General features: G+C 38.8%; 3 protein-coding genes, 1 long non-coding RNA gene and 1 pseudogene across 6 annotated transcripts; 1 reads left to right on the top strand and 4 right to left on the bottom strand.

The window, feature by feature from the left end:
- Positions 1-14,160: 14,160 nt before the first annotated feature.
- LOC131001613 (protein PIN-LIKES 7-like) lies at positions 14,161-16,471 on the bottom strand (annotated as a pseudogene).
- A 6,592-nt stretch (positions 16,472-23,063) lies between these two features.
- Positions 23,064-26,453, bottom strand: LOC131001675 (transcription factor MYB114-like). Its single transcript, XM_057928240.1, has 3 exons — positions 26,334-26,453; positions 26,147-26,276; positions 23,064-23,601 (listed from the first exon to the last, which is right to left on the bottom strand). Exons 1-3 carry the CDS (start codon positions 26,449-26,451, stop codon positions 23,166-23,168), a joined length of 684 nt encoding a protein of 227 aa, XP_057784223.1. The 5' UTR covers positions 26,452-26,453; the 3' UTR covers positions 23,064-23,165.
- A 7,220-nt stretch (positions 26,454-33,673) lies between these two features.
- LOC131001660 (WUSCHEL-related homeobox 8-like) lies at positions 33,674-37,050 on the bottom strand. The gene is made up of 3 exons (XM_057928222.1): positions 36,353-37,050; positions 34,901-35,422; positions 33,674-34,113 (listed from the first exon to the last, which is right to left on the bottom strand). The coding sequence occupies exons 1-3, from the start codon at positions 36,534-36,536 to the stop codon at positions 34,028-34,030; spliced, it is 792 nt and encodes a 263-aa protein (XP_057784205.1). The 5' UTR covers positions 36,537-37,050; the 3' UTR covers positions 33,674-34,027.
- Positions 37,051-40,150: 3,100 nt separating this feature from the next.
- Positions 40,151-45,192, bottom strand: LOC131001542 (uncharacterized). 3 transcript variants are annotated; one of them, XM_057927997.1, is made up of 7 exons: positions 44,928-45,183; positions 44,773-44,832; positions 44,072-44,242; positions 43,743-43,822; positions 41,798-43,519; positions 41,519-41,684; positions 40,151-41,116 (listed from the first exon to the last, which is right to left on the bottom strand). In XM_057927997.1, exons 3-7 carry the CDS (start codon positions 44,142-44,144, stop codon positions 40,809-40,811), a joined length of 2,349 nt encoding a protein of 782 aa, XP_057783980.1. In that variant the 5' UTR covers positions 44,145-44,242; positions 44,773-44,832; positions 44,928-45,183; the 3' UTR covers positions 40,151-40,808. The 3 variants fall into 3 exon arrangements, with proteins under 3 accessions (XP_057783980.1, XP_057783979.1, XP_057783981.1); XM_057927996.1 differs by having other exon boundaries at positions 44,830-45,192; XM_057927998.1 differs by lacking the exon at positions 44,072-44,242 and having other exon boundaries at positions 44,830-45,185.
- Positions 45,193-52,009: 6,817 nt separating this feature from the next.
- Positions 52,010-53,394, top strand: LOC131001725 (uncharacterized). Its single transcript, XR_009094005.1, has 2 exons — positions 52,010-52,516; positions 53,105-53,394. It is a non-coding gene; the product is annotated as an uncharacterized LOC131001725 (long non-coding RNA).
- Positions 53,395-53,867: the final 473 nt, after the last annotated feature.

The raw sequence follows: 53,867 nt of genomic DNA, 5'->3' as shown, positions 1-53,867 counted from the left end.
ATCGGGCTAAAAAACAAGTCGTCAGAGCAGTGAAGTCAGGATATTACCACAAGCAGGTCATGGAAATTACGAGCGCGGCAGATGAGCCGGCGATCACTTTTGGAGCAGAGGATATACGTACACTAATGTACCCGCATGATGATGCGCTGGTCATCATGGCGGACATAGCAGGCTGCATGGTTCACCGTATCTTTGTTGACTCGGGTAGTGCCGTGAATATCTTGTACAAGGAATGCCTTCAAAATATGGGAATTGAAGTAAAGATTGAGCCAACGAATGCCCCTTTGTTTGGGTTCGGGAGAGAGATGGTCATGCCGATAGGTTATGTGGAGTTACCATTAATCCTTGGCAATGCAGCCGCTAGCAGCCGAGCAAGGATGGTACGATTTCTAGTTGTGGATTTGCCCAAACCCGCGTACAATGTCATACTGGGACGGCCTGCCTTGACGGCGTTCAGGGCAGTGATCTCCATGTTTCACTTGAAAATGAAATTCCCCATCGAGGGGGGAAGAGTAGGGGAAGTTTGTGGGGATCAAACAGCGTCAAAAGCATGCCACGTCCAAATGCTTACACACTCAGCGGGACAAAAAAGAGAAAGAATGACAGAGGGATCAGATGCACGGAAGAGGGGAAAGGTGGGCGAGGTGAATGCTTCGGCAGATGAGCGTCAAGAGTTGGCGGATTTATTGAAGGACAGAGATTGTACAGAAAAAACCGCGTTGGTGTCCACCAGCGATGTCTGCAATATGATCGAATTGTTTCCAGGAAAAGAGGGGTTTCAGACCAAAATTGGGTCTTCTATGAGTGATCAAGTCAGAGACGAGCTCATTGTTTGCTTGCGCAGAAATACGGACGTGTTCGCATTCAGCACCGCCGATTTGAAAGGAATCGATAGAGGGTTGGCAGAGCACTGCCTTAATGTGGATTCTAAAATCAAGCCAGTAAAGCAACGAACAAGGAATTTTGGGGCCGAGAAGGACGCTGCAATAAGGGAGCAGGTCTATGGGTTGTTGGAAGCAGGGCACATCGTGGAGGTGCAATATCCAGAATGGATTTCAAACGCAGTAATGGTACCAAAGAAGGCAAATACTTGGAGGATGTGCGTAGATTTCAGAGATCTGAACGCCGCTTGCCCGAAGGATCACTATCCTCTGCCGAGGATTGACCAGCTGGTGGATTCCACTTCGGGGTGTGCTTTACTATCCATGATGGATGCATACCAGGGATATCATCAGGTGAAGATAAATAGAGGAGACGTCGCCAAAACGGCTTTCGCCGTCTGTTGTGGGGTATATGGATGGAAAAGTATGCCTTTTGGCTTAAAAAATGTAGGAGCTACGTATCAGCGGATGATGGAAAAAATATTCAAGGAACAGCTTACTAAGAATATCTCAGTGTACGTGGACGACATGCTTGTACGGAGTGTCAGGGCAGAGGATCATGTTTCTGATCTGGAGGAAATCTTCACAGTGGTCAGAGATCATCGGCTTATGTTGAATCCTGCGAAATGCACCTTTGGGGTCACAACAGGGAAGTTTTTGGGATATAAAGTCACGCCTGCAGGGATTGAGGTTAATGCAGAAAAGGTCAAAGCTATTAGGGAAATGACACCGCCCAGGGGAATCAAGGAAGTGCAGACTCTGAACGGGTTTATATCACGATCGGCAGAGCGTAGCATGCCATTTTTCAAAATCTTAAGGAAAGGAACCAAATTCTTGTGGACAAAGGAATGCCGAGCGGCATTTGAGGATCTTAAAGTGTATCTGGCAAAACTCCCGACTCTGACCAAGCCGGTCCCGGGAGAAACGTTGTACCTATACATAGCAGTAGGGGAGGATGCAATTAGCTCTGTGCTTATCAGAGAGGAGGGAAGTCATCAGAAGCATGTCTACTTTGTCAGTAGAATCATACAAGGGCCCGAGCAAAATTACACAGAGATTGAGAAGGCTGCTCTGGCAGTCATGATCACGGTGAGAAAGTTGAGGCCCTATTTCCTTTCACACCGAGTGGTGGTGCGCACGTCTCTAGCCTTTCAAACAAGTGTTGGGGCGCCCGGATTTGTTGGGAAGAATGGTTAAATGGGCTGTGGAATTAGGGGAGTATGATGTAGAGTACGAGCCGAGAACGGCAATCAAAGCACAAGCGTTAGCAGACTTCATACAAGAAACAACCCGTCGTCCCGTGCCAGAGTTCTGGGTGGCCTTTGTGGATGGATCGGTAACAAAAGAGGGATGTGGGATCGGGGTCTATATCACTTCACCTGGTTATGGGACATATCAATTTGCCATAAAGTTCACCTGCCGGTTGTCTAACAATGAAGCCGAGTATGAAGCAGTGGTCAGAGGGGCACACATTCTGTCAGAGCTCAAGGCCGAATGTGTCATCATCAAAACAGATTCCCAGCTGGTAGCTCAACAGTTCTCGGGAAGTTATAATGTCAAAGATCAGCGGATGAAAGCGTACCATTCCAAAATCAGCGAAATGAAAGAAAAGTTCATGGAATTTAAACTCGAAGCAAATTTCCCGGGAAGAGAACACGAAGGCAGACTTACTGGCACGCATGGCTAGCACAGTAGAACAAACTTGGAGCGATGAGATTATTTTACTCTGTGATACCAGAGAGATGGAGACTTCGCAGGTTTTCTCAGTAGAGATCAGGGACAATTGGCGAGCTCCGATCATACATTTTCTCAAGACAGGGGAGCGGCTGAGCAGAGAATCAAATCAGAGGGCTCGCTATGAAAATTACTGTTTAATCAACGATCAACTCTTCAAACGATCTTTCACTCAACCCTTGCTAAAATGTTTATCTCCAGAGGAGGCTAATTTTGCTTTGAAAGAAATTCATGCAGGTTGCTGTGGTGGGCATACGGGATTTCGAGATCTCGTACGTAAAATCATCTGGGCAGGGTTCTATTGGCCTCACATCAACAAGGAAGCCAGAGAATTCGTCCGCAAGTGCGAAGCTTGCCAGAGGCATGCTGGGAGAATCAACACACCAGGGGAGCCTATGGGTGTCATGTACGCTGCATGTCCGTTTGACAAATGGGGCATCGATATAGTCGGGAAATTGCCTACAGCACCTGGGGGGAAATGCTTTCTCATCGTGGCAGTAGACTACTTTTCTAAATGGGTCGAGGCTGAGGCTGTGGGCAAGATCGATGAAGTTACAGTGGAACGCTTCATTTGGAGGAACATCTGTTGCAGATTCGGTGTACCGAGAATCATTATGTCTGATAACGGGACTCAGTTCACAGGGCAGAGAATCGCGGATTTTTGTGACCGAATGGACATCACTCAGCGTTTCGTCTCAGTGGCTTATCCACAAGCAAATGGCCAAGTGGAGTTAGCTAACAGAACAATTTGTGAAGGGATTAAGAAGAGGCTGAACCAGAGTAGAGGGAAATGGGTGGAGGAGTTGGACACCGTTCTCTGGGCCTACCGAACTAGCCCAAAGACGGCAACAGGCGAGGCACCTTTCACGCTAGTATATGGATCCAACGCAGTGATACCAGCGGAGGCCAGACTGGAATCATACCGCATCATCGCCTATGATACAGAGCATAACGCCGATCTCCGAAGAACAGAGCTCGACCTTGTGGAAGCACAGCGAGAAGAAGCTCAAATCAGAGCAGCAAAGTATAAAGGTGTCATCAAAGCAGGGTACGACAAAAGGGTCAGAGCGCGGAAGCTGGTCAAGGGCGATTTGGTCCTAAAGAGAGCCGACGCATTAAGGGCAGTGGGCAAATTTGAAGCTAACTGGGAAGGACCGTTCATCATCACAGAGGTCTTGGGGGGGAGCGTACATATTGTCGGATTCAGACGACAGAGCTCTACCCAGGCCATGGAATATAAACACGCTTAAAACGTTCTATGTATAACTGCTACTCAGCAGGAATAATCACTTGTAGACCGGATACTCTTTTTCCCCACAGGGGTTTTAACGAGGTCCGGGGCCATGATATCAATAAAACAGATATGTGGTTCTAGAGAATTCCCTGGTGTTGTTTCATTTATTTCAATTATCGCTTTCTTACTTTACATATGCCACTTAACATGTTCATGCAGAGCATTGCACATGTCACCAGAGGGGGGGAGTAGGGTGTATACCCGTAATGCCCAATTTTCAAATTCAAAATACAAAACTGCTTCTTAGCAGGACAAGGGAGAAACAAATACAAACTGCTTCTTAGCAGGACAGGGGAAAAACAAACACAAAACCACTTCTTAGCAGGTCAAAGGGAAAGCAAACATCAGGAATCAGCGACTTCTCTTCCATGCGCCAACACTTCGGGTTCTTCTTCTCCACTGGAACATCCCTACTTCTCAGATCTACTCCAGATCTACCACATGCCTGCAGAATACCAAGAAAAGCAACAAGTCAAAATGCCAAAAGGAAAGAATACGGAGGAAAAGACCAACCAACGTCCAGATCTCGGGAAACCGGTAATAATGCTCTCAAATACGGGAAGTCCGCTCCTTACAACCACAAAGCTAGAGATCTGCACTGGGAGTACAGAGGGAAAATGGAGCCTTCAGGGATGTGAGTGTTCTGAGGGGAACTTCCCATACTTGAGTGCTTTATAACCAAGCTAGGGACGATACAGGGAGGAAGTCTTCTTCAGGAATCCTGGAGATAAAACCCTCAGGCGGGGGAGAGTCCTGCCTTTTCAGCCTCTAACACTGAGTACTTTCTTAACAGGACTCACTCCCCCGACTGAGGGCGTTACAACCAAGATAAGAAGGCATCTTGAGCCAAAAGAACGGGAGATCTAGGGTTTGAGATGAGAGCAGTTTGGGGCGGCGGAAAGAAAATAAGGGATTCTAAGCTAGGTCATGAAGGGTGGAGGGGTATATATAGAGATGGTATTGGGCCTAAGAAAAGGGCTAAGGGGTAACGGGCTCACGCGAGTTTATGGGCCGGAGATGGAACAAGAAGTAATTGGGCCAACATGTTCATAACAGAGTATTGCACATGTCACCAGAGGGGGAGTAGGGTGTATACCCGTAGTCCCCAATTTTTAAATTCAAAAATTGCTCCTCAGCAAGTCAAGGGGAAAAGCAGAGGAATCACGCTGCAAATCAGAGAAAAGCGCTCGTAAGCCGCGAAAGTTGGTTGTGCCATCCGGGCCTTCCATGCTCCGCGCAGAGGGAGGGAAGCTATCGTAAGCCGCGAAAGTTGGTTGTGCCATCCGGGCCTTCCATGCTCCGCGCAGAGGGTTACCATTTAATCGTAAGCCGCGAAAGTTGGTCGTGCCATCCGGGCCTTCCATGCTCCGCGCAGAGATTGCACATAATCGTAAGCCACGAAAGTTGGTTGCACCCCCCGGGTCCTCCATGCTCCGTGCAGAGGTTGCACTTAACCGTAAGCCACGAAAGTTGGTCGCACCCCCCGGGTTTTCCATGCTCCGTGCAGGGGGTTACTATTTAATCGTAAGCCGCGAAAGTTGGTTGTGCCATCCGGGCCTTCCATGCTCCGCGCAGAGGGTTACCATTTAAATCGTAAGCCGCGAAAGTTGGTCGTGCCATCCGGACCTTCCGTGCTCCGCGCAGAGATTGTACATAATCGTAAGCCACGAAAGTTGGTTGCACCCCCCGGGTCCTCCATGCTCCGTGCAGAGGTTGCACTTAACCGTAAGCCACGAAAGTTGGTCGCACCCCCCGGGTTTTTCATGCTCCGTGCAGGGGGTTACTATTTAATCGTAAGCCGCGAAAGTTGGTTGTGCCATCCGGGCCCTCCATGCTCCGCGCAGAGGGTTACTATTTAATCATAAGCCGCGAAAGTTGGTTGCACCCCCCGGGTCCTCCATGCTCCGCGCAGAGGGTTACTATTTAATCGTAAGCCGTGAAAGTTGGTTGTGCCATCCGGGCCTTCCATGCTCCGCGCAGAGGGTTACTATTTAATCGTAAGCCGCGAAAGTTGGTTGCACCCCCCGGGTCCTCCATGCTCCGCGCAGAGGGTTACTATTTAATCGTAAGCCGCGAAAGTTGGTTGCACCCCCAGGGTCCTCCATGCTCCGCGCAGAGTGTTTAAACTTGGATGGGAAGCAGCAAAGGAGTGCTTGGATGGGAAGCAACAAAAGAAGGCTTGAACGGGAAGCAGCAACAAAATCCTCGCCAGAGGAGTCATCAGAATCCTCGCCAGAGGAGTCATCAAAATCCTCGCCAGAGGAGTCATCAGAATCCTCGCCAGATGAGTCATCAGAATCCTAGCCAGATGAGTCATCAGAATCCTCGCCAGAGGAGTCATCAAAATCCTAGCCAGAGGAGTCATCAAAATCCTTGCCAGAGGAACCATCAGAATCCTCGCCAGAGGAGTCATCAAAATCCTCGCCAGAGGAGTCATCAAAATCAGCAGAGGAGTCAGCCAAAGTCCTCAACCAGAGGAATTAGCGGAACCCTCAGAGCAGAAATCAAAGAAACCTCAGAGGAAGGGATCAGAGACACATCAATAACGAGCCGGACAAACCAAACCAACAGAGGAGATGCGGGAATATAAACTCAACATGAACGAGCAACAAAAACAACACAAAGAACGAAGGGAAAAAAGCAGCACAAACAGGGAAGAAATTTCATATAAACATGCCAAGAAGGCAGAGTTGCATATCAAAAATCAAAAGTAAGTATTGAGTTTTTACAAATTATAGAGTTATAAAAATCTGTTGATAAGTCAGGAAGGAGATCAGGGCCATCAAGTGGGAAGAACAGTAGAGTCTTGAGCAGCAGCAGAGGAAGCGGGAGCAGAGGCAGAGGAAATCAGAGGAAGGGCACCACTTGCAGGGATCTGACTAGCAGAAGCTCCCTCATGCTGTATTGGGAAAATTTCTGAGTACTGTTGCCAGTGGGATCCCGTAGCTTGTTCACGAAGCCCACCAGGGAAGCAGAGAAGGCTGGCATATACATGGGAGCAGAGGGCAATGTGTCAGACCCTACTCCAAAAGCAAAGAAATGAATAGCCTTCTCCAGCACTGGATACCACCACACCGGCTTCTCCGGGGAATTCTCAGGGATCTTCATCAGCTTGTTTATCTCCTCATCATGGAGATTATCCATCAAGGCTCGCAGATCCAGGGTAGCAAGTTGCTCTGGAGTCGCCCCCGCCATCTCTAACGCCTTGGAGACGGATTGCTTTATCACATAAGCAAAGAGGGGCCCGAAGTCCTCCAGGTACTCTGGAGTCCGTTTGAAGGCCTCCAAGGTACCCTCCAGCATCACCCCCAGGAAGTGCTGACCCTGAGGAGACAAGAAATACTCCAAGCGCTGATCTCGTGCTCCCAGGACGTAAGCACGGTTTTGAGCCTCCACAAGTGTCCTCCTCCAATCACGCCTGGCTTCCCTATAGTCTTTCTCATACCCCGCCTTTAACCTCATAAGGCTCTCGTGACTCTCCCTTGTCACCCTTGTCAGTTCAGAAGCCAGGGACGATTTTTCCACCTCTACTTGGGCCAGTTTGGCCTTCAATTCAGCAATCTCTATCTCAGCTCCACTCAGACGCTCCACCACCCCGGCGACGTCGTCATCACGCTTGGCGATATCTGCCTTGCTCCTTCTCTCTCTCCTTCTCCAACACATCATAATCGTGGATGCGCTGGATAGCTCCAAAAATCCGAGATTCCACCTGCAGGGAAATAGAATGGATTAGGTCAGAACAAAAAACCCTCTTCACCAAAGGAATGATCTTTTTCAGAGAAAGGGGCTCCACCAGAACAATCAAAAGGTTAACAATTTAAATTTTTAGATAAGGATACCAGCTGCAAAGTACCTGAAGAGCCGTCTGGGCAAGCAGATTTGCCAAAGCCCCTCGTGTCAAGTTCTCCATTTTTTCCTTGTCCTTCGAATGAACACGAGAGGACAAGGCATCGATAAACCCTTGCCCCGATAAGCTTGAAATCGGGCCAGGGACAATATCCTCCGACTCATCTTCAGTAGGGACCACAGCCTTGCCCTTGCCTTTTCCCCCAGCAGAAGGAGGGATCTTCGAACCACCAGCAGACTTCTATGCTGGCTCCTTGGACTTGCCGGCCTTCTTCAGGCCCTCTTGCTTCTCCTTCTCACCCACGGAGATCAGGGAACCCCTCTTTCTTTTCTTCGAAAGCTCAGTAAGGGTGACACCTGGGACCGAGTCGGGTGAGGGAATTTCACCAGTGATGTCCACAATCTGGACATCTTCTTCACCGGCACCAGATGCACCACCAGTGCTGGGGCGTCCGCGCCTGCGAACAAGGCTACCCGCATCAACCTCCTCTGCATTAAACATGCGGGAGGCTTCCACATTTCCCTCTGGGACCTCTACCACAGGGGGAACGGTGACCAGCTCGGTCCCGGTCGGTTGTTCTGAGGGGACCGTTCTGGAAGCAGAGCCCCCCGAGCCATGCTCCTTGCTGGGAGCAGGAGAAGCAATGTCAGGCAAATTATCCCCGCACTTTTTTCTCCAAGACATGTCTGCAAATCAGAATTCTACACTGTTAAATCAGGGTAACAAAAGCTAATGTATTTTCTAATTCATATTTTTTACCTATCGATTTCTTTGGATATAGGGGAAATAGGCCATTGTATGCCAGAGCTGAATTGTTCTCAGCAAGGTACCTACATTCTAAGGGCTGTTCTTCGTTCATAGCGTTCAGATGGGCTATGACCCCCAAATCAAAGGTCGAGGGAGCTCCTAGGGAGGCTGGCTTATAAGTAGTTCGGGGATCATGCCATTCTAATTCACGAACATTATAATCGCGCCAGGAGCCGACAAGAGTGCGCACATAACAATAGTAGCTCAAAAAGCCCTTATCAAAAGAATTTAGAGAGGAAAGAAAGGTAGTAGGACATTTTGGAAGACCAGCAAAACTATACAGGGGACTGCCCTGCATACGAAGGGATTGGGTCTGGCAGAACAGTCTAGCGGTGTCCCCAACACCGTGGGCGCGGCATAGAATATGGAAGGCGTATAATCTTCGGATGGCAGAAGGGGCGACTTGATAAAAAGGGATGCGAAAATGGTTGCAAACGTCAACCAGAAGGGTAGGAGGAGGGAGCCTTAGGCCAGCATCTATCTGGGCCTGCCAGATGGCTATTGTTTTGTGGTCGCGAAGTTTCTCGGGGGGTGTTGAGGCTTTAGAGAAGGCCATGAATTTTAAATCTTCAGGGTGTCGACACTTGCTCTTTAATTTCTCCACCGCCGCGACGCCAAGGCGGGATTCAGGAATACTCTTTGGAGGTTGGGGGTCTTTCTGGTTCTCTTTTTTGGTTGGGAAGGACTGGGAACAGTTTGAGAATCAGGAACAGTTGGATAATCATGAAAGGCAGAAGGGGAAGGAAGATGTTCAAGATTCTGGGGCTGGGAAGAAGAAGATGAGGCATCACGGGGAGAAGGAGAAGGCGACTGCGAGAGTTGGGGAGCGGAAGTGGAGGCCATGGTCAAAATGTTCAAAACCTAGGGTTTCTAACACGCTCAATCAGAGCACCAACAAATTGCAAAACTACTCTACAACTAATCACAAATATCGGGAGAATAGGATACGCAAGTTACCTAGGTCAAGGGAAGACTGACAATGAAAACTGGAGCGGAGGGGTCGCGGAAAAATACGTCGAAACAGGAGGGAGGATCACCGGAAATTGCAGATGAAGGAGTTCGAAAAATTGGAGAAGAAGAATAGTGAAAAATGAAAGTTCGAATCGACAAAGTAAAAATGTACGCGGGCAACTACTAACATGCGGGATGAACGACACGTGGCATACGGAAATGAATCAACGGCTGAAAATCCCTACGGGGAGGCGAAAAGACGCAAAGGTTAAAAAGTAACCTCGGGGTACGGGAAAAGCACTGTAGATAGAGCAGACATTTAATGCGGATGACATCACCAACACGGGTGAATCCTCTGACTAGTTGCACTACTTCAGAGTGAACTAGCCAGATTAAGGGGTGGGAGTAACAAAAATGCCAAAAAACAATTAACAGGGCTTACCTTTATCTTCTTACAAAATTAGAATTCCCGTGTCTTCATGATTTGCAGGGACCAGGGAAAACAGCACGGTACGAGCTTTAACAATGCTTCGCTGGTTGAACACGAAGAATACCCGGTTCAACCAGACTAGAGGGGGGAGTGGTTGATGAGGAATAATATGTGCAGAGTAGGGAAAGGATACGAACCAGAGAAATCACCCTCGCCAGAGAAGTCATCTGGGTCAGAGAAGTCACCCTCGCCAGAGAAGCCATCCTTGCCAGAGAAGTCACCCACGCCAGAGAAGTCATCCTCGCCAGAGAAGTCACCCTCGCCAGAGAAGTCACCAGAAAACGCGGGAGAGCCCCCGCGTAAAGACGAAATTACTATTCTATCCTTCGATCATGCAAGGCGCATGCGTCGCGGGCGAATTTACCATTTTGCCCCTTTATGTAGTTTATAAATAGGCTCCGCACTCGTGCATTGTAACTACGCTATCTCTTGTTTTTGAATACAACAGCTATTTTCTCTCTCGTACTTAGTTCTCCGATCGCTTACTTTGCTCTTTCCGATCATCTCGACTAGGTATAGTTTACGATTTTAGCTTTGTAGTTTAGGTGTTGGTTTCGTGAAACACCAGATCTTATTTTATATACTAAGGATAGTTTTCTGTATAGCCTCCCCATATATATATATATATATATATATATATATATATATATATATATATATATATATATAGGGTGTGATTCTAGAGAGAACTATATTATTTGTGAGAATGTGAGAACCATCAAATCTAAGGGTCGGTCTCTGGTGCGACGGTCGCACTCCAATGCGACGGGTCCGCCCCGGCCCGCGCCCCAGATCCGAAACCCTAAATCCTAAATCATTACATTTGTTTATAATAATTGTTACTTTTAATAAGCATGAGATATACATTTGTTCGCACAAATATATACTTATATAAATATAAGTATTTACCTTTATTTAATATAAAGTATTATATTTTCTAAACTCACCACCCGCTCTCCACCCTCCTCTCTCCAGCGTCCCTTCTTCACCCCATTTCAGTTCACCGAAAATTGACTTAATGACTCTAATCCACAAAGATCCATCAACCTCTAGGAATCTCCAAAGCCATTTCGAAATAAGAGCATTGTTAAACCATATTCAATATTTTTCAAACCAATTAAGTCCCCTTTCTCTTTTTGGGAGACAAACATCCTGCCATTTCACCCATGTATTCTGACTTCTAGACTCACCTCGTCCCCACAAAAATTTACCCAACAGAAAGTTAAGCATTCTTACCGTTGCTTTTGGAATTGGAGAGAATGATAGCTGATAGATGGGTATTGCCTGAAGCACTGCTTTTGCTAGAGTGATTCGACCAACTAACGAGAGACTCTTGTCCCTCCATCCCTGCATCTTCTTCCTTACTTTTTCTACCAGAGAATCTCATTCCACTATTTTGTTCACATGCCCTCCAACCTTTATTCCCAGATAGTTGAATGGAATTGTGCCTACTGAGCAATTCAGAAAATCTGCCTTCTGTTGTAGACGTTGGTCGTCTATCCCAATCCCCAGGAGAGAGCACTTATTGAAGTTAACTGCTAGACCCGAAATCCATTGAAAAGAACATAATATATGCTTGATTGCTTCCACATTTCTGTCATCATTTTCAAGAATAAAAATCGTGTCATCCGCATATTGGAGGTGCGACTCCTTAACCTTGTCATTCCCTATCTCCGCTGGAAACAGGAAACCCCTCTCCACCGCTCGTGTCACCAACAGATGTAGGCCTTCCGCCACTAGTAAAAACATGAATGGAGATAGGGGATCTCCCTGCCGGAGACCCCTCTCTAGCTTGAACTCGCCCACTAGTGAACTATTTAAAAGAACATTCGCTGTTGTCGAAGATAGGCAGCCATTGATCCAACATCTCCATTTGGGGTCGAAATTAAACTTTTCCAGCACGATATCAATGAAGTCCCACTCCACTGAGTCGTATGCTTTCGCAAAATCAATTTTGAAAATTAATCTTTGTTTCCTCTTTTTCTTTGCTTCAGATATTGCTTCATTCAAGACGACGACCCCATCTAAAATGTATCTACCACTAATAAAAGCACTTTGATTCTCCGAGATGATCGGATCCATCACTGCCTTCATCTCTCCGCAAGAATTTTGGCTATGATCTTATACAAGCTACCAATTAATTAGAGATATTGGTCGAAATTTCCTCGATTTTGCTTGCTTCTTCTTTCTTGGGTATGAGCACAATGAAGGATGGGTTGCCTCCTCGAGGTATCTTGTCATTTGAATGGAACTCGTTCATCACCTTTAAGAAGTCCATCTTGATAATCTCCCATGTTTTTTTTCCAGAAATAAATATTAAAGCCATCCGGGTCTGGGCTCTTGTTTGCATCGCAACTCCAAATTGCTTCCTTTATTTCTTCTTCTGAGAAGGGACGGATTATATTGAATGAATGTAAATATTTATATTAACATAAGTATACATTTGTGCGACCAAATGTATATCTTATGCTTATTAAAAGTAAATACTCCTATTAGGGTTTAGTGTTCAGGTTGAGGGTTTAGTTTACAGAATTTAGGGTTTAGAAAATATAATACTTTATATTAAATGAAGGTAAATACTTATATTTATATAAGTATACATTTGTGCGAACAAATGTATATCTCATGTTTATTAAAAGCAACAATTATTATAAACAAATGTAATAATTTAAGATTCAGGATTTCAGGGTCTGGGACGCGAGCCGGGGCGGACCCGTCGCATCAAAGACCGGCTGTTGAGGTAAATCGATGATTCCAAAGTAAGATGTAGTTGATTGCCATCTGAATTGAACTTGATGTTTTCCTGGTGATGCTTGTGCGTTCACAACCAGAATCTGCCGTCGGTAAGAATCAATATTCCGTCGGTAAATGGAGATACCGACGGATTACCGACGGATTTTACCCGTCGTGAAAACGCTCGTCGGTAAATGATTTACCGACGGATCTTTTCTGTCCGTCGGTGGATACCTATTAATCTTTTCTGTCCGTCAGTAGAGAACACGCGTATTATTGATATAACTAGCACCTATTATTTCATTTAAACTCTATTTCAATATACAATATCATTTATTCATAATCTTAGAATATGTCGAGATGATATCTAAGACTTGTGGTGCCGGCAAAAAAATGACGGTAAATATATGATCGAATTTAAGATAATAAAAAAAATTAATATTATCGTTTATTAAAAAGAGAAAAATAATTTTAACAATATTTTCAATAATTTAAAAATAATAATAATATAGAAAATCAATTTAAAATAATTTAAAATAAAAAAATAAATAATAAAAAAATAAGAAATAAAAAATAAAAATAATAAAATAATAAAAAAATAATTTACCGACGGACTTTATCCGTCGGTAATAATTTTTAAAATAATTAAAAATAAATAAAATAAATAAAAAAATAAAAAAAAACAATAAAAATAAAAATAATACTCCCTCCGTCCGCCAAAAGTATTCCACTTTGGCTGGGCACGGAGTTTAATAAAATTGGAGATGATGTTGATGTAGTGCAGAAAGGGTCCCACCACTTTATGAGATGTGTGGTTGAGATTGAATTTGGGGTGAGTTTTTTGTAAATAAATAGTGTTTGTAAGGATAAAATATAAAGGTGGATGGTGAGACCATGACTTAAAAAGGAAAGTGGAATACTTTTTGCGGACACCAAATATAGTAATTGTGGAATACTTTTGGCGGACGGAGGGAGTAATATTTATTGAATTCGAAATTACCCAATTTTCCGACGGAGTTTAATCCGTCGGTAGAGATTCCGTCGGTATTCCGTCGGTAAAAAATAAAAATAATTATTAAAATCGAAAATACCCAATTTACCGACGGATATTGTCCGTCGGTCGTGATTCCGTCAGTAGTCCAGTCGGTATTTTCATCGGAAATAGATGCCGGCTCCGGCGATGTTGCCGGATGACGGTCCGTCGGTGATCCGTCGGTAGATACCGACGGAAAATAGTCCGTCGGTGTTCGACCAGTTTTCTTATAGTGGTTGTGTTTTCATGCTGTCCGCTATTTTTGCATTTCTTTTATCCTCTTAAAATTTAGGTGTCACAATTTTATGAGTTAAATTATTTAAATTAGGATCATAATGATAAAAGAATATATTTATTAACATTAATATTATTTTAAAAAATAAGGAGCTATAAAGAGAAAACAGTGGCCCATCCATTGATAAATTAATCTAATAGAGGCCAGCCCAAATAAATAAAAATTGTGAGGTTATCAAAACATGGCCTGCCATCTGATCACATTAGAACTTCCCTTGATTCAATAGTAGAAAATAGCTTATAGAGCACACGATCAAAAATGCAAACTCGAAACCCACACCAAGTAAAGATATATATGGCTTATCGCCTTAATTAGGTTTGGATTTGTTTGAGGGTTTAGGTCAAGATCCACATGAAGACGGTGGACCAGCAGGTCAGAGCAATGGCTGCAGCCAGATAAGTCCACAGAAACAGAACCGAGCACTCTTCTTGGGCCACATCAAACAGCTGCGTCATTGTACCTACCATTACCAACCATACATACATATCATCATCTCATCTCATCCTTCCCTCAATCAATATCAAACATACCAATGTTCATTGCAGGTGGAAGAGCTGAACTGAATCATCAGCACGAACCGAAACAGCGGATCCCTAGGCACCAACCCTAAATGCGCGGCTGTGAGCACAACGCCTATCCCAATAATAGGAAGCATCACGTATTTCACAACGATCACCGCCACTATGAGCAGCGGGCTCAGCTTGGCCTTGCGCAGCCCTACATTCACATTTAAATTAGAAATTGAACAAGGTTAGTTGAAGAGAGAGTATGTAATGTACCTTGTGTGAGGTTGCCTCCGAGTATGAGGGTGATGCAAGGAATGGTTCCATCCCTACAAAAACACAAGTGGAGTAGTATAAATTATGTGTGGAGTAGGTAGGTTGCATTAAATAGAGGTACCCGAGCAATGATATAGAGTCGTAGATGACTCCGAGTGCCGCGTTTTCACCGATGATAATGTTTCGGAGCCATGCCACTGCCCCAAATATGAATCCCAATATCTGAAATCGACGATATCACCGATTTCAATATTCCTGCATCTCATCTGCATGTGGAATTATTGATATAGATGTTACTCACAGCAGCAACGACGGGAGGAGACAATAGCTCCTCTCCTAGTTGATGCACAATTCCACCCCATGACCTCCAACTATGCTTCACCTCAATCTTTAAACATTGTTCATCATCATCATTTCACAAGAATAAGAATTTTCTTTAAAATGAGTAGGATTTAAACTCACGGTTTGAAGAAGAAGAGACTTGTGAATGTCATCTGCCTCTAAATCCTTGTTTGGGTGATCCTCATGATTAATAAGTTGAAGAGCTGCTCTGTATTTCACATCGGCGCCACGTATCAAGTGAAATGCAAAAGTCCACACGTAGAAGGCACCAACCTGCACTTATTAATTAATGTTCATTATATATATATATATATATATATATATATATATATGAGAGAGAGAGAGAGAGAGAATGTGTGTGTGTGTCACTAGCTAGCTAGATAATTAATTACCGCCATAGAGTAAGAAACATAGGAAAGTCCTATTGTGGAGCAAGCATTTGCATCTCCAAATGGACTGCCCTTCTCCTTGCAGATTGCAGGGATTATGATCAACAAAATGTTGCCCAAATTTCCTACTCCATCCATCATCAAATTATTATATATATATATATATATATGTGTGTGAAGCTAATTAATTCCGACAAAATGCAGGCAATATATAGCTGGATGATATTTATAATAATTACCTGCTGAACAAATGGCTAGGATGAGATTTTGTATATATGGCTGTGGTCTAAGTATTTTCACCACTATCCATCCCAAACTCGCTCCAAACAAGAAAGTTAACCCAATGTTGACAGTCATAAACCACCTACATTAAATTCAAATTAGAGTGCATCAAATGAAATTAAGGTTTAGTAATTACTATACCATGAGATGATGTCTTGGAAGTTGACAGTATTTGCGAGGCTTCCAAACACGAGTGATGGAGTGAAGGCCACGAACACAATCTGCATACCACTAATTATATAGTTAACACCAACTCATTAAAAGAATTTGAAATGCCAAGAATCAACTTACTTTGTTCATGAACTTTCTTGCATCAGGTGGGAGAAGGTTGAGATAGTCAGTTGCCATGAAAGCTCCGAGCATACTTATGATAAGCAGCTGCAGAATGGGCATTGAGGCCACTTTCAAGAGGGTCAACAACCCCATTTCTGATGAGGATTATTTTCTCTTCCTCAATTCTATGTCTGTTAAAACATGACTTCATATATATGAATCATGAATGAATATATATGGGCGACTGCATTATTTGTGATTGTGATGAGACTCAAACAAGTGATTAATATGAAAGGGATTTCTGGTCCCATCATCAGACTAATTGGCACAGGTGGAAGGAAACAGCATTTTGGGTATTGTGCCTTTTTCAAGATTTTAATGGTAGAGATGATTAATTACTTTGCTCTACGTACGTGGGGTTTTTCTTTTTATTAAAAACACACACTAGTAATTAAGTAATGCTATATATTAATCAAACCATTTGAACCTTCAATTTATAATATACTACTCCCTCCGTCCCAAACGAAATGTCATGTTTTCCTTTTTGGGTTGTCCCAAACGAAATGTCTTGTTTCCTTTTTTGGCAATACACTCTCTCTCTATACTTAATATTTAAATAATTTCCACCAATCCACTTTATCTACTTTATACACATTTCTTAATCTTCGTGCAGAAAAGAAGTAGGCCATTTCGTTTGGGACGGAGGAAGTACATCATAAATATGATATCATACACGTCTCAATTTATGCTACACACAAACTCGTAGTAATCTATATATATATGAAACACCAGTTTTCAACGGATAATTTTACCCGCCAAATTTTATCTCTCCTTATATCACTTTATTTCATCACACTTTCTCTCTCCTAGCTAACTAACTCACACGCTCTCTCACTTCTCACAAGTCACAATCTATAGTATTTTTTGATATCCACCAATTTTTTCTCACTTTCTTTTTTCATTCTTTTTAAAAATCATCAAATTCTCTTCGTAAAAAATATTTAATATGAATGTTAAATTAAAGATAATGACAAGATCTTTAATTTGATATAAAAATTACATAAAATAAAATTAACTCAAAAAAGTTATTGTAGTTTGAAATCATAAAATTAATTTTTTTTCTCTTTCCTTTCTTCTCTCTCCTCTCTCCTATGTTCATTCTTCTTTTTCTTTTTTTTTTTGCGGTTGTTTTATTATTCTTTTTTAAAAATAATTTTATTTTATATTTTTATTATATTAGCTCATTTCAAAGTTCTTTAATTTAAAAATATTATTTTTGAAGTAGGTTAAATATTAAATTTGTAGTTATGTTTGTGTTATTTTTTTTATATTTACTTATATTAACATATCTACTATTATTATTTTTAATTAAATTTTACGTTAGATTTACGTATATATTTACCATCAAAATTACCATTGAAAAATCATTAATCGGAGAATCATTATTGATCCTATTTAGAAATAAAATAAAAAAAGTAAATTGAACAATTTAATTTTGTAGTAGCACGTCTATTTGAATTTAAATGGTAATTATACCATGTTCAACCCCATTTTTTCCCACTAATCGATTAATAAAAAAATTATTTGTCTATAAAAAATACAAATTAAAATTTAAATGCATATAAATATGAATGTTGTCATATATATTCAAATTATTTTTTTTATTAAAATCGAAACCCAACTAAAATAACGGAACATTATTATTCAATATTACTCCCTCCGTTGCATACTAATGGGTCACATTTCCTTATTTGGACGTTCCATTTTAATAGGTCATTTCTTAAATTGAAAGCTTATTACATAGCAATCATAAAACCCATTATTGAGAGCTGAAGCAAATGGAGAAAGAGATAAAACCATGATTTACTACATGTTGAGTAATTTAAGAGATGAGCTACATAAGAATATTATTTTTTGTTCTGATTGTGTTTATATTGTAATATGTTCACTTTGCATAGAGGTTATGGGCTCAACTTTAAAATATATATATAGCAGATGGAAAAAGAGATAAAGCCATGATTTTTGAATTTTGATACATAACAAATACTCATGATACATTATCATGTATACTTAATTTTGAATATTGATAAATTTATATTGTATACTCTTTACCAATTAAAAATAATTAAGTGGTATTTAACTATTGAATATACAAAGTTGATTAATTATATATTTTGAGATTTAGGATCTTTATTATATATTTTATTTATATTTTAATTATATTTAATATTTATATTTGTTTTTGAAATATTATTCAATTTTGATGTTCGTCGCGCATCGCGCGGGTGGATGTACTAGTAATAAAAGAAGCTGCAGCTAATTTTACAGTAGTCTATATATTTGTTGCCACTAAGATTTCCTGCAATTCATTCAACATGTGTCTTTATAAATGGCATGCCTACTGATACTTAAAAGTAATATTTTAATAAAGCAAGAAAATTACATATTTTCATTTAACAATTCAATCAATAATTGTTTCGATGAATCATGATGTATTGTTGGTGGTGGGCAGATGACCGACAAGCTCGTGCAGCGAAAACAACTAACTATGCTAACAAATTTGAGTCGCTAAATTAAAGCGAATATTGCAAAAGAAATAGTTGGCATAGTTCCATCTCAAAAAGTGGAAAGGACTAAAACAGTTTGTTTCTGTGAAATGATTGTAGAAGATGAAGGCGTCGCTCTGCTATTGGCGATTGCCCCAATTTCTTTTTCGAAAATTAAGTAAAGGATATGATACTCCAAAAATTGTTGTGCTATAATTATTAGGACGCTGGTCACAATCTAATTCGGATTTACTGTAGAAGTTAGTAGTATGTCTTTTTCTATGCTACTCTCTCCGTCCCAAACGAAATGTCCTCCTTCTTTTGGGCACGCTTGTTAAGGATGCATTATCTACCTAATCTAGTAGAATATTAAGGAAATTTCAATTTCTACTAGATTAGGTAGCATATAAGATTCAATGACATTTCATGGCATTATTTCAATTTCTACTAGATTAGGTAGATAATGCATCCTTAATAACCGTGCCCAAAAGAAGGAGGACATTTCGTTTGGGACGGAGGGAGTACTCACTTTCTCCACAAAACATAGCTCTAAAGGAAAATTATACGAATTTTAATAAATATAATTAAGTGTATTGTGAATGAAGAAATAAGTTTGTTATTATGTCTTGAATTTCCCACTTCGCACTTTGGGCCGGTCAGCGAGTCGGGGGGTCGAGGGGGGCGAAGTCCCCCTTGCCTGGGGTCCGGGGGCGGAAACATCCCCGGCCCAACGGTATGCAGTTTTGGGCTTTAGGCCCAATTTAAGTGTTTTATCTCAGTACTATATATACTTGAGATCTGTAATCTGTAATCTTAGCCGCATAATAAAATATGTTATTCTCTCTGTCCGTGGATGTAGCCAAATTGGTGAACCACGTAAATCTGTGTCTTTTTTACGTTTTCTGTTTGATTGTGCTATTTAATCCTATTCCGTCACAACAAAGTCCACTCTAAAAATATAAAAAATTACTAACTTTTATGAACATCTCAAATTAAATACTAATAATTAAAAAAATCGATTTTTTATTTTAGGCATAGGAAGTATAAAGCTTGAGGTTAAGACGTTGATGGCCACATTTATTTTGTAACACCAATCGCATTCACGCTCCTAGCTCCAAGGAGGAAAAAGGAAGAGAGGGAGTGTCTCCAATTGTTGTAAGTCTCTCTACATTCACGGGATTCAATTATTTAATTATTACTCCATCTGTCCCACGAATCTTGACACGTTTGGTTTCGGCACGAGAATTAAGGAATTGTAGATTAGTGTTTTAAGTGTGTAGTTAATAAAGTATAAAAGTGATAAAGTAAGAGAGAGAAGATGATAAAAGTGATAAAATAGGAGAGAGAAAATAATAAAAGTGATAAAGTAGGAGAGAGAAGTTACTTTATTTAAAAATGTGCCAAGATTCGTGGGACGGCCCAAAAAGAAAAACATGCCAAGATTCGTGGGACGAAAAAAGTACTCCCTCCGTCCATGAAAAAGAGTCCCATTTGGAGTTCGGCACGGGTTTTAAGAAAGTTGTTAATGTAGGTGTAAGTGGAGAGAGAAGTAAATTTATAGGGGTAGTGCTAGTATGACTTTTAAAGCTCTTAAACCTCAATTAAAATTCAGATTTCATTTCCAACAATTTAAGAATCAAACATCAAACATTAATTTCGAAATTAAAGTGTAACTATATTAAACAAGGCATCCGATTTCATTTCCAACAATTTAAAACTCACACACTGATTTCCAATTTCTGGGTAAAGAAATTCGGCAGATTCTAAACAAATTTAAAAGCAGTTTGAGCAAACAAATTCAACAACAAATTCGATTCCATCAAGAAATGAATTTTAACGACAAATTCAAACAAAATCAGCAAATCAATTCCACCAACAAATTTAGGAAATTACAATAACAAATTCAACAAATCAATTCCACCAACATATTTAGGAAATTCCAACAAGAAATTCAGGAAATTTGGGAGAAAAAAATTCGAACAAATTTAAAAAATCGAATCCAGTAACAAATTCGAACAAATTCAAAAAAAAATTCAGTAACAAATTCGAACAAATTCAAATCGAATCCAGTAACAAATTCGATAAATTTAAAAAATTCCTAACCAAATCGAGACACGCTAGCTTCGCCTTGAAGCTACTCACGCAGGCAGAGCATAGGTGGAGCCGGAGTCGCGGACAACGGCGAGAGGTAGGGCAAGAGCGAGTTCCCGTGGTGCTTTGAGAGAATCGAGACCGGTCAGAGCACTGGCAGTGGACGGGGATTCGAGCTCAGAGGAAGACGATGAATTTTGGGAGACAGCGTCTTAGGGTTTCGAGCTCAGGGAGAGCGAGGCAGCGAAATCAGTGAGGCAGCGACGACGACCTAGCTGCTCCCGGAGAGGTGACGGGGAAGAAGGGTGTAGGTCAGATCTTAGTCTCGCCGGAGGAGGAACCACGATGGCAGATTTGGTGAGAGAGAAGAGGTGTGAGTGTCGTGTGCGTAAGGAGAGAAGGAGAGAATGAGAGATTTTTATTGTTAATTGAGATTTTTAATTAAGTTTAAGTGGAGAGAGTTTTTAATTATTGAGGTGGGTCCTCAATGGCAAATGAAGTAAATACATAAAACTATAAAGGGTGTAATTGTATAAAAAGTGAAACATGACTCTTTTTTGTGGACAAAAAAAAGAGGGGAAACAGGACTCTTTTTCGTGGACGGAGGGAGTAATATATAGTACTATTTTTTTTTGAGCTGGAATTATCAAAACTTTTTTTTTTTGAGGAAATTATCGAAACTTTCTTATTTCTATTCTTTGTTGGGAGATAGTGGGCACAAACAAAGATAATTCTTTAAGGAAAAAAAGAGAAAATAAATACTACTCCATCCGTACCAACGAAAGCAGTGCGTATTTTTTTTTGAACCATCCCAATGAAAGTGGTGCATTTTCTTTTTTGGTAATAATTTACACTACAAATAATGTGGCCCCACACACCTTTATACACTTTTACACTACAATTTTATTCTCCTTAAATCCCGTACCGAAAAGAAGCGCACCGCTTTCGTTGGGACGGATGAAGTATTTTTTTTTGGTATTGTAAATTAATTGATTTTTCATCTACATATTGCATGATTATTTATACTAATCTATAAGACTCTAGTTCTATTCTTTCTTTCGACTACTCCATTTTGTTAGGGTGATCTAAGAGCTGTAGAAAAAATGACGAATTCCAAGCAACTCACCAAAACGACTCCATTCTTTCTTGTGGCCATTTTTATCTTTGTTATCTCAAAAACGGATACTTTCACATACCTTTCACTTCACTTTGATAGTTCCTATTTAACTTTGGGGTGTCTAAGATATAATTCATTTTATAAATTTAAATTGCATTAAACATATCGAAGTGGAATGTTTGAGACAAAATAGAAAAATTACAAATAAGTTATACTCCTTTCGTCCATTAAAAGTGTAATATTTTTTATGGACACAGGTTTTAAGAAAATAGTTGGTAGATATGTGTTAAGTAAAAATGAATGGTTGTAGTTGAATTGAATGTGGGGCCATATAAAAATGAGTGATTGTTGTTAAAGGAGAAAGTGAGGTCAGGTTCCAAAAAGAAAAATGTTACATTGTTGGTGGATGAAAGGAATACATGTGTTAATGGGCAAAAATGCCCCATCCCTTATGTGTTTTTTGGAAAAATGCCCTCTCTTATCATAGAAAGCATTCTATGCCCTAAATATGTGAAGTGTCTAATTTACCCTTTGATGTTGATGGGTTTGCTTGGTTTTTTGTGAAAGTCTTACACATTTGACCGATTTGACAGCCATCGATCATAAAAGTCAACGATTTGACAGCTATCAATCAAGTACATATATATGATCGGTGGGTGGCTAGATCATGTGTCCGGCCGGCCGGACACATGATTTTATCGGTCGGATCATGTGTCCGGCCGGTGAAATTATGTGTCCGCCTGGCCGGACACATGTTTTCACCGGCCGGACACATGATTTCATCGGCCGGACAAATGATTTTATCTGTCGGACATGTGTCCGACCGATAAAATCATGTGTCCGGCCGGTGAAATCATGTGTCCGCCCGGTCGGACACATGTTCTAGCCACCCACCGGTCATATGTACTCTTGACTGATAGCTGTCAAATCGTTGACTTTTATGATTGATAGCTGTCAAATCGGTCAAATGTGTAAGACTTTCACAAAAAACCAAGCAAACTTATCAAATCAAATGGTACTTAAAGAATAGGGCATAGAATGCTTTGTATAATAAGATAAGACATTTTTACAAAAAAAGATAAGGAAGTGGGCATTTTAAATTTTTACTCGAAATACATTGTAAATAACATTAATTGCATTTCTTTAATAGATGTGAAATAGTAACGTGGATTATAAAAATGGGACGGAGAAAATATTAAGTAATAATATACTCCGGAAAATTACAAGGAAAACAACATAGAAGATGAATCGATATCCATATCAATATTATGAGTGATTGGTCTACGGATTGCCCAAGTTCCAAACCATATCAGCATCAAATGATAAGCCACTACACAGTCTATCTTGATCGGCGTTTTCAGTCATCTTGAACAAGTGTTCCCACCACCTCATGCATTCGCCTTGATCCTCCTCCAGCAGCAAGGAACGTCGCTCCATGTTGGGATTCTCAACACTGTTGGTCCCATCATTCGCCTCTGCTACCAACCTCGTTGGATCGTGGCTTGTGGGTTTCATGATCGATGAAGATCTGGTTAGTTGAGTGGACCAAACTGGTGGTCGTGAGTTGGAGAAGGTCTGAGGCTGAGGTCGTACGATGTTGCTCTTGGTGATGGATTTTTCTCCCCTCTCCAGTGGGCGCTTCAAGATATGGCTGTTCCACAAGTTCTTAACGTCGTTTGCCGTACGTCTAGGAAGTCTGCCGGCGATCAACGACCATCTGCACCACGCGTGAGAGAGAGAAGATAGGTTAGAATAGCCAGACATGATAATGAATTTGAAATGTGAGATTCAAATCTTGTGGCTAATATTGATTCAAATTAATCGCCTGGAATGAGAATAATGAACAAGTTAATATAAATCTATGAATAAGATTTTTGAAATGGTTCGAATAGTCATTCTTATCTGATTAGTTTGAATCCTGGAGAGGGCGAAATTTCACTTAAATTGGTGCATTACAAGAAGTTTATTCGTAAATTTTTATTTATTTATTCTTAATTTATATTCGTTTATTCACTGTTCTCAGTTCTCACGAAAAATACCGTTTTTACTTTTTAATGTATCCCAACCCATTAAATTGATATTGGCTTATTTATAGATATATATGTGCTCGTGTATATATATGAGAACATATTAGTTGATTTTCTCTTTTAGTTAAAGGAAATGATTGGGGTATAATTAAGAGTGAACTTTAAAAATACCCAAATTAAAATAGTAAAAATAAAAATTATCCATTGAGATAAAAAATTTGAAAATTAGCCACATTTACCATTTACCCTTCACATAAATAATTTAAAAATCATCCACTCATTTTTTAGTTGTGAATTCGAGTTTTTGAACTATAATTCACAACCAATATATTTCTAGTTGTGAATTCAAGTTTTAAAGATTAAATTCACTATCAACACTATTTCCAGTTGCGAATTCAAGCTTTAAAACTTGAATTCAGAACTAGGAGTGTAAGACTATTTCTAATTGTGAATTCAAACTTTAAAACTCGAATTCACAACTAGCAATAGTATCTGACTTGAAAGGCCACCACATTTAAGAAAGAAGCTTCCATGTCATTACGCGAGAAAAAAAAAAAAGCCACCATATTTTTTTTACTTGAAAACTTTTTAGAAAATGGACACTTTACATACGTAGCGGCAATGACGTCTCATCTTCGGCCAAGTATATGCAGATGGCGAGGGGGCTGAGGAAGCATAGATTTGCCAATCTGCCCTACAACAGATCCGCCATTGTGCGGCCGCAGCTTTACTGAAGACGCACACTAGACGACAAGGGGGCTGAAGACGGAGGCAGCGATGATGGAGACCACCACCGCGATTAGTGAGAGAGTGGTCGGCAGAGAGAGAAAAGAGAGAGAAGAGCGAAAAATTAATGGCAGGGGTAAATTTGACTTTTTGTGCAAAAAGTGATTAATTTTAAAACTATATGTTAATGCATATTTTTTATTTTTATTATATATCATATGATATTTTAATATATTGACTCTATAATTAATTACTATTTGTAGTGCAATTTGAATGAAAAAAGAAGTAACATGCAAAAAGTTTTTCAACAGGAGTTGTGTTGAGACGTCAACCAAAATATAGTTTGATATATATATATGAGTCTGACTTGTGATATATTTCTTGATTGGAACCTAGATATGGTACGTAGGGTTTGTTTGCTAATTTTTTCGAGGACACATGACATAAAACTTCAATATCATTTCAAAAATTCCCTAAAAGTTCTGATCAGCTGGCTATGAAAATTAATGAAAAAAAAGAAAAAGAAAGCTTTTAAGCTAGTTCGAAACATAACTTAATTAAGATCTCGAACAACTCAACCTAACTCTCACGAATCTTGACACGTTTTTCTTGTTGGGTCGTCCCACGAATCTTGACACGTTTTCATTTTGAGTAATAATTATTACCTTCTCTCTCCTACTTTATCACTTTTATTACATTCTCTCTCCTACTTTATCATTTTTATATTTTATTAACTACACACTTAAAACACTAATCTACAACTCCTTAATTCCCGTGCCGAATCCAAATGTGTCAAGATTCGTGAGATGGAGGGAGTAATTTATTTCCTCATTGTATTTGCTTTCTATAATGATTTTATTTGTTGACTACTAACCGCCACATGGCCCACATCTAAAACTCTCTCTGTCCCTAAAAATTGTGACTCAATGGAGTAAAATTGTGACCCAATGGAGAGGACATGAGTTTCAAGAAAAAGTATATATAGTATTTGTATTTGAGTGAAGATTGAGTCCCACACTTTTTTATAAGTAAAGAGAGAAAAAAGTTTTTGGGGTCATTTTTAAATAAAGAAATATCTCAATTTTCAGGGACGTCCCGATATTAATAATAAGGTTACAATTTTTAGGGATGGAGGGAGTATTAAAATTTGTAAAGTAACTTAATATTTTTCATCGTGTATATATATATATATATATATAGGGAGAGAGAGAGAGAGAGAGAGATTCTTACTGAATTATACTATGAAAATCTTATTAAATGATGTCAACTTGAGGTGATATTTGGGAGGCTAGCTCAAACTTATAACTTTAGCAGTTTGATGTATTAATTTTATTTTTGTGACTTGAACGTGGAGGTAGTTTTTTTATTTTTTTAAAAGTAAATATATATTCAATCTAGCTATAGCATCTTCATGCATGTTGGAGTTGGACTCTGTCTGGATCATCGTCAACTATCCATCTAAACATGCATGATTTTGTACAATATACGATGAGACCAAATTAAACTTGCCTGTTTCCTAACAATTTATGAAGCCTGACGATGAGATCGATTTCATCTTTAGTAAAGAAGCCTCTGTTGATATTAGGTCTGAGATAGTTGAGCCATCTCAGCCTGCAACTCTTCCTACATCTCTTCAACCCTGCAATGTTTATAATTAAGAATAGAAATAATTAAAATAAGAAGAATGCTTACGCACCAGCTCTGAGAGGGACGAGATGCCATTTCCCCTCTCCATATTTATGAACGCAGTCTCTGAGAAGAGCATCTTCCTCTTTGGTCCATGCACCTTTCCTCACATCAGTACTATTTTCCATTTTCGTCGGCAACAAAACACACCGCTTTTCCACCTTTCTTTATATCGCAAAAAACAAATGCCAAATTTAAATTAGAGCTATGGCATGAAAGGAACACCATATGATATATAATACTATATAATCAGACAAGTGTACGGGTGTAAGGCTCCATCATTTAATTTAATGCTACCTATGATAGATCCACATCCAACTTAATTTTCCCAACCCACACATCCTCCGATATTTGTTGGCTCTTGCTTGGGAAGCATATTCTTTTATGTTCATTTTGTATGCAGCACTTCGAGTTTAAACCAAGGAAATTAATGTGTGTTTAGACATACATGTTGTATTATACTGCTATATATGCGTTTTTTCTTTCCCTCATTTAGTCGAGTACTCTTTTTTCTCCACTACAAAAAATCAGCAATTACCGGCGGTAATCATAGCTATCCCGCCGGATCGAAATTCTGACACTGACGGCATTACAGGCGGCCCCTCGCCGCCGGTATATAGCTCGTTGGTGTCTCTAATACAGGCGGCAAATGACGGCCGCCGGTAATGTTGACCGGACGGCGGTGGCCACTCGCCGGATTGACGGGGTTTTGCCAGAGTTTTACTGGCGGCCAATGCCGCCAGTGATTAGCGGCGGGGCTCCCGCCGCCGGTAATTTTATTTATTTATTTAAGTATTTTCATATTTATACAGTATTGCATACGTTAGATGAACTTCTCAGTCGGTCACTCATCTTCTATGTTGCATAGGTACGGGGGTGCGGATGCGGGGGCGATACGATACGAGTACGGGGATACGAGTTTTTAAAAATTATAGGGTACGATTCGGCAAGGATAATTCTAATTATTAAAATTATATGATATATAATGCTTATAAAATATATACAATTTAAATTTTCTTAAATTAATTATATGTAATTTACCCAAAAGTTAAGCATTTTCAATTATATAAGTTAATTGAGCAACAATATAACGATTCAAATATTATTAGTCCAATATATAAGTCATAACTGAAAATAACATTATCAAAATAACCTTGTGTAGACCTTTCGTGCACGAGATACGTGAATTTCGCTTATGGAATTTGCGAATCCGATTTATTTTTATAAATTGTTTTAAAAGATACGTCACGTGGCGAATCGGGTGCGAATCCGACGAGAATCCGAGAGAATCGCACCCTAAAAGAATCTGATTCGCCGTACATGTTAATTTTTGAAGAATCTGTGCATCATAGCTCATCTTAGTTGTGCTCTAAGTCAAGCACGCTTAACCTTGAAGTTCCTTTCGAGTGGTCACCAGTACAGAACACTCGTATTATTGATATATTTAGTAACTATTAATTTATTTAAACTCTATTTCAATATACAATATCATACATTCATAACCTTAAAATATGTGGAGATGATATCCAAGAGATGTCGTTAATTATGGATCGGTCTCGTTTCCGTCCGTATTTTTATGTCAAAAAAATATTTATTTATTAATTTATTATTATTATTATTATTATTATTATTATTATTATTTTATCAATCTAGTTTATACACCATAAGTATTTTAATTTGGTATTTGTAATGTATTTTGAATTCAATTGCATACGTTAAATTCAATTTAGGTTACCTTTTTTTTAAGTACATATTCTCTATGTCCCTGAAATAACTTCATCTTTTTCCTTTTTCGAACGTCCTCCAAATAACTTCATCTTTCTTTCTTTCTTTCCATTTTTGGACAACTACCTCACCACTAATAATATTTATTTATTCTTACTTTTCACTTCCAATAATAATTATAGCATTTTTTCTTCACTATCAATACACTTTACAACTTTTTTTTAAAACACGTGCCGTCCCTAAAGAGGAAGCTATTTCAGGGACGGAGGGAGTCTATTTTTCGACTTAATTATACAATCACAATAAATAGGGGATGGAGAACGAGGTAAGTGCAATGTTGTTCCAAAACATGAAATAAATAGTTCAAAAAAACATAAATATAAAAAGAAAAGTGCAAGTGTAATTTTGTTCCAAAACATGAAATAAATAATTCAACAAAACAAAATATGTAGAAGTCAGGATGATGGACAGGGGATCAGAGACCTAATCAGTAGGGGATCGAGGACTAGGTAGCTGACCCGATCGCCTCATAAACTCCTCGAACATAGCCACCCCATGCTCAAGAGCCTCACGTGCTGCTCGTTCTGTAGCCCTGTCTTCGTCAACCTTCTGCAGGCGCTCCTCCAGCGTGGAGATCTGTGTCTCATACATCTACTGAGACATCCCGGAAGTGCCGGTGCTGCTAGTAGACCCCCTACTAAACTGGCTCACACCGGCACTTCTAGTGCCGTACAGTCGTAACCTGTTGGGATGTACGAGCTCCAAGTAGATCTCGTTCAGCTGGTGCTCTCGTCCTTGCGCAACAGCAATGCGATGAATCTCCGCTTAATTCATACATAACAATGCATAATTGTTAAAAAATAAATACATTTCACTATGTATTACAAATATTTGATTAAACTTAAACACTTACATAAAGTCTGACATCCATCTCATTCACATAACTTCCATCAGGGCGTGTGTGGAGGCGAAGAAAGGTGCTATAGTTCTGTGCAGTCGAGGGGAGTCCACTCTCCAAGCTCTGTTCATGCATATATAAGATAAATAAGTTATTATTTGCGATATATATTACTTAAGAACTTAATTGATAATTACTAACCAGGATCTGCTGCAGGATATGAGTGGACTGAGACCCTCCAACGTGCCTGCTGATCCCTGTACCGGGTCCATTGGGCTCAGACATCTGGTTCGCACGCGCTCACTGGGAAACTGCCTGAACATCCTCCCGCGCCCAGTATTCTTTGAGCCCAGTCCAGAAATCGTCACTCATGCCCATAGGTCTATCCATCGTCTCCCCTGCCTCGGTCTTTTGCCTGAGGCGACTCTTCAAGTCGCTCATGTAGTCATGTTGTCACTCACCTTTTTCGGCATTTTGCAACCACATCGCCTTCACATCACGCTCATTCTCAAGATCCCAACATATTCTTTCTGTTGAAAAAAATGGTTAATTTAATATATACATTTTAACAATATATAAGGCTTGCCCTAAACAAAATGATTGGCAGCAAGTTACTAGCTCGAAGAACAAGCCTAGCAATGCAGCCCAGAAAAACACTGATTTAAGCTCCCAGAATCATGAGCTCTCTACAGAGGGATTAAAGGCCGAAGAGCAGGTTCAGAAGAAATTGGGCACTCACAACTCTTTCTTAGCTTTAACTTCGATTGATGGTGAGCCGATGGACATTATCCCAGGCAAAGTCTTTCAAGAGGTCATGGAGTCGGAGCTCGAGTACCCGTCTGGTTTCGGCCCTAAGTCGTCTCCGCAAGTTTCCTCGCCCGCGGCATTTGCCGGGGCTGCTCCTAATTTTTCTACGGGGATGGTGAACGGCGGGCCTTCTTCCGCCAAGCTGCCTCGGCTCGACACTAAAGTTGTTGTTCCTCGTTTGACAAGCACCGCCCTTCCTGCCAACGCCTCTGAGCTCATTGACCAACGGGCCGACCAACGTCGGCCACATCCTCAACGTGCCACGGCGGACCAGGGCAAAGACAACGCTGAGGGTCCTAAGATGGGGTCTTTCTCTTCGATTCCGGCATGACATGCGCCCAAGCATCCTGAGCAGACGTAAGCTGTTACCTCTGCTTCCCCTCCTGTTCTATATCTCATTCCCTATTTCGGGATGGGCGCGGATGGCGCCGAGAGACCGCGCTATATATCTTTTTTACGGTCTCCGGTGGATGGTTTAGTTTCCTTAGACTATGATCCTTTAGCACATACGGAGATTGAACAGCTTCGCCGGGAGATTGTGTCTCGTAAGGCGGTTCTTGGACATGTACATGATCCGACGGAGGTTCTGGAGATGGTTTCCCGGGCACAAGCTGATGGTAATATCATTCAAGATTTCACGATCGAGACGCAAACCTATGACGCCACTAAGGCGTTGTCTCGTGCCGTCTCTAAGCATTGGGGTGACATGGCAGACGATGATGATCCTCAGGATGAGGATGGCCACCCTAATTCTTCTTTATGAACGTCCTTGCTTGGAATATTCGAGGTATGAACAGTATGATATGCCTTTGCTTCATCATTATTGTGTTACGTATCAACCTTGTTTACTGGGTCTGTTTGAGCCTAAGCGTCGTTTTTCTCGTATTCGCGCTTCTTATTGGCATTCTCTGGGTTTGGTGTCGGTGCATCAAAACGATCGCGGATCTCATGCTTCGAATATTTGGATTTTTGCGGTTCACTCTATTCATCTGATTGTGGTTTTCTCTTCGGCTCAGGTTGTGATTATTCAATGCAGTATTATGGGCTCTCCTATGACTGTTGCTTTTACCCATGCTGCTTGTGATTACATTGAACGTCGTCATCTTTGGAGTTCTGTTAGTCATTTTATTGTGGAGAGCTTTCTTATGATTGGGGACTTAATTCGATTCTTGGGGCACATGAGCGTCGGGGCCGGCGTACTCCGGCTTCGACTCCGTGTCATGAGTTCAAAGATTTTCTTGATACTCATTTGCTTATTCAGCCAGAGTCCTCTAGCTCTTTTTTTTCACCTGGACCGATCGCCGCCGATTTTCTTCTCCTGTGGAATCAGTTTTGGACAGGGCCCTCTTTACTCAGGAGTTCTCGAAGCTTTGGCACTCGTCTGCGGTGCTGGTTTTGCCTAGATTGGAGTCTGACCACTCGCCTATTTTGCTTCGCTGTCAGGATTCGGCTGTCCCTATTGCTCGACGGAGGTTCTGTTTTCTCGGCATGTGGTGCTCTCATGAGGGGTTTCTTGACCAGGTTCGAGCCTCTTGGGATGAGCCGATTGATTTCCTTTGTCCGATGGTGCGGGTCATGAAAAAGCTCAAGTGTCTTCGTCCTATTCTGAAGATGTGGAATAAGGAAGTCTTTGGTAATTACAACATTGCTTTGGCTGAGCTTCAGCAAGACCTGAGTGTTTTGCAGGAGGGTATTGATGAGCAGGGCTATTCTGAGGAGCTTTTTGATCAGGAGGTCCAGTTACAGGCGAAAATTGGCACTCTGTTTAGCTGCAAAATTGACCATCTTTGACAGCAGAGCAGGGTTTCTTGGCTTTCTGACGGAGACAAAAACACGAGATTTTTTCATTCTATGGTGAAATGGCGGCGCTCTCGTAATTCCATTACTAGATTGAGCATTGATGGGGTTATCACTGAGGATATGACTACTATGGCCGCCTATGTTGTGGACTTCTATACTACTCTGTTTGCTTAGCCTATTTCTAAGCCTATTGATTGTTCTTGGATTGCTAATTATATCCATAGGACGGTAGCCCACTCTCCTTCTCCAACATAATCTATATATATATTTAATATTGCTATGTATATATAGTTTAAAAAACTGAGGCATAATCTAATTTAGTCAAATACACATAAAAAACTTACTTATCAAGATGTAATAAATTATACTCTCTTCGTCCTCCAAATAACTTTCTAGAAAGAAGGACACATATTTTAAGATAAAGTTGTTGAGTGTATTGAAAATAGTGAAAATATGGTATAATTAATATTGATAGTTGTGAAAAGGTGAAAATTAAGAATAAATGAGCCGAGATATTATTAGTGGTAGAGTAATATCCCAAAATAGATAATAAGTTATTTGGGGGATGGAAGAAGTAATATTTTTTATCGTAAAATAATTAAATAACAGTATGATATTAGTCCATAGTCTAATTAATATTTACCTACAAATTATGAAGGAGCTAGAAATGTAACTGTGTTATAAATATATACATATAGTATAGATGGAGAACAAATCATAAACCCTAATTTTGTAGCTCCCTATAAATAGAGGTATTTAGTTATCACAATAATACGCTCCTACAGATTTATCTCCCTATATGCTATTATTCTCTGTTCTTCTCCTCTTTTCTCTAATTTACTATACGTTATCAACGGGATTATTCTACACGAGGTTGTTCTACATTCTTTCTTGATGATATGTCCTATTAAAAAATTGTGTCTTTCTTACAAGGTGAGATACAGAGATAGGGTTTAGGGTTTGTTCTTCATCTATACTAGGAAAGACATATGCATGCTTGGATGACCATCCCTAAAATATGTTGCCTCGTTAAAATCTTGTTAGGAAAACTCAACGAGACAAAACATAATCAAAGGAAAAAGAGTACAACTCCCCCCCTAAACATAATCATTGTAGATCTTGGAGTCGACACATTCCGATCTTGTATACCAACTCTCTAAGTGTTGATGTTGTTAATATCTTCATGAATAAGTCACACAGATTTTCGCTTCTGAGAATCTGCATGTATCATTTGAGTTGCGTGATACAAGCAATTTTTCTACAAAACATAACTCTTTGGTTGACATTGTTGTTTAGATGTTCATGCCCATTAAAAACATCTCTGTAAAAATCCTATAGGAAAAATTTGATAGAGGAAAAGAGTACATGACATACATTTACTTATATGTTACACTAGTTGCCTCATTAAAAAAACTTTAACTAAGACAATCTCGTAAAAAAAATTAGTAAAGGAAACATATTTTAGATCGTTCTATTTTTTAGATTTTGTTTACACATTCTGACTGATAGTTGTCAAATCAGTCAAATGTACAGGAATTTTCACAAAAAAATAATAAAAGCCATCAACATCAAAAGGTATTTAAATTATTTAATTTGGGCATAAAATGCCTATATTTATAAAAAAAAAATGACATTTTTCATATACAATTTAGCAATTATATATGGCATTTTTACCCATTAAGACCGATGAATATGTAAAATTGCGATATGGACAAATAAGTCACATTCGAGGACGTTGATTTCCTTCAAATCTTGTCTTTTCATTTACTTCATATGAGCAAATAAGTCATATTCGATGACCTTGATTTTATTCAAGTCTTGTCTTTTCATTTACTTCATGAATCCATGAACCTATGACTCATGAGTGTTATGAAGCGTATAAATAATTGGTAATTGGCAATCATAGAGAGGCTCATATTGAACATTTGATCATTTGATATTAAGATTTGAGCACAATTGTCTAAGCTTTAAGATTTGGGCGTAATTGTCAAAGTGCCCGTCACAATTTGAATTTCTGGAAATCAAATAAGATAAATCAATTACAGTTCACCTCATATTTTTATACCCAGAAATTTCCTGCAATACCAATCAAAATCAAAAGCAAAATCAAAATAAACAGCTATCCTCAAAAGCAAAATATTATATGAATCAATATATTCAGAAGTTGCTAAAACAATCATCAAAGATTCAAAAGTAAGAAGATCTGTTAATCTACAGAGTGAGAAGGAACACAATAGACAGGGCACACAGTCGTAATTTAAAGCAACGAGGCAAGACAAAAGAAAAGGAATAAATCGAAAATGAAAAATAGGGACGGGCTCTCTAGAGCGATATATATCAGAATACCGACTTCATTGGTCTTCAAAATGCAGTCCAAGACGACAAGGTCAGCATTAGTCTCCGAGTTCGAGCAGAAGCAACTAATATTTTCAGTTCATAAAGCACATATACCACAAGTCAAGAGATCTATACGGTTATCCATCCATGTTGTAGTCTTCTTGCTGTAAATAAGGATTGTAGTTACCGGGAACTTCTATCTTTCCTATGAACTGGTCCATTCCTGCATATACCAACTTCATGCGGTCAAAGCGTGAAATTTTTATGCAAATAAAACATTGAGTTGAAGGATTTCATGAATGTAAATGCAACAGCTTTCAATTATCCATAGCTTGCACCTAAGAAAATCCCAGCTTCGTCTTTGACCATCATCAGAAAAGTGGTCGTGCTTAGGCAATCTGCCAACACTTTTTCCTTTAGTTCTCAAAGCTAAAATGGTTCGTTGTCTACTTTTTGATTTTGTAACTCGCAGAAGAAAAGGAAATGATGGAATTTCCCTCCATTGGAAGGCAAAACCTCTCAGAAACACTACTTACAAATTCGGGTTACAAATGTGTGTGCAACCAGATACAAATGCATCATAAATTTGCAGGCAAGAACGTGCATGTGAACACGCTTCAATCAGTGACTACAAAGTACAAACATCTAAAAATACAAGCCGCAGATTATTTTGCATAATTACCTTAAAAGCTGTTTAGTTGACTTCTAGCATAACAGCAGAAGTAAGAGCCACATGTGGCTCAAAATGGGAAGGAATAATTAAAAGAGAAAAAAAATACCCGAAGCACGTCGTGCTATTCGTGGTGTTTGCCTATAGCTAGCCACTTTCTAGAGGTTTCTCTTATTATTTAATTCGCTTGTTGCTTTCATTCTTTTTCAATATAAACAGGAGCTTATTGCATATCAAAACCTTTGACTCTATCATTCTACATATGGAAGGGTTGTATGCAATTTGGTACGTCTAAGCACATAATATAGAAGAAATGACTATTTTGGGGAGAAGCACGTACTTGGATTTGATAACATATTTCCATAAAAGGACATTTCCCCGAAATTACCCCCAAACTTGGAGCTGCCTTCAGGAGGCAACATTGGTTCGGGTTTGCTGGTTCTTGGATCGACAGAATGTATTGCTGAACTCGTCTGAAAACAGAGATCCTCTGGTCTTGAAGTTAGGATCTGCTGAGGTTGAAATTCCTCAGGCTTTGTTTTCTTCTCATTGGGGGACTCTACCTCTGTCTCGACTTCAGATTCAGCATTGTTTGACGGTGCAGCCTGTTGCTTCCTCTTCGACCTAGCACGCCTATTTTGAAACCAATTATAGACGTTTGTTTCAGAAATCTGGCCATGTTGAGACAACTCACTGGTTATTTCTTTGATCTTCTGTTTGCTCGGTGTTCCAATCCCTTGATCAAAAATGCGTTCAAGAATCTGAAGCTGCATAGGTGTTGGGGTCCACCGTTGTCTGCCGGTGATTTTATGGGCACCTGATGTTATCAGGGGATCGCAATACAGATTTCCTAACCTCACTCCTGATTGAGGAAGACAATTCATTCACATCAGAAGCTGAATAAATAAGTTTTTACCAAGAGGAGACGCATCTCAATCACTCATCTATACTTGCACTACTTTACAAGAACGGTGACAACGAAACACACAAATTATTTCCGGTTATACTTTCTGCCCAAGAATGTCAACCAACAAACATCGCCAAAGGTAGTTAAGTGAAGAAAATCTGTCCTCCATTACTATCCATTTAACAACACTTCATACCATATAGACTTACAAGCACAAGTCACAAGAAATTCCAAAAAAGAGAAGCTAAGCTGATTAAATTAGACTCCCATGTAACCGGAATAGGAAAATAGGGAGGTTATATGACCAATAGACACAAATATCACAGGAATAAATAAAAAGGACGTCTATTTCTATCCTTAATAAACAAGAGAAAACATCTGATCTAACCCCACTTGATTATATCTTTAAGACTAAATTCAACATAAACGGAAACCAAAGAATCAAACAACAAATACTCACTATGATAACATATTTAAAACAGAACAAAAATGGTATTTCAAATCTCTCAACTACTTCCTTTCATCAAGTCAGAATCATAAAGCCATGAAGATGGGGAGATATAATTAAATTCCTAATCAACTGTAAAGCTTCGACCAATAATGCACAAACCCAACTTGTAATTTGCATTGAGAATTCAAGCTGGAGGAGTAAACCACTCACAAGCAAAGAATGAAAACAATTAACAAAATAAACAAGCAATTTAATACAACAGAAGGATAGACCAAAAAAATCACAGCCAAGATTAATATTTTCGGTTATACTACATATCTCCCTTAAATTACCAATCCAAAACCAAAAGGGTCCCCAAAAAAACATAAATTCCGACCATTTCCACAAATCATCCAAAATCAGAGTAATGAACAAGAGATGTATGATGAAATTACCAGCAAGATCGGTCTGGGAAGTGAGGGATTTGTGCAACTCAACGAGCTGCTCACAAATGGTGGCGTAGACAGCAATCTGCTTGCGGAGAACTTCCATCTGCTCGTCCGTCATCACCTTCACAAACATCCCTCCGCCGCCGCCCGGTTCTTCCGCCTGCTGCGGCGGTTGCTTTTCCCACTCCATCACTCAAGAAAAAATTTCCTTTTTCCACTTTCTTCCGCTTAATTTGCTGAAACAACAGGAAAAAGGTAACGACAAAGCAAAGCAAAAAGACAGTCAATTGAGGCAATTATATATACAATGTATTTATATTTAATGTGAATGGCGACAAGGAATAGTCTCATGTGCAGTAGAATTTAGTGCAAATTATCTACTTTTTTTTTCTACGCCCGAAATTAGCGGCGACTGTTCTAATTGAAATCAAAGTTGGGTGATCTCTGTGTCAAAGGTACGGTTCTTGAGGTGTGAGAAAATCTATCCATTTTCTGTTTCTGCAGAATTTATAAATACATACATACATGAACATGTGTATCTATCTATTTCGTGTGTGTGTTTATGTGCCTCAATCATAAGCTCATAAATATATCCTTAATTTTGGGATCATAAAATATACTCCTATTTGGAAATTAAGAAAGCTTCCCTAATTAAGTGACATTTGAAATTTGAATAATGGCAATCCAACTCCAAACTCAAATCCTAAAATATTTTTGCCATTTTAGAATAGTTTAAAGTTTATTTGGGTTTTGAGCTCTCAAGGCTTTTTATTAACGGTTAATTGCTCATAAAATCAATTTATCTGATTTTTCCACGACGAGTGAGTTCAGTGAAATCGAACTTAAATTGAATAAGATGTGATTTATTTGTGTTTGTATAGATAATATGTGGCCTATAAATAATAAAGGGTTAATTATCATTAAAACTACAAAGTTTGAGCTGATTCTAAAATATTACATGATCTTAAAAATCTTCTTGACATACACAAAGTTTTACCGGTAATTAACCTTTTTATTAATCATTGTCATGTCGATCAATTTAAGGTGTTGTTATTCTGATGGTCGTTCTAACTTTTAACAACAAAATTCAATCGTTATAAATACTAGATTTGGTCTTAAATTTTCATTGTTTGATGACGTTTTAAAGACCTAATTTTCGGTCTTAAATAAATGACCAGAATTTCGATCGTTGCAAAAATAATATTAATGGCCGAAAAGAAATATCGATTTTAACATGCATGATAAATCTTTTTTGAAAAAATAGTAACTACCCAAATTACAGTTGTTAATAATAATAATAATAATAATAATAATAATAATAATAATAATAATAATAATAATAATAATAATAATAATTTTGGTCGTTAAAAAAAATAAAACATTTTGGTCACTAAAGCCAGTCTTAACCATCGAAATTTTCTATCATTAACAGCTTAACACCACTTTTTCTTGTTGTGTATATTTAGACTAATTAATCTTGATCTGATTGGAAATATATATGGATATTATTATTATTATTAGAACCGCCTATGGCCAATAAATTAGGGGTGGTGATGATATTGTAATCAGTAAATATAAATGAAGTGGTCTCCTCTACATCCATTTGCATCATGCGAACGGGTCAATTCTATTCAGACTTGCGTCTAGACTCGCTGATTCGATCGATTTGACTTGCCTCTCTTTTTGCTCAAACTTTTTTATTAGCGTAAATGATAATTTTACTAATGATAAATGATATTTTTATTAAATACAAATGATATTATTAATGTATGTAAATGATAATTCGTAAATAATATTTTTTATAAAATTAAATAATTCTTTATATAAAAGTAAATTATGGAGTACTATTATAAATGATATTTTTAGTGTATGCAAATGACACTATAAAAAAAAGATAAATCGATTTGAACCGGACCGTTCACATCATATATCCAACTATATAGAAGAGTTTGTGAATATAAATTTATAAATAAATTACATAATAGTGCAACATGTACAAGCGTGTTCAACTATTTCGATACATTGGCCGTTGGATACGCTTGTGAGTGGATGTGGATGTACTTTGAATTCTATGCATAATATAAAATATTGTCTCACTCCAAACATAAATGCAGCCATGCAATCAAACTACTTACTTACAAACTATAAGTCTATAACCAATCAAATTCATAAACATTTAATATCAATACATATATATATTCTTCAGAAGCAACCTCATTAGAGTAGATACCCACAAATTTAATTAAAATCTAGTTGGGAAGAGCAAATTGATTGTGGATGTAATCGACGTGGAGTCACTTAGTTCCTACACCTCATATAAGATAGTGGGTCTTTACCATATATGCATATCAAAATAAGTTAAATTCTCAAACTAGATTCAACATGCACGATTCTACAAATCTGTCGTCTAAGATGCCAATCACATCTAAGATAATTAATCAGATTATTGCTTATAAAGTGAGTCGTCTGAATTAAAGGTAATGTTTTCACTTTAATAATAGCAGAAACTTATGATTGCAATTATCAAAAAAACCCCACCTAATCATGCTTAAAATTAAAGGTGACCACTACTTACTAGCAGCAACACAAACAAAACAATTTATCTAATTGCACGAGATAACATCCACTATCCCAACTTATTTAATATTTCAATAATGATTATTATTAATTAAAAACTGTGTGTAATATAATCGGTTGCAATTAACATTTATTAACTAATCGAGCAGCTCATAATCTTTCTAATTCTATTACTTATTTTCTCAAGATGTAATGATCTAGAAGTTGGAATATCCATTTTGACTCCTAGATCCGATTTGAAATATTACACTTGCTCTTGTAGCCTAAAAAAACATTTATTAACTAATAATTAGAATTTAAAAATATATAACTATGAGATAGTTAATTCATTATTAACTAAATGTTGAAATTTAAAATAATTACATATCCTATAATTCGGTAAATTCAACTAAATTAACTATTGCAAAAATAAACTGAAAGACCAAAAAAATGAAAAAAACAACTAAAAGTATATATATATATATATATATATATATATATATTAATTAATTACTAATAAGTAGTACTATTTTTTTTTTCTTTAAGTGGTACATGTGATCATCCTTAATGGTGTATCTAATTTTCCAGTACCAATTTGGTACATCACTATCTCTACTCAAAATACAACACGATCGCACTACTTCATTTAATAGGAATAATACTTGAGATTATTAGAAATGCTCAAAAAATATCATATTCATAAAGCAAAAGCATAGACGCCCTCCTATGAACATGTAAAATATACCGAATTAGTTATTGAAATTGCAAAATCATCGACAACTAATTAGTCGAAACAAGAATTCTACAATTAATTCTACCTCACTTCTACCCTCTCCTCCAACTGAAGATGCCCTAAGTGTGCAAATTATATATGACTCAATATAACATCTATTAAATAACTTATTAGAAATGTACCCATTACATGTATGACTCAATATGACATTTATTAGATAACTTATTAGAAGTACAAGACAGGTCATTCTAAACCCAAACTTTTCTAGTTTGCCTTCTGTTCATTAAATTCTTTCTAATTCTCTAAAAAAATAATTTCTTTCTAATCATACGTTAATATTTATCATTGAACATCACATAATGGCTTTACATTTATTGGTTACTCAAACTCTCCTTTAAAAAAAATAGTTACTCAAATTCTCCTATTTAAGTTGGATATGCGCATTTTACTAACATACTATGTTGCAGCATGCCAAAAGCTGCATGAGAAATTTCCGATACAAGTACAACAAATAGTTAGCTAACTTTAATTTATTGATATACATGGATCGGAGCAATAACATTTTCATTTTGATACAAAATCATAAACCAATTAAGCTATCTAGCCCTCAACCTTTCTATAACAATTAACAACCACACCAATATATGCAACCACAACCTTTTCAGTGAACCTCAGCCGTGCATGCTGATTAAAACTATACACATTTCACACAGCATAATTCTCGTCTTGAATCTTTTCCTCGTCGATTTTTCTTGAATTCGAGCTAATTCACTACGCCTACGAAGAAGTCGAGCTGCCATGGAACACAAAGATCCATCCAAGCTATCGACTCCAGAATCTACTCAAGTAAGCAATGAGTACATATCCTTAACAATTTCTTCAATCAGATAACCAGTAATGTGGCACTCAAGATCTTTACCTAGAGCATTGATGTCATCATCCAGCAATCTAGACCACGGGTCAGACTTCAAATCTCGAGCAAGCATACTTTCAAGAGCATAAGCTGATCTATCTGCTGCTGGAGGGTGCACATGACCTTGAATGATTTCCCAGACAAGAGAAAGTAGTTCCCTTCCAAGAGGAGGCTGGTGACGCGCTGACTCAATAGCTTTTCCGAGTCTAGGCATGCTTGCAGGTTGTTTGAGTACAGTTGGTAGCGCTTCATTCAATAAATCAAGTATCACCCTGTGATTTGTTCTTGCTTCCCTCACCTTTGGTGCTACTTTCATCAACCTTGTTGCTTTCTCTGTAAGACTCTTCCACTTCTCCAAACACCTGGTTGCTAATAGGTTGACCGAGTGGGTCCCATTTTGGCAGAGGTCGATTACACGAACCATCATAGTAACCAGAAGCCACAAGCAAATCTCTAACATAGGCTTCAGTTGTGTCCTTTATTTCTAGATCAGTACCATCGGACTTCTCTTCAGTAATAAATTCCTCTAGACCTGGGTTTTCCAATTGATCTAACTGTTTTTGCAAATCTGTATGAATAAAAATGGAAGAAACAAGAATCATAAGGCAACTGCGGCACCAGATTTGAGTCCAGAAAAATGATGATCTTTTGGATTAAGTGTTGCTTTCATTTTTGCTGTCAAACATGGATTACATATACCATAGTTATTACATAATTCCAACAAAATTATGTATTGTTTAGGTTTAATAGACCAACTGGACCAGCCACTAAGAGATAAATTTAACAGAAGTCAGAAGCCTGTTTTATGAAATTAAAAAAAGGCAAAATAAGCTAACTATGCTAGTTTACTCCAGCATCCACAGAGCTTATGCATATCCTTTTTTAAAAACCTTTTCAATAAAGCAGTCACACTTGCTCGTATAGAAGTTCAAGCTCTAGTTATACAAGTAAGAAGTGCAACTTCACTTACCATTCAAGTTTGAGTTTATTTGGCTGAAAACATCAGGCACTTCACTGTCCTCCAGTTGGTCAAAACCAGATGATACCGGACTCGAACAAACTGCTGGCCTCCAGAATTCGTCATCAACACTACTGCATACAGATGCAGGGCTTGGTGGCACTTCAGTAGAATTCTCCTAAAACAAATACAGTTAGTTGAACACATATTTATTAGTAAAGCATCAGCATTCAATTTCATCTTTAGTTTCACAAGTATAAAAAGGTATGTCAAGTAAAATAAGATCCTCACATGAGTCTCAGAGGAACTCATCATAACCGTTGGTCCACTTGCAATATCTTTTAAGAGGTCATCACAATTATAGTGTAATTCATCGACTGACTGAACTCTCCTTCTGAACAGCCTTCCTCTAAGTGTTAAGCTGTATCCAATGCTTGAGACCTTTTCCCTCATCTTGAATTTATCCTTCTTTTGTTTCTTGACATCCATTGAGACATTCTCAACTACTTCATGCTTCAGCCTTATCTGGGCCCCCGTAAATATATGACGATCTTCCAAAAGGAGCTTCCCAAATGATGTTCCTGATCCTGAAACTGGAGCTGACAGAGATCTAACGAGGTTTCTGGGAGATGGTGCCTTGTAGTGCATTCTGCAATCATCAGAAGCCTCCTTGAAAGATCTATTTTGCTTTTCAATATCATTCATCGAGCTTTCAGAATAGCCCATTCTATTTTCAATCCATATATCTCTAGATTGTCCAGCTTTGCACTTCTCAGGATTTAGCACAGACGATCTTTGTTTTTTATGTGAAACAATCGGAACTTCTCGATGTGTTTCACCTTTCAGAACATTCCTGAACCTTTCAGTCAATAACTTCCTTGTTTCTCTGTTAACGAACTCAGGAGAATCTGTTCCATTTAACTGAATGTCACTTCTATAGGACCTTGTAGATTCTGACCGAAGTAAATTCAACCCAAAGTCCTCTGTAACGCTATCTCTTACTTGTTGTGCAATACGCTGAGCTATTTGTCTGGGTTCTGAAGGCTTTTCCCGGTACGGGGTCTCAATTCCTCCTCCACGGACAGTTTTACTTCTTTTAGAACTTTTACCTTGCAGTTCAGACTTGAGCCTCTCCTTCACCTCTTCAAGGAAATCTTGTATACTACCCCTCTCTTCAAAAGTGCTAGGAGTACTGTTCCATGAATCTTCATTGACACCCATCCTGTCAGGACCAGGCCTTAAAATCACAATCTTGGTCGGCGCAGAGACAATATCTGATTTCCGATCAGAACTCATCCAATGAGAGGGAATAATGTCTGTTTTTGACATTGTGTTAGAATACAAAGATTCCTTCACCCCATCTAACAAATAGTCCCTTTTCTTTCCACAATTACGAGAAGCAACTGTTTCACGCAGACGCACAGGCAGATCATTTGGTTCCATTAGATTGTCAAAGGATTCCATTCTCTTAGAATCATCATAACAGAACTTTGTCTCTTCGCTGACTTCATCTTTCATTATTGTCTGGCAGGGAGAGTTACTGAACTCTACAACCTTTGAACATTCCATAATTCGTGCTGCTTGCCATGCCTCAAATTCTTTCTTGAACTTCTGCAGTTCCTGTTCTTGAGGATGCTCTCGACGTTTAGGCTTCCTCAACTTCATGTGGCTACTGCAGTGATCAGAATAGCTGTCAAAATTTTGGTCAAAGTAATCCAGGCTGTGCTGTGCTGAGGACTCCCACATAAAGGAATCATAGCGATCTGAGTCCTTTCTAGGTTGTTCCTTCTCCGCGAACTTCCTAGCAGGTGTTTCGTACATTCTTCCAATCATTTTTGGCTCTTCTTCCAGAACAACAGGTAATGTATCAACTCCCATGAGGCGAGCCACTATGCTGGGTGCATTTTGTCTGGCATTTGATCTTTTAGAAATCTCTTCGCTAATTAATTTCTTGATTGGAGCCTCAGTGGAACATGTCTTCTTGGGTGCCTCCTTGGCTGAATGACAAGAATACTGGAAAAATAGAGGAAAACCGTAGTATGTTATACACAAAAAAGGGGAACTGTCTTAAATGGGTGCTAAGCTTTATCTGCTTGATTTGGTGGTTACAGTATGATCAGGGCAATAGTGTGAATGTGAAAGTAAGAGAAAAGCCAAAAGACAACTTTCCACCAAAACACATATATCCACAACCACAACTACTGAAAAGTTCATGAAATTAAAATAAGAAAATCACCAGTTTACTATCTCTTCCTGCATATAAGCCATAGAATGTCTCCACTGGCAGCTCCATACTGTTTCTCGGTGTCTCCAGGCCTGAATTATATAAAGAAGAAGCATTGTTTCTAGTTAAGAAAAGTTTGTTTGATTGTTCATTCCAGTAAAATTTAGGTATGCTACACTTTTTAGTTGGAGATTAAATTTGTCCCCTGCAGAATAGCTTCATACTATGAAGGAGGAGTCCAAAATAACACATTCATTATTTCCACAATCATTTTCCTAGTTGGACATTTGCAGGAAAACTACCCCCTCCCCTATTTAAGTGTAATAATTTTGGAGACGAACCACCATATCTTGTAACAACATTCTGGGCCATTAAATCTTCTTTAACGTACGGGAGCTGGAAAAATCTTCCCATCCCACAAAGAATTACCCCGCAGAAAACTGCTCAAAGACTCATCTTCATATTATTCCATCAAAACGAATGATCTTCTCAACCTGTAGGAGTTACCGATCCTGCAGAATCAGGGTATGAGAACAATACACAAACAAAGTACATCAAAATGTAGAGTGGGCTCAAGATAACATTAATGTCTCCGCAGAATATACCAGAAATTTCGGCCTAACAGCAACACTAAAGTCACCAGCTTGATGAATCAAGCATATTCTGATTAATCACATCATACTTGAATTTCCCATAACAAAAAGGGGGAAATCATTTTTCTTGGTGTAACTTTCAGGAACCAAATAATTGTGTTCTTCAACATATGGCAATCCTTGTCATGCATTCAGGACATAATTGACTAATAAAAAGTAAATTCTTCCTCTTAGTGCATGAAGCAAGATTTATTTTGCCAAAAAAAGCAGCTAAATACAAACTCAAGAATCACACGAGATTTGAACGGATAAAAAATAATTCGTAAAAAAGCGCATCTTGGCATAAATTCGCATTAACAAGGCAGACTTTTCTAAATCAACGAATTCATCACAGCCACCAATAGAGTAACTGATAGAACAGTACAAAATGAAGCAACAACCATACTGACCAAATGCGAAAATCTCCGATTCGAAACCAAAGCAATGAAACACACTAGAAAACTCACATTCTGCAATCACAAAAATAACGGTGAGGTGGCAGCTCCACCACCCTTGCAAGCAAGCGAAAAAAAGGATGAGAAGCTGTGATGCAAGAGAAGCTGACCGAATCGTAATTTGGGAAGGTATAACTTGTGTGGAAAGAGGAAGACGAGGAATGAGATGGAGTGAAGTACAGATAGTAATAATGAAGGAAGAAAAGTAGTGCTTTTGGCATGACAATCCATTGCTGGAAATCACACCACCAGCAACCCAAAAGCCTCTCTCTCTCTCTCTTCAAATTCTATTTTGACCGGGTGTAATGTCTGTGCTGCTAAGATTTCGACACGTGGCTCGAAATGTTTTCCAAGACCGATTTAACTGAATCGGATTTCATGCATTTCTGTTTCTTTTTCGTAAACTGTCGTTAATATTACACAACGTTTACCCATTTTCAACATTTGCTTTTATTTTTTATTTTTTAAGTTTAAGTTTATCCATTTTCTTCTTGTTTCTCCACGTCCAAACTTCCGCCAATATTAATGGCTCTCAAAGTATAATCGCAATCAATACAAAGACCATTTTAATACTCCATATTAATACGTCTGTAGATGCCCCCAATATACATATATATTTAGAGAGAGAGAGTGTTGGGAATTATAGACGCCAATAATTCCGCCCAGGATTGTTGTTGGGAAATTAGACACAACTAATTCCGCCCGGGATCAAGTGTGACTCAATATTGTGGATATCGACCGATATGAAACGAGAAGAAAAATGACACCGATATTTTTAACGTGGTTCGGCCAAACTGCCTACGTCCACGGACCCACACCAATATATTAGAGAATCTCAAAAGGAGGAGTACAACAAAAATACCACACTGTATTTTGTATCTGCCTACGCAGATGCTATCTCTCAACTCACTTTTATCACTCGTGTATAACTTCCACTCAGAAGCTATCCTCACACAAGATTTCTCTCTCTCTAATATCACACCCTTCTCTGGTGTTGTTCTGGGGTTTTGGGGTGATGGGGTGGTGTTGGGATGCTGCTGAAGAGGTTTATTTATAGGCAAATGATCAAGCCTCCAAATGAATAGTGAAGTTGCAGATGTTGAAATTGATGGCCACATTGCTTGAAGCCATTTGCAGCTAAAGTGGAATCCACCCTTTTGACTTGGTGGTTGGCCCCCTTCTTTTGACTAACAATCTCCCACTTGAAGACTGATTTCAATCTGTCTTCACACCTTGATCAACGCAGCAGTCTTTCTGTCTTAACTGTAAAGACATAACCGGTAGTGCTTCTCCTGCGATCTACCTCACCGACAAAATTTGCATCTACAAAACCTTGTAGTGCTACATCACCTTGTCGAAAGCACAAACATCTATCAGTAGATCCACGTAGATATCTCAATATCCACCTTACTGCTTCCCAATGCTGCTTTCCAGGATTTGCCATAATTCTGCTCACAACTCCCACTGCATGAGCGATATCTGGTCTAGTACAGACCATGGCATACATCAGACTTCCAACGGCTGAGGCATAAGGAATTTTAGCCATGAAGTCTCTTTCATCCTTTGTCTTTTGAGAGTGCTCTTTGCATAAGCGGAAATGGTTAGCTAACGCTGAGCTAACCGGCTTAGCACTGCTCAAGTTGAATCTTTGCAAGATTCGATCAACGTATTTGTCCTGAGACAACTACAAAACACCTTTTTGCTTGTCTCTGTAAATTCTCATCCCGAGAATTCGCTTTGCTTCTCCAAAATCATCCCCTCAAACCAAGGACCACATCATGTCCTCCCTCGAACGACAATCCGTACATCTTGCACCGCCGTTACCACTCAACGGGACTCGCTGCCTGACCACAGTATCAGGAAGACTTTCGATACAAGGAACCACCGGATTCAATCGTGAGTTCACTGGGGGTACACCTTCGTATATCTTGCACCGCCGTTACCACTCAACGGGACTCGCTGCCTGACCACACTATCAGGAAGACTTTCGATACAAGGAACCTGAGGTCGAGATGACCTCTTAGGAATAGGAGTTAGAGCTGGAACTGGAGACTGTGGTGGATCAGCCTCAGAGTTGGGCTCCTCCGTCTGCAAACTTTCATCTGCTTGCTTCGATGTACTGCACTCTTCAGTATCATCTGGATCTCTTTATCCGTAAGCCAGTTTCATTCTCCACCATGGCCTTCCACTTCTTGAACGCCTCAAACACCTCTGACTTTTGTCTCAAGAAGTAAACCCACACCTTTCTCAAGTGGTCATCGATGAAAGTCACAAAGGTAAGACTTTCCGCCAATGGATGAAACTCTTGCTGGACCCCAAACATCTGTGTGGACTAACTCAAGCTTTACTTGCTTCAGAGTTCTACCACTTGTGTTGAAACTCACCCTCTTCTGGTAGTTTCCCTTTCGAATGCATATACTTGAGCCCTTTCTGGCTCATGTGCCCAAGTCTTTGGTGCCACAAATTTGCATTCTTCTTGCTATCAGCAATTGCAATCATCACACACGCATTCATCGCTGTGTATAGGCTGCCAGTATCCTTGCCACGTGCAAGAATCATTGCGCCCTTAGTGATTTTCCAATAATCACCTGAGAAGTGTGTATCACATCCTTCTCTTGACAATTGCTTGACGGAGATCAAGTTATTCCTCAACTCTGGAATATGTCTCACGTCCTTCTCCTTCAGCCACAACATTGGCTTCGGTCTTTTTCTCGTTTCCCTTTGAAGGTACTTTACACTGCGTTCTGTAGTGCCCGACCTGACCACAGTTCCAACATTCAATAGACTTTGATTTGTTGGAATTCTTGTGGATCCTGGAGCTCTGCCTGCCATTCCTTGACTTGCTCCGTCCGCGTCCTTGACTTCTGGATTTTCCTTCAAGGGCTTATACAGGTCCTTCTGGTACAAGTAATCCTCCATTTGCATTTTCCAAAAAAAATTCAAAATTCACACCGTTGAATTTATCAATTTTGGAAATTTTATCGTCTGTCGACATTGCTCCCACTCGATCTGGACTCCTTGGATCGTTTCTGATTTTTCAGCTAACCACCGTGTTTAGAACACCTTTTGTCGACAAATCGGAACCACCGACAAATTTCACTATTCACGAATTCACTATTCACGTGAATAGTAACAGCGAAAAACATCAGAAAATATCTGCCACCACCGTGGCTCTGATACCAGTTGTTGGGAATTATAGACGCCAATAATTCCGCCCAGGATTGTTGTTGAGAAATTAGACACAACTAATTCCGCCCGGGATCAAGTGTGACTCAATATTGTGGATATCGACCGATATGAAACGAGAAGAAAAATGACACCGATATTTTTAACGTGGTTCGGCCAAACTGCCTACGTCCACGGACCCACACCAATATATTAGAGAATCTCAAAAGGAGGAGTACAACAAAAATACCACACTGTATTTTGTATCTGCCTACGCAGATGCTATCTCTCAACTCACTTTTATCACTCGTGTATAACTTCCACTCAGAAGCTATCCTCACACAAGATTTCTCTCTCTCTAATATCACACCCTTCTCTGGTGTTGTTCTGGGGTTTTGGGGTGATGGGGTGGTGTTGGGATGCTGCTGAAGAGGTTTATTTATAGGCAAATGATCAAGCCTCCAAATGAATAGTGAAGTTGCAGATGTTGAAATTGATGGCCGCATTGCTTGAAGCCATTTGCAGCTAAAGTGGAATCCACCCTTTTGACTTGGTGGTTGGCCCCCTTCTTTTGACTAACAGAGAGATTTTCAATAATTTTTTATTTGTCATAAAATTTAGCAAATACTTCCTCCGTCCCACGAAGCATGACACAATTTCCTTTTTAGTCTGTCCCACGAAGCATGACACGTTTCTAAAAATGACAAAAAATTTACCCTTTATTCACATATTCACTTTTTCACATACCACACTTAACACACAAAATATCAATTTCTTAATTTCCGTATCGAAAAGAACTGTGTCATGTTTCATGGGACGGGTGGAGTAGTATATTAGTTATTGATTCATCTCCTTTAATATTTCTTAGAATAAAGTAGTAATTTATTATTGAAATAATTAAGAAATTAGATTTAAATGAATATTTAGGAATTTCAGTAATACAACTAAATTTTAATGAGGTAGTTAACAAATTAATCGAGCTTGAAGTTAGTGGTGCTCAACTTAATTTGACTCGAGCTCTAATTTTATACTAACTACTTTGTAACATGTGATTAGTCGCTGAAAATTCACTAGCCAACGCCATTAGCTGCTGATGATTTTAAGTGGCTAATGACGCCGACCAATAAATTTTAAGCGGGTAATCACTTTTCTAGGTAAATAATTTAATTTGGAACCAGAATTGTGATTAGCCGTTGAAAATTCACTGGCTGGCATCACTAGCCGTTGATGATTTACAGTGGCTAATGACGTCGGCCAATGAATTTAATTACTTTTTTAAGTAGATAATTTAATTTGAGACTGGAACATATATAATATTTTAATTTTTTTTCACCTTTATATGATGTTTTAATTTAATAAACACATCCTTATTTTTTTTAAATTCGACATCTGCAATATATTACTTGTTTAATTTTTTTTCATCAATTAATAGGTGCAAATGACGTAAATTACCAATAACTGCCTCATGTTTTGATTTTGTACATATTTTCAACTTATAATTGTACAATTTTCTTACACAAGTACCTTTGTGTAAAAAACGTGTAAGAACTATTACAAAAATAAGGCAAGTCTATGTCATATCCCAGTTTTTAATCACTGATTAAAGACTTAATAATTAGGGTTCGGCATCCATTAATAATAAAACTAATTTGATTAATCTGATGTGATTTAATTGTTATATATGTGTTTTGATGTGTTAAATTCTTATTATTATTATTTGAATCCGTTTGAGATTTAAAGGATTATTGAGTAGTCAATAATTATTATTTCGAATTATAACTGACTTAGTAAAGTCATGTTATTTAATTTATATACGATAGAAATAGTATTTCTATTATTTACTTGAAGTCGTAATTAATTTTCGACTTATAAAACGAGTTATAAAATATGTAATTTATAGAGAGTTATAACGAAGCTTCGTTATATGAGAACCCGAAATTAGTATTACAAATACAGAATAAGGATTTTATTCATCACATTCATCTAGCACCTACACATTTCCACATCCATCTTACTCTTAAATAAATTGATGGTGTTGGAAACACTCATCATATGCCAACTATCCCACTAAACACTCATCATTCCACTAAACACTCATTATTCCACACACTCATCATTCCACTAAACACTCTTTACACCTTCTTTTGCCAGCCATCTTCTACACTTTAACATCTCAACATGCAATTAGCTTTTATTTAATCAAAATCAGCAACCAACATTCCTCCCATTCCTCCTAACATTCTGATCCAAGCTATACGTTCTTATGCTTGAATTATAATTCACTGATTCCAGCTTTCCAAATCAGTTTCCAAGATTTCCCAAAACAAGAAAGAGGTAATAAACGTCCATTAATTCTTCCAATTCTTTCATAGTTTTCAGATCCAAAATTTCATTGTTAAGCTTGGCTGAATAAATTCGCAGATCCAATTTTGGTGAATTCAGAAAGAAGATTTTCCTCATTTCCTACTCATATCAAGGTTACCTCCTACTTTACTTTCTCCATACATTCATTTGTTAAATTACAAAACTATGATTCAAATGAAAACAGATCGAACACACGCATCCATTACCACTTCTTTTAGACTATTATTGTTTCAATTACATCAGCTTATTACCATCAGAGAACCACCAACAGAATAATACACACGCACACATTTTACTATATTCTCTAATCTATTACATGTACAATCAGTTTTAATAAAAAGGAAATGAATGATTGAAAGAACAGATTTTTAAAACCCTAACTTGTTCTATATTTTGAATCTGGACTGAAAAATTTGGAGAGTTCCTTGTGTTTTGCTTGCGTGTGTGTTGTTCGAATCGTGAGAGGGGAAGGAGGGAGCAGCAGACGGCTGTTCGGCGCCGGCAACGGCGGCGCGGCGGCAACTGCCGTCCAGTCCCTGTTCTGCCAAAACGAGAGAGAAAGGAAAGGGGGAGAGATTAGATTATAACAAAAAAAGAAGAGAAGGGAGAACAGGGGAGGGAGAGAGAGAGATAGGAGGGAGAACTTATCTTCTCCGGTGACGACGATGCGGCGGCATCGGCAGCGGCGACACGGCAGCGGGAGCACCGAGCTGTTCCTGGTCGGCCGGAAAAGAGAAAAAGAGGGGGAGCTCAGATCTGGAGCCTACCTTCCCGGCGAGGCAAGGCTCGGCCTCCACCGCGATTCCAGCAAGACGAACGACGGGAGCGGCGACGCTCGGCTCTTCCCCGTGAGTCCGGCGGTGGTTGTGGGCGGCGAAGATGGATGCGACGGTGGGGGTAGCCTCTGCTGCCCTATTCCGAGCAAGGAGCCGTGGCTCTGTTTTTCCGGCGAGATAGAGAGAGAAGAGGAGAGACCGAGAGTATGAGAGGGGGAGGGGAGATGCACGGCGAGGCGGCGCGCCGGAGGCGGCGCCGCACTCGACCGAGCAGAGAGAGAGTCGGGAGAGCCGAGAGGGAGAGTGAGAGTGGCTGTGTGTGTGCGTGTGTTATGTGTTTGTGTGTGTGGTGTATGTATGTATGATTAGGGTTAGGCTTGGGCTCAAAGCCCTTCTTGCTAGCTTGGGCCGAAAATTTTAAATAAGGGAATGGGCCGATTTTTATTTAATAAAATGTACTTGGCCCATTTTTATTTTAAATTATGTTGGGTATTTATTTAAATTGATTGAGGCTCATTTTAATTAAGTTTTGAACTGTTAATTGATTAATAAAGCCTACAAATTTTTGGCCTTATTTATTTTAAAATGTTTGAATTTTCACTAAATTAATTTAGTGAATTTAAATCTCTTGATTTAATTTTTAATATTTAAGGTTGGAACTATTTATTTTAAATGATGTCCGTTCTTTTATTTAATTTATTGTTGAACTTTAAAAAAAAAAATTGGGATTAAACCCTCATTTTTATAATATTTCAAGGCTTTTCGAGTATGGATTTTTAAATGGTTAAAATGTTTTATTTCATCTCAATGGATTTTAAAATGTTTTATTATTTATAAATGAATAATGGAATTTCTTATTTATTTACATGATAAAAAAAAATGTGGAATTGTGTTATAGAATGATTAAGTATATGATTTACTTTATCAAATGAGCTTGAGATTTAATTGAGATATTAAATTACTAAGCATGTGTTTATAAATGATTTATTTATTTAAGTGATGAAAATGTGCGAAGTATGAGAAAGCATGATTTATAATGATTAAATTTTCAGGGTGATAAAATATGGCTTGTTCTTAATTGATGGAGTACTTGACTAAATGACGGGTGTAGAGGGAGGTTATGGATTATGTACATGTTGATGTTCGAATAAATGGGTTCGAACCTATATGATAGTTACATGATAATTGGTTACATTTTATTGATTGAATGAAACGAGATTAATATGGATGCTAGAACCCTAAAACATTAAAAGATACCTTAGGCACGTAGAATTAGACTTTGTCTTATGACAATTTCTTCACGAACTTATCGACTCTTCATCAATGAAGGTCCGGGCGACAGAAAGTGAAGCAGAAGAAGAAACGACTCCACGCCAGCTTTAAGAACAATTGAGGTGGGCATTATTTTATTATTACGTATATAGAGATCCCCTGCGTGACGTAGGCCTCATATGCGAATATATATGCATGATATGTTTTGACTATTTATTCAGTTCTTATGAAATGCTTATATGTTTAATGCCCTTTATGAAAATGAAAATGTTATGAAAATGAAATGTTTATGAAATGATTGACTGCCAAAATGTTTATGTTTTTATATGTATCCTATCTGTGTTGGTTCGCCAACTTTAAAGGAAATCCAATTGGGATCCTATGCTAGACAAAGGTCGCTAGCTAGGGTTAACGTGTACACTCATGGAGACCGCGAGTCGCTTGCGACCGGTCTTGGCGTCCGTGGTAAGGAGGCCTCCTTCCCGGCGCGTGACAGAAAGGACAGATATGGATCATATAGACTGAAAATGGGATGCGCATCCACCTTTATGAAAATGAATGAAATGTTTTAGTAAGCGCAGGTCATTTATGAAAACCCCTGTGTGTTACTGTTATGGCAGTTCAATTTATATATGTATGCATGTTGTATTTTCGGCTTATGTCACTGAGTATTTTTATACTCAGCCCTGCATGTATTTCTAAATGTGCAGGTTGAGCAGGCGATGGAATGGATTGGTGTTGAGCGGATTTCCCTTTTGATGTTTATGTAATGAAACCTTGAGTATGCATCTCCATATGCATAACTCACACGTTTTTCCGCTGCAAACACTCTGAATTTGTTATCGTATTGTGGAACTTATTACTCCTTCATTTTGTTTAACTTTCATTTGGGGTTTAGTCGTTATGGCTGGCTCATTTGTTAATTACCTAAGTGGTTATATATATATATACCACTAGTTTGTTGTTATTAATGTCGGTTATTTGGTAAATCCCTTTTAAATTTCCATTTCTTATTGTTCACCCAAGTCATAACCCCGGTTAACCCGTCATTGGGATAGTGGGCTGTGACAGAGTGGTATCAGAGCAGTTCGTTTGCTCTGGCCCTAGAAACCTTATTCTAAAAAGCCAAGTCTAGTTTGATTCACTAAGACATACGTGGGTTCATACGACACCGCTCAACACTCCATTGCATCGTGCTCAATCAAGGAAAAAGGTAACTGCAGTTACAATGTTTTAAAGATGTTATTATTCTAAACTGTTTCATGAAAATGTTTATGTAAAGAGCATGCTATGATGAAATGTTGAATGTTTTGCCTTTCATTGAAATGTTGAATGTTTTGCCTTTCATGGCATATCATTGCAGTTATGATGTTATGATAAGAGAAGAATGATAGAGAATTGACACATGCAAGCTTTCCCCAGAAAACATAGATTGCTATAAGTTGCATGATCACTATTCTAAAAGAACATAGA

The sequence above is a fragment of the Salvia miltiorrhiza genome, chromosome 8, assembly GCF_028751815.1.
Source record: "Salvia miltiorrhiza cultivar Shanhuang (shh) chromosome 8, IMPLAD_Smil_shh, whole genome shotgun sequence".
NCBI classification, from domain to species: Eukaryota; Viridiplantae; Streptophyta; class Magnoliopsida; order Lamiales; family Lamiaceae; genus Salvia; species Salvia miltiorrhiza.
This window is presented reverse-complemented; position numbering and strand designations above follow the sequence as displayed.

Excerpts from the sequence above, each read along its gene's own strand:
- LOC131001675 (XM_057928240.1), bottom strand. The coding sequence starts at position 26,451 with ATGGAAAATAGTACTGATGTGAGGAAAGGTGCATGGACCAAAGAGGAA. Across the intron at positions 26,277-26,333 it reads TCTCGTCCCTCTCAGAGCTG|GGTTGAAGAGATGTAGGAAG; the intron begins GTGCGTAAGCAT and ends TAAACATTGCAG. Across the intron at positions 23,602-26,146 it reads CATAAATTGTTAGGAAACAG|ATGGTCGTTGATCGCCGGCA; the intron begins GCAAGTTTAATT and ends CGCGTGGTGCAG.
- LOC131001660 (XM_057928222.1), bottom strand. The coding sequence starts at position 36,536 with ATGGAGTGGGAAAAGCAACCGCCGCAGCAGGCGGAAGAACCGGGCGGC. Across the intron at positions 35,423-36,352 it reads TTCCCAGACCGATCTTGCTG|GAGTGAGGTTAGGAAATCTG; the intron begins GTAATTTCATCA and ends TTCCTCAATCAG. Across the intron at positions 34,114-34,900 it reads AAATATGTTATCAAATCCAA|GAATGGACCAGTTCATAGGA; the intron begins GTACGTGCTTCT and ends TGGTATATGCAG.
- LOC131001542 (XM_057927996.1), bottom strand. The coding sequence starts at position 44,144 with ATGGGAAGATTTTTCCAGCTCCCGTACGTTAAAGAAGATTTAATGGCC. Across the intron at positions 43,520-43,742 it reads CAGGAAGAGATAGTAAACTG|TATTCTTGTCATTCAGCCAA; the intron begins GTGATTTTCTTA and ends CTATTTTTCCAG. Across the intron at positions 41,685-41,797 it reads TGAGTTCCTCTGAGACTCAT|GAGAATTCTACTGAAGTGCC; the intron begins GTGAGGATCTTA and ends TATTTGTTTTAG.